The sequence below is a fragment of the Martes martes genome (genome assembly GCF_963455335.1).
Source record: "Martes martes genome assembly, chromosome: 14".
In the NCBI taxonomy this organism is placed as follows: domain Eukaryota; kingdom Metazoa; phylum Chordata; class Mammalia; order Carnivora; family Mustelidae; genus Martes; species Martes martes.
The window spans coordinates 48,355,419-48,427,302 of record NC_137902.1 but is presented as its reverse complement, the minus strand read 5'-3'; positions in this window follow the sequence as shown (position 1 = coordinate 48,427,302).

Here is a 71,884-nt window from a genome sequence, read left to right as displayed (position 1 = left end):
GCCTGGTGCTGGAAAGAAGATGGCCTGGAACGTAGCTGCAGCTGATCTTAAAAGACACATAATGTGAATAAGCAATGAGCCTTTGTGACCGTAGGCCCCTGAGCATGGGGGCTTGTTAGCACTGCACGGCTGAGTCTACACCCGACGTGGCAGGCAGTGGTGTGTCATCAAGACGCATTGGCCCAGAGGCTCCCCCAGATCAAATATCCTATGATACATGGGGTGCGAGAGAAAATACCTACAAATAAACTCAGAGATAAGGGAGATTTATTCCCCCAACTTCCCCCTGCAGCCTTCACTGACTTAAAATGGGGAAGGTAGAGTTAGAACTTGCCTCAATTTACCCACAGTCCTCCTGGTCATAAAAATGTGTCTGGGACCTCTGATGGGGATGCTATGAGGCCCAATTTTACCGCAAGTATTGATTTTTTTCCTCAGGAGAAAATAGTTTGTGTTCTTTAAATAAAGAAAGGGAAACAGCTTTGGAATTGATTCCTGAGTAATGGAATGACCTTCTGTCCAGACACCTCAGTGCTGGCTCACGGAGTAGCTCCATGTTGACTCGAGTCCTGAATTTCCAGTAATATCAAGGATAGAGGGACATAGGGAGCTTCACTGCTCTTCCTTCTCCTCTCCCATCTCTCCTTAGAGATGCATTAGGTGGAGAACTGCTTCTGGACCACAACACCTTCCAAGTCATCCCAGACAACCGAGTGGGAGGGCCACTGATATCAGCCCCGTGCCTATGAATGGACAGTAGTGCCCCCTTATCCATGGGGGACAGGCAGTGAGAGCCCCAGTGGTTGCCCGAGACCACAGATAGGACTGAATCCTGTATACACTAGCTTTTTTCCCTATACACACACACGCATCTAGGATAGTTTAATTTATGAATTAGGCACAGTAAGAAATTAACACTAATGACTAATAATAACAGAACAGTGATAACCGTGACTCTGATGGAAGTTATGTGAATGTGGTCTCTCTCTTTCAAAATATCTTTTCATACAACACTCGCCCTTCTTCTCCCTGCGGTGATAAGAGACGATAAAACGGGTCTGTGATGAGGGGAAGTGAGGGGAATGACATAGGCACTGTGACGTACCGTTAGCTGCTGCTGACCTTCTGATGATATGTCTGAAGGAGGGTCATCTGTTTCCGGGTTGTGGCTGAGAGTGAGCAACAGAAACCACAGACGGCGAAACTGTGGGTAAGGGGACCCTGTAGGAGGAGAATGGATGTTCTGCAAAGACACATAATTAAAATGCCTTGAGGTGTTGAAGGAATTTATGTTTCTAAAGCATGTTGGTATGTCTTATTTTACTTGGTTCCTTCATCTATGTAAGAGGAAATAATGGTCTGACTGGAGATCAGGAGATAGGTCTGGGTTGTAATTCTACTACCAAGTTGCAGGGATGTCTTGGGCAAGTCATGTCATGTTTTGGAGCCCAGTTTCACTTTCAGAGGACTAATTTCTCTCATTTATTCATTTGCCTACTCAATAACTACTTTCCAAACACCTACTTTGTAGGTGTGGACAGGGAATGTAGATAAACAGAACTAGTGAAGGGGAAATAGGGTGTGGTAGATTGGAAAAATGTCCGCAGAGTCTTTCCACCTCTGAATGTGTGTCCTCTTGCTGTGTGACTTTGCATTGAGAAGTGGAGTGTATCCAGGGTCAGTCATGTGACTCCTTTGGCCCATGGGACAATAGTAAATGTGACCTAAACAGAGACCTGTAAAGCACTTGCACATTGGGACTTGCCTTCTCTTTCTGTGCTTGGATCCCTGAAGCCACCATGTGAACAGGCCCAGGCTAGTCTGTTGGAGAATGAGATTCACGCAGCCCAACCACCCCCGACCTGTGCCGAGAGCTTGCAGCCACCAGCATGTGTATGAGGCATCCCTAGACCCTCCAGCCACCAGGCAGTCCACTGACTGACCACAGATACAAGAGAAAGCCCAACAGATATCAGCCACAGCAACCCAGACCAGAAAAAACACACAGAATACCCACATAACAATGAGCGAAATAAAATAATTGGTATTTTAAGCCATTATCTCTGGGGATGTTTTGTTATGCAGCGAAAGCTAACCAATATAGAAGAGAAGGCATTTATTGAGCACCTCTTTATGAAAGGCCTCCTGCAGAGATTTCCTAGTTGCTTCATTGCTGTGACCCCAGAAGGTAGATATTGTGCTCCCCATTTTACTGCTGAGGAAACTGAGTCTCAAGAGAAGTAAATCCGCTGGCCAGATTAGAGAGGTGGTGAAGCCAGGAATGGAGTCTGAGGCTAAGATGGAACTTAACCCGCCAGAAGAAGGGTTTGTTAGTGAGATCTGAGTGGAGTCTGTGGTCTGGCAACCTCAGAATTCTTGGTCTGCAGGATGCACAACCCATCTTGAGGTTTCGCTCTTGGACCCCTGGAGAACTGAGTGCTGCATGGAGGAAAGGAGTGCCCTGGGTCCAGAAAGCCTTAAAGAAGAGGGGGGTCATGATGAAAGGTATGAGAAGAGGGGGTCAAGGCAGTGCTTTATAGCTGAAATGCCTCATAAGACCAGCTTATGGGAGCTCGCTTCTAAATGATCAATTCCAATCTCATTATGACCGCAGCTGCCATTAACTCAGGAGCTAATTGCTATTAGCTTATAGAAACTCAAGAGGGTTTAGCTGCAAAAATTCCACGACACGGAGCCATCTTACTGCTTAAATGGCCACATTCCTATTATTAATTCCATTTGACTATTAGCTTATTACTGTTAAGTTATTATAACTTTGTATAAAGTCCTTGAACCGGATGCGTGTCCTCCATGCACATTTCATTACGGGCAGCGGAATGCACCCAGAGGTTCAATATTTTAATTTTCATTTTTCTTTAAGGTATAGGCTTATTAAGAAGCATGGGGGAAGGTCCTTGATTTGGAAGACAGCTCTGTAAACAAAGGCCCCAACAAAAAGCAGACTTTGCTCAGCGTTTTTAGGCAATTAAGGTCTTGGCAAATGGAGAGCGAGTCTGAACAACAGCAAAGCTGAGCCCTAGACGTGCCCTGGGAGACTCTCGTCCATTCTCGTGGTGCGGCTGGGGAAACTGAGGACTGGAGACGGGGCAGGACGCAGGTGAGACAAAACGTCGTGCCTGTATCAGACAGATGGCATTGCCTGAAACAGCCAGGTCTGTGCTTCAGATAAATTAAAAGTCTGCTGAAGATGCCAAATAGCGAGATTGCCAGTGTTGGATGAACTACAGCAGGTTCCCTGGTATTTCCTGCAAAAAATACCTGTGTGCTAAGAAAGGGACCAGGATGTAATATCATTTACTCCTTGTCAGTGGTGAGCCAGCCGGAGGGACAGCTACACGACAGCGTGTGAAGTCAGGCATATTTAACGGGTGACAAGAAGGTCCTCTAGACAGGAGTCTCCTGTTCAGAAGCCTCCCTTAGTAAGAGCCAGTCGATTTGTTAAGAAAATAGTAGAAGTGTGAGCAATCCCCAAGTTCACAGTTTGTTTTTGACTCTGTAGCTTCTTCCCAAGAGACCTCGGGGCACTTCTGGGGAAAATGTCAGACTTGTTGCTGAGAAGAGGCTGGTCCCGGGAGGGGCTCCTTTCATGGCCTGTGAAGTCCCTCTGTGGCCAGGGCCATTGGGCAGCTAGGCAGAGGTCTTGGGGAACTGGGGCCCCTTTCTGGTCCCTCTCAGAGTCCCCGTGTTCTCATCTATAGGAATGAAGAAGAGGAGGCAAGATATGGCTTCAGCCCTTTGCTCTTCCATATGTCTATTCTTAATCTCTTTTATCGGATTTTTTGTCTTCGAGGCGCAGAGGAGAGAGGGGATGAGACCCAGCAAAGGGAAATGGGCAGCTTGAGTGCAGGGCTTTCTCTGGGGTCAGCGGCTTCTGGAAGAAGCCTAATTACAGCCAAGTGAGCTCTTCTGAGTGGAGATTTCCTCAGAGGTGTCTGTCGACCTTGAGAGCGAGGGACTACTGAATGAAAGAGAAGGGGAAAGAAGAGAACAGAGAGGGAAGAGAAGAAAAAGGAGTCAGAAGAGAGAGAGGAAGGAAAGGAGAAGACGTGGGTCAGGCAGTGGGACAAGGAGATGCGCAGACTCATGACAAGAGGAGGGATTTGCGGCAAAGCAACGAGGTGCTAAGGACCAGAAGGGAGGCAGGCAGAGCAAAGAAGAATAAAAAGGGAGGAGGGACACCGGCGAAGACGGGGAAACAGAAATGCGTACACCGGTTGGTTAACTTTGATAGTGCATAGGATACAAGTGGTGGTCCCTTCCAGACGGGACGGGGAAGTGGGAGGAGGTACCAGAAAGGAGGAAGCATTTTTCTTGATGAAGGCCCCAGGCAAAGTTCGGTTATTGATCGATTGTGTATATGTGTCTGTGTGTGCACATACACACACTTGTGTAGGAACAGGTGATTGTTGTCCTGGCATGGTGACCCAAGAACACCAACTGGCCTACTTGCTTGTGGTCAACACTTCCTTGACATTGCGAGAATTCAGCCACCATGCCTGTTTCCACTTGGAGGCTGTAACTCACACCGGAAGCCAATAGCTTTACGGAATCCCTGAAAATCTGTTCTCTCTTCCTGCCCGTCCCCCCCCGCCCCGCCACACACACACACAGCTGTACCTGGAAACAAAGCAGTTACATCCTGGGGGGTAGACACAGGTGGCGGGCCCCCCAGCTAATCTCTTTGAGCCCACTTTCCTGGTGACACACCTGCGAGGGGTCCCCGGTTTGCAGGGCGGTGACACACCTGCGCGGGGTGCCTTGTTTGCAGGGCGGCGGGAGCTGGGGGAGGCGAGGGAGGCGATCTGGCTCCATGGGGTTTCCCCTCCCCGTTCTCCTGCTTCTGGGTCAGGCTGTTTGGCTGCAAACAGCACATAAAGATGAAACATTTTGTTCCCTCACTGCTCGGTGGCTCGCCCCCAGGTTCCAGAGATCTGTAAGCTGTAAAAACAATACAAAACAAGAGAAAACAGAGCTCAGCTCAGGGCTTGCTGAGGCCCTTCCCCCAGCTCCGTTTGTCCTGATTTTGTCAGTTCCACCCAGAGGACAGGACCCAATGGGGTGGGTTGGGTTGGGAAGACAACACATCATGTGCTTCGGAGAAAAAAGATGGGAGTGGAGATAAAGGTTGATGAAGAGTTGATCAGGTCCTGTGGGCTGAAGTGGGCATCCCAGCGCCCCCCTCGGGTCCTGCTGGTTCCAGTTTTGCTAGGCGTCCACCTTTCCTCATGAGCACTGGGGCTAACCCAGGGCCTGGGGATGAACCGGAATGCCGAGACAGAAAAGCTCTAGTTTGTAGCATGTGCCAGTCCGCATGGCGTGAGTCCGCCCACAATGGCTGTTTCCAAGCTGTCAGTCGTGGCGTCCCTGACGGAGGGGCTGGGACTGGACAGCGTATTCAACTTTGGCAGGTCTGGTAGGAAGCGGCTCCCTTCCCCCATTCTTAACCCTCTTCCGTACAGGGCCCATCCTGCTACCAGAGTATTCCTCTGTCGTGCAGTGATGATTACGGGGCTTCCCTGGTATCAATGGCTCGTCTTTTAAGTTTGGCTTCGCCCAATGTTTTTAGCCAAATGCATGACCCATAAAATATACATCATATATTTTGATGGTCCCGCTCTCCTGTTGTCCCTGGATTGTAAGCTCCTTATGGAGGGAGAGTCTGGGTCACTCTTCCTTACATCCCTAGGTGCATATCTTATGTGCTCCACAAATTTAAAGGATTAAAGAAGAAATTGACTAAGACTGGACCTCTTCCCTTTCCCCAGTTAGGGCCCGATCACCAGCAACTCTGTGACTTTTTGCCTTTGCCATTCCTCTATGCCCAGTATGGCTTTCCTCACACCCTCTTCACACTGGACCCATTTACATCTCTTATGTGGGTGTCTTCCCTTAACCCATTGAACGTGCTTAGGTTTGTTCCATCCTGAGAAGAACAAACCTTCCTTGACCTCATGTCCCTCTTCAGATGGTCCTATCTTTTCTCTATCCCTTCAACAGCAGAAAAGAACTTGCAGAGTGGGTCTCCACTCCCCCGATTCCTGTACCCGCTTTCTCTCTGCTCTGATAGCCACTTCCAATCCCCAGTAAGTCTCAGCCATCATCCTGAGACCCCAAAGTGCCAAGTCTGCTGGACACCTCTCAGCCCTCACCTTGCAGGAACTCTGCCGAGCTTGACCCATTGAGCATGTCTCTTCCTGAAACTCTCCCTCCTCACCTGTCTGGAGGAGTCCAGCCCCCTGCCTGCTTCTCTTTCCATGGCGTCCATTTTAGGAGCCAGCATTCCTCCAGGATCTTTCCCCCAGCTCATCTGGTTGCTCTACAACATTCCCAGGGTGTCAACCTCCATCTACAAGCTGGAGAGCCCTCAGTCCGAACCTACCGCCTCCTTCCTCCTGGGTGGTTGGCCACAGGCCCACCCGCTGGACATCCCCAACCTTGGGTGGCCCTCGGGCCTCCGCTATCAGTAGGTCTGAAACATCATCATCTCATTGCCCAGATCCACAACTCTCCCTGGGTCCCAGCTCATGAATGTTCTGCGGGGACCCCCAGCAAGGAACCTGGACGCGGTCATCAACTAAGCCCCTCCCCATGCGTCCCTCATCGAGTCTAACCTTTCCTGCCGGGTTTACCTCTTGATTCCCAAGTTTGTTCCTCCATTTCTGTCTCTGCTCCCACCTTCCAGCTGATCTCTCTGACCCGGGCCACTCCTGGACCCCCACAAAAATGCCAGAATAAGGCTTTGGAAATGCTAATTGGACCATATGCCTCCCTGCTTAAGACCTTCCTGCGATCCCTTCTTGCCCGTGGCATGTGGGTCCTCCACGGCCTGGGGACCGCCTCTCTGTCCCCACCGCCCTCACCATGCCTGGTCCTCGGTATTCCGGGCACACCGAGCTCCTTGTCGTTCTGTGCACTCAGCAGGCTGTTTAATGGCTCGGCTCCTTTGCTTACTCAGGGTCTTCTGCCTGGAATATCCTGACTTTCTCCCCCGAGCCGGTCGACTGGCTCACCTTCCCCTGATCTGATCTGATTCTTCTCTTTCAGATCAGACAGTACCTGGTGCAGACAGTACCTGGAAACCTCTCACTGCCACTTTGCCCCCCGCATACAGCCCCTCAACAGTGAGATAGCTCTCCCTATCCTGTGCATGCTTCTCTCCCCTCCCCTGCACATGCACACACACACACATACGTGTGTGCATCATGTTGTCATCACCCGTTTGTGCAGACGGTCCCCCAGACCGCAAGGGGAATATGCAGCAGTGTCCTATTCATCTTTGTGTCCTCCGTGCTTGACGCAACCCCGGGCACCTGATAAATGGTTTGCGCTCACCTGGACAGCGCAAGGCCCTTGGTTAAAGGAAAAGAGGGCACAGTAGGCAAGGAGACAGGATGTATTATGGTTCCTGCCTTTCTACTTTAGGGCAAATCTTGAACCTCTCTGTGCCTTGGTGTCACCCCCTGTAAAATGGGAAAGCACCACTGGAGAGTTGCTGGAAGATTGCCCAAGAGAATGCGTGCGGAGCGTTTTGATCAGTCAGCTTCTCTTGCTACCAGGCACACAGTGGGACCCGTGCATTTACATACATTATTCCACTTACTTTTCATAATGCGATTGTGAAGTAGGTACTATTATCCTGTTTTCACTCATTAGGGAAACTGCTGAAAGAAGTTGAGTGGTCTCCCCAGGGGCACGCAGCCAGTCAGAGATAGAATGAGGCTGCTCTGGTCACTCCGTCGCTCCTCTGCTGTACCTTTAGCAAACAGCAAAAAAGAAGCCCTCAGTGGGGAAAGTTTCTAGCAAGCCTGAGAATACCTTGTGCTGGGGGGAGAGGGGGTTGGGGGGCTGGAGCGGGGCAAGGTCTCATTGTCCCACGGGTGACTTTTATAATGACCGCAGAGCAAATGGGAGACCTATTGGACCATAGTGAGTCATGAAGGAAAGCTAGAGTATGTGTCCTTGGGGGACCTCTCTCCTCCCTTTGGGGGTGAGGTCTGAGCTGACAGCCTAGCCAGGTGCCTCTCGAACAGAGCTCTTCTTTCTCATCGGAGGGGCTCCTGGGTAGGGAGAAGGTCATGGACGGGCAGGGTGGGGGACAGGGTGGGGGTTGTCTGAGGGCCCCTTAAATGGTTCCCTTTGGGGTCTAATCTGCCTATGCCTTATCCTTACTTGTATTTCTGTACCCCAGACTCCTCATGGTGAAATGCAGCTATCCTCCCTGCCCTCAGAGTTCATGTGCAGCAATGAACACCGCTCTCTGTGGGGTCTAGATGTGCGTGGTAGAGATTCAACCCCTGGGGGGGGGGCGGTCTCTGGTCCCTCAAGGAGCTATATCCAGTGGATACTTGAGCATCACGCAATGCTGGCCTCCTAGCTTGCTGGACTTGGCGCAGCCTGGACCCTAGAAAATGTTCCCATAGGACTCTGGAGCACTGGGGACCATAAGACCTCTGAGAGATCCACCATTTGGGGAGTCCCTTTCTTTCCCAAATAGCCAACATCAAACAAAGCATGTGTTTCTGACTTGGGAGAAGTGGGCCCAGGGAGTGGGGAGAGGGGAAGGTCAAAGTGGCAGGGAGCTGAGAGGAAGCTTGTCGACAGAACAGGGACATGGAGGTCCTTTTCATATCCTAAGCAATGGGGACGAGAGATTTTCTGGGGGGTGATTCTGGTCCCAGCAGGGGCAGGGCATTTGCTGCCAAGGAGAAGGCCCCAGACCACGGTCCTGGCAGCATAAGGTCTACTGCGATTGGTTCCATGGCCCCAGGCCCTTCTTGTTCGCCTCATGAACCTCTGTTCCTCTCATCGATACAATGGGGAGATAGCACTGACCTCATCTACTTACGCTCCTTATTGATGTGTACCCATGGGCCGGCTTAGCACCAGATGCTGGGGATAGAGACGCGAAAGTCTCTGCCTGGAGGAGAGCACGTATCTACCCAGGAAACTAGGCCATAAACTCTGGTCTGACTGCGGGGAAGGCCCAGAAGGCATCTCACTCGGGTTTGGGAGAATATGGGTGCAAGAGAAGGCGTGGATTGTTGGTGACCACCAGAAACTAGGACAGAGGCCTGGAACGGATTCTCCGTCAGAGCCTCTGGAAGGACCCGACCCTGTGCACACTTGCATTCTGGACTTGTGGCTGTCAGGACTGCGAACGAGTCCATGTCTGTTCCTTTAAGCCACTCCATTGTGATGGTTTGTAACCGGAGCCCTGGGAAACTCCCAGGGCACTTGACTACCTGTGGTCTGGGAAGGCTTTTGAGGCTGAGAGGCACTGTGTCTGGAAGTCTGAGTAGAAGGAAGCTGGGCTGCAGAGCGGAGGCGTTTACAGGACGGCGAAGCACAGCCCACAGGAAGAGGATGGAAGTGGAAAGGCAGAGGGACAGAGAACCATAACGCATCCAGTGGGCCCAGAGCTCAGGAACTGGTGAAAGATGACACCAAAGATGGCCCGACTTATCAGAAATGTGCTCTGATTTACTCAAGGGTTTGGACATTGTCCTGGGATAACAGGGACTCATTTGGGAATTTCAGCAGTGGGGGGTGGCCTCGTCAGTGTGAATTTTGGAAAGACCACCCAGGGACCCGAAGTGGGGACCAAACCAGGAGCTGAGCCCCCGAGGCTGGGAGACTAGTGCCCTGCAGGGTTGGCCGATGGGGTGAAGGGGCACCGTCAACAGAGCTTGGCCGGCCATCATGGAGAGTTTCTGGGAGGACATGTAGTTTGGGGTCTGGGTGTCAGAGTCATTCCACCGAGGGATGGAGAACGAGTGGCCTTGGGAGGCTATGCCAAGTCTGCCCCGGGGACACATTGCCGCCTCATAGAACTGGTAAGAGGGTCACCTGACTCTAATGTCTGCAAAGCACTGGACACAGCGACTGGCCAGGAGCTGCCCCTTTTCTGTGATAAGCCTGGAGAAAGAGGCCCAAGGGAGGGACACAGAGCCTTCCTTTCCTCCCCATTCCTGGTATCATCTGCTGTGCCAGGCACGATAGATTTTCAGTGAAAGCCCATAGAGTCGAAATTTGGGCTGATCCCCAGTTGCCACAGGCAAGGCCATCATAAACCCAGCATGCAACCAGGGATTCATCCCACAGGCCTCCGTCACGGGGAGATCAACTGGTCTGGTTCCAGCTGTTGAAACTAGAAGCCGAGAGGAACCTTGGACAAATAGACCTCAGCTCAGCACTTTCTCTGTCTGGGAAGAAAAGCAGGTGGGGGAGAGTCCCAAGCCATCAGAAGGTTATGGGGCCATAAATAAGAGATTTGTGGTAAATAAGCTGGCGAACATATCCGCTCGCTGCTCTTTTTATCACTCACCTAGAGAGCAAAATTCCTCCGCATCTTTTCTGCAGGCCAATAAATATCCTTCAAGGAGCCTGTATTTACATAGAGAGCAAGGGGGGGATGCCGCTGCTCCCTGGGCCCCGTGTCAGGAGGCACAATGTATGGTCCTAAAGAGAATCGATGCAAATGCAGTTGCTTTTCCCAGGGTGATGTTCCCTGGCAGGATTCAGCCTGAGTTCAAGGATTGTGCTCAGGCAGGTGGTGCAGGCCCTACTCTAAGCCAAGAAGGCAAGTTTCCCCCCTAGCCTGGGCTTCTGGCCACATGGCCCTGCCTGCCTGGGGGCCTGCGCTGAAAGTCTTTCTCCAATATGCAGACCCACAGGGTCTACAAGGGGATCCCCTCAACTGCCAGCAGGTGTCATTCCATGAAAGGATGCACCTGGGACTTACCCCATGCCAGGCACAATGGGTAAATAGAGGCGGGTGAGACAAGTAAGGCCTCTGCCCTTCTGGTACGCAAGCAGCTATGATCCGGCGTTTCCACCCAGGAGAGCAGAAAGCTGGCCTGAGCGGCCAACATAGAAGCTGACACATTTGCTGTGATTTGAGGATGAGCAGGTGACAGATGAGGGAAGTGGTGCTCGGCAGAGGGAATGGCCTGCATAACTAGGAGCCCAGGGTAGAAGTACGAGGAAGCACCGTACGCCGAGGAGGTGGGAGAGCATGGACGATGGTGTGGGGGTGGGGACGGGAAGAGGGAGGAGGGACCGTCCTGGAGTGCAGCCCCTGCCTACTTCTTCAGCCTTCAGGGACATAGCCCTCCCACCCCACCCCCGGCAATGGAGAGCCACTTCAGAGTCGTGGGCAGGGGAAGGATGTCCCAGCAAGTCCTCATTTCTGGAAAAGTGATGGGCAATTTTTCTCATGACTCCATTGTCTTGGGTGCTGTCCCCTTTGTCTTAGAATAATACCTAGCACAAAGAAGGGCTCTGTTGAGCTGCTGAGTCAATGTAGGGATCCCCTGCTGGGTCGACCTTGAAGTCCTCTTTGAACGACCCAGAAAGCCAGTGCCACAGAAAGGACTTGCACGCACCTTGGAGATGAAGGAGCATCTGATTGTGGTCAAGCAACTCACCCAGGGTCACCCAGCTCCTCGATGGCTAAGCTGAGACTAAAACTCAAGTGGTCTGTTTCTTTCATGCGGCTGGGAGAGAGAGCCCCGGAAAGTATATGAGGATCGAAACAGAGAAGGAAAATCAAAGTTTTGGGGGGTGACATTGTCTCATCTTCCGTCCTTTACCCCTTTGGGCTTGATTTGCCGTCCTTAGTGTAATCATATAGGACATAACATCTTTTAAACATGAACGTAACCGACAGCATAAGCTTTTAAACACACACATGTGCACACGCACACACACATTCACATTTGACCATAGTACGTTGTTTTACTTTATAAGGAATGAAGAAAACGGCTTTCTGAACATCTGGCTGCTATTTTTCTGAACCCAGATGTGATAAATAAGAAAGACAAGTCAATGGGCTTTACCTGCCAGGGGCCATTGCCAGCATTGCTTAAACTGTGTGCTTAGCCCCCTTTAGACTCAGCGGAGGAGGCTCACCCCTGACCCGGGACGCCTTCTGTTCTCTAGAAGGCCGGTGTGTGCCATCCATGTTTCGTTGTACCCTTGGGGTCTCAGCTGTGGAGGGGACCTTCTGCACCCACTTTCTCCTAAGAGCTTCTCAAGGGTGCTGGCGGTGAATAGGGAGGGTTGCTTGGACGACGGACTACAGCCCATGACCGTCATTCGCATCCTCTTTCTCTGTTCCCGCTTTTCCACCTGAGATGCAGGGAACTCAGATGGGGTGATGTGCCGTAGGTGTACTCGTCTTGGGCTCAAGGGGACAGAAGCAGTGTGGCTCCTGTTGGCTCTGGCCTAAGGAGCGTATTCCAGCCAGGTTGTTATCTAAGAGAGACAGGAGACAGTGGGGTGGGGGAGGTATGTGTCTGCTGAGAAGAAGGAGGCTTCTCCCCAGCCCTGTGGCTGGCTCTCTGCTGTCTCGCCTGTGCAGAGCCTGTCCAGCCCCCAGGAAGGAGAATTAGTGGGATTATTTGGGAATTAGGCATATATCATATCAGCAAAGTGGAAAACCTCATTACTAGCTTCTGTTTTCTCTCCTGGTGATCAGTGGTGGTTCGTTATGTTCTGCAATAAATGCTTGCTGGATAGAGGGGCAGGCAAGGACACAAGCGGCTGAATCCAAATGGTGACTGGCCAGGGTTGCGGGAGAAGACGTGGCCACTTGAGCCCCAACTAGCTGTGACTGCCTTTGAGATTTCTGCCAGGTCACTCGCCCCAGTGAGGATTAGAACGTCTGCCTTGTTGTCTTCAAAAAGCGATTGTGTGGTTCCAGAAAAAGCAATTGTGTGTTTATTGCACACAACCGTGAAGCACACTGTGTACGTGTGAAAGGTAGTTGGTGCAACATGAGGCCGTTGGGAAACTGTGACCTCTGCAAGAGGTCTGTAAACACATCTCTCCCAATGGGATAGAAGCCAGTCAGTACCCAGTACACACTCTAGGTTGGGTAGGGAGCCCGGGCAAGGAGGGAAGGCACTAACCCCTCGCTGGTGCTAGGAGATTTGGGGGGTGCTCTTCTACATCCAGTCACCCCCTACCATCGCTGCGGGGCATGAGTGCCAGCCTGGGCTGGGCATACTCCCTGCTCAGCCCTCCAGACCTCCCTACCACAGACCTTTTGGTCCTGCTTACTCTGCATGATGTCATTTGTCACCAGGCAGACCTTTGGTGGAAGGACAGTTTGCAAAGAAAGCTTTGGATTTGGAAGTCCCACTAGTTGTCTGGTTACTCGTGATCTTCAGCAAGTCACAGACCTTTTCTGCACCTTTATTTCCTTATCCTTTCAGTGTGTAAAACCCATGCCTTGATCAGCACTCAGGGTTGCCTGAAGAATCAAGGAGAGTATGAATGTGCAAGTGGTTCGTAGGCCTGAAGTCTCCTTACACCTGTGAGGGGCTGTAATGTGATGTTGAGTCCCAGCCCATCACAGTCCTTAAACAGAGGCCTGGACCAAAGAGTTAGGGGTTGTCTAACTCCATTCCTGGATTGAACCCACGCCTCATGAAGCATCGACCATGGCAACATATGGTAGAGAATTTCACCTAGATCCCAGTAGAAGTTGATGGACAAACACCCACCCTCCAACGCATAGCAGAGGTCCCATTCCTCAAAACACTGATGCCAGTATCAAGCTTCTCAGGTCCTAAACTCAGCAGACTCTCAGGGGAGCTAAGACCCACTAGGTGGCCATATGGGTGTGCTCTAGCTGTTGGAGATGAGGCTGGGATTCGTTTATTGCACACGATGGTCCTCATTCATTCTGGAAGGCAGTAGTGGTACGTGAGTCTGTTTTGCTTTCCCTTTGCAGGAGGACATTCTCAGAGTCCTTCAATAAATAGGCTCTACTGTCTTCAGTCCCTCATGTTGGACGGGGATGTCTCCTCTTGGGGTATTAATCTCATAACATGGTTACCGGCTGGTGGGCCCAGTCACAGCTTCGTGGTCGGGCTGATCATTATGTGCTCATTGGAGATTCGCTGCAACAACACTGTTTGTAGTGTATTTGGGGGAGGAAGGGTGTTAAAAAGGTTGTCACAAAATCTCCCTCTGGTAAAACGCAGGCAAACACTCTACTTGGGAACCTGCATCTTCCCATTCAGCCCTTCTTCAGGGTTCCCCACGTCCAGGGGCCGGGATAACAGTGCAAACAGTTGGATTGGGAGCCTTGGGCCTGTGCCCTCTTCTCCCTGTGACCTTGGACAGGTCTGTCCCCTTAGGGCGCCTGGCTTTAGTATCATACAAATGTTCTTCTCAAGGACTGAGATGAGGATTAGCTAAGATAAAGAACATCAAAGGGCTGATGAGGATTTTAATCAACTATGAGGGTAATTAACATCACTGCTGGCATCTGGGGACGACTTACCCCTAAGCACCTAACGTATGGGGACGTATACACTAGGGACCACTCTTGACGGGGCCACCGTTGGTCCCCATGTCATAGATGAGGAACAGTTCTCATGGGGCCCTGTGATCTCTGTGAGCAGGTGCAAGATGGGTTATGAGGCTCTGGACAGGAGCGCCCCCAGCAGGCTTCCCTCCCACCTGAGAGGGGCCGTAAAGGCTGCAAAGGAGAAAGGGGAGGGCATCGTGTCCCAGGCGGAAGGTGAACCATACCCAAAGGTGGGAGGTAGCCGTGTAGAGGGTGTTTGCTGTGGGAACAGAGGGTGTGTGTGTGTGTGTGTGTGTGTGTGTGTGTGTGTACACGCTGGGGAGAAGGCTGATGAGATCAGAAAGGTATCTTGACTCTTTATGCGGGCACATCTTTGCCTGTTGCCAATATCCCCCTGTGTTCTAGAAAGGACCCAAAACAAGATTTTTCTATGATCTCATCTGGGTTAGAAAGAGTGGCAGGAAATTTGTGCCGCATCCAAACCAGTCTGCATTGTCGATAACGGCAGGTCCCACATCCACAGTTCTTTCACCAGGAAAATCTACCCAGGGACCTGGGAGCAGCTCCAACCCCTTCCCAGGCTTGGCTACTGGAAGCTACTGCTGCTGGAAGGGCCCCGGTCACTTCCGGCATAGCTGTCTACGGCCGAGGTCCCCAACGGTGAGGTGGCCCTGCCTCCTGGTGCGGATGGCTCGGAGACACCGCTCCTTCGGGATATTGGTGACATCACGTGGTTACGCCTGTGATCTGACTCCCTGAGAAGACGGCAGAAAGGGGTTGTCTAAATGTCTTCCCTGTTTAGATCTAAACTATGTGGATTGTCCTTCAGTCAACAATAGAAGCTATGACCCTGTGGGCTCCTGCCGAAGAGTTGAGCCTGGAGCCACGCCTGGCACAGAGCCCAGCTGAACAGCGGGGGGGAAATGGCCCACTCTTCCGTGAGGCTGAGTGCCTGAAAGGCTGTTTTCACACATGGTATCTCTAGGGCAGTCTCTCCAATCATCTTCTAAGTGGGTCTTAGTCTACGGTTCGTAGATACCAAAGGGTTAATAGATTAATACCTGAGATTTAGGGGATCCGTGAACGGCCCCATAGCTGTATGCCAAATGTTGGGTATAGATCTATTTTGTGGGTAAGAAGATCTTTAGCTTTTTATTAGCTTCTTTAAAGACCGTAATATGCTTAAGACTCTAAGAATGCTTCGGTTTGGCTCTTATGTTAAGCAGCTGGCCAAAGAAGCCACCTCTCCTGACCTTATTTATTTAGGTCTTGCTCAGACATATACTTCCCTATTACTGTCCAGCTGTCGGACGAAAGGCATTCGACATCCTCTGGTTCACTGTTATTGAACGTATGACCCACTATGAGTGTGCTCGGATTCCTTTAATCCAAGAGCCAAACAATACATTTTTTAAAACACTGGTACTAGGAGTTTGCATCCACTCACAACGACGTGTGTGTCTTTCCTTTCTTCGATAGGTGAGAATTACGTGACTCGAGGTATTTGCCTTCCTGCCCTGGCTGCCGTGAAGTTCTGAGTCACGTTTGATACTCCTTCGTGGAACGGTTTTATTTAGCACCTATGTTCTAACATCGTGCTAAACAGTGGGGATGGAGGCGTGAGCCAGACAGATACGGCCCCTGCTGTCCCAAAATGAATGTTTGACCCCAGGTTTCTGTGTGTGCTTTAAAAAAACAAAATTCCACTGCTGGTTCTAAACGGTGCTGGTGGCAAACCCTTACAGAGCACTCTCTGTCCTCGCTTGATCTAACTGGTGGGCAGATATTAACTCCTTTAATGTCTCTCGTGGCCTTAAGAGGTTACGATGCTATTATGGCCACAGACCTAATATGAGAACACCGAGGAGCTGAAAAGTTAAATGACTGGCCTACAGTCATGATGTAAGCAAGTGGCAGAGTCAGCAACTGAAGCCCAGTCTTCTGACACCCGGGACCCACATGGTGTCCTCTCGGGGCTAGCTGCCTGGTTGGAATAATGCTGTGCGTTTATGGGGCATACTCCACTCTATGGAGTGTTTGACACCCATCGATGATTTTAATCACCGCCATGTCTGTGATTAGTGAACCCTGTTATTCCTCTTGCTGAGATGACCATGTAGTTGCTCTGAAAGGTGGAGAGAATCCATGCCCGAGAGGCTGAGCTAGCACTGAAATCCAGGAACCCAAGTCCTGGAGGGTTTCTCCCCGCTGCACTGACTCCTTCTCTCCCAAGGATGGAGACTGTCCTTGCAAGGACCCCAGGCCTCAATGGGTAGCAGACAGAATCACTAGCTGGTGCATTGCATGTGAATACCGAACGGCACACTGTCTGGTTGGCCTTTGTTGGATGTGTGGCTGGAGACCTTCTAGTGCTGGTTAAAGTGAGATCAGACCTTGTTAAAGCTGAGAGGAACCTTGTAGATCATTGATCCGGGCATTTCTGACATGTGTTTGGGGCTCTGGGCCTCTTTGGAGAATTTGATGCAAATTATGGACACTCTTCCAAACCCAGGTCACCCCAATCCTCAGCCCTGTTCTTACGTGACCACCAAGGCATTTTAATGATGATTTCTCAGTATTTTCAGAATGCACTCTCAAGAACAGTCTCGTTGCTTGTTTGCCGCAGATCTAAGTACCTTTCCTCTTGTTGTTGAATAGAGGAACATTTCTTTCTTTCTTTCTTTCTTTTTTTTTCTTCCCTGCAAAGGGGAAGAAAGGGAAGTGTTATTTTCAACTCTCGGCATAACGTGTCTTTGATTAATGTATATTGTAATCATCACAGAATGCACAGCTGTCTATTAGCGATGAGACCAAATGAGTTGAATAGATTATCAAAGAGCGGCAGCCCCAATTCCACTCTGAGGAACACGCTCATCTTTAGAACATTAATCTCGTTACAGGTTGGAGTCTGATTCCAATTTCCCTGACAGTAGGCAAGAAGGCGAGGGAGACTGATCAAATACGCCAGGGGCGGTGAGTGCTCAGATCTCGATGGGGCTGAGCAAAGAGAGCAGCGTGGTTTTCTTAAAATGATTTTTCCAAAGGGATGAGAAAGGCGGAGAAGGCATGCCAGGCGCTTTGAGAGTGAGAGGCGGGATCCCGGGACAAGCAGGCAGGGGGATTGGAGAGCAGTTTCCAGGACGGAGGAGGGGCTGCCTGGGGACTGAGTCTCCTTGTGGGCAGTGCTAACGAGGAGGGGCCAAGTGGCAGGAAGCAGGCCAGGGGTGAGGGGAAGTGTGGCGAAGTAGCCGGAGCCCCACTAGTTGAGGCTCATTGAGCCCCCAGAGGCACAGGCAGGCAGCGTGGAATGGAGCTCTGGACCTGAATCCCTAGTGGCTCAATCCTACCCCAGAGACAGGACCCCGGCTCTGCCACCAAACCGGCCCCTGGGGACAGGGCCCTGGGGAGAGCCCTCCTCTGATTCCCTTGAGGCTGAGCCTTTGGCCTCACTGGCTCCATTGAGCCAAATTCCGCCCCAGCCCCATAAGGCTGGAGAACCCCAGGCCACCATATACACATCACTGCTCTCTCTCCACTGGGTGCACTGCCTGGTTTTCCACACAGTTAGACTCTGCTGACTGCTTCAACAAACCCCCTAGCCCGTGCTCAGACAGCCACACTTGTACGCACCCACGACCCGTGAGTAAGCTCTAAGAAAGAAATCATGCAATGCTTTCTGTAACGCGTCAGCTGCTCCTTCGTCTGTCTGGACACTCACCTTTCTCCCCTAACCAGCCCACCTTTCAGCTAAACCCATTTTGTCACGGTTCCTCAAGAGTCATTAGGACTTTTCATGCCGCCATTCCATCGCCCGTGTCGGTCCCTCACCTGGGACGCTCTTTTTCTCCTTGTCCATTCAAAAACAGCTCCCTTCAAGTCCGGCGGTGACGCCAGCAGGCGAAGGCCCTTGCTGACGCCCTTCTGCTTTTCCAGCGGGACTGCAGCACCCTCCCTTCTGACTGTGGGCACACATTAAATCTCCCATCGCGTAGGGGCAGTGTTATAGCCTTGACTGTCTTCCTTGCCTCCATGTCTGTGAAGGCCGCTGGGCTGAAGCCTCGGGCTCCCAGGGCTGGTCGCACAGCGTGGCTTGGAGTAGTTATTAGAATGAATCAAGAGTCGGGACACCTGGGTGACTCAGTCGGTTAGGCATCTGCCTTCGGCTCAGGTCATGATCCTGGGATCCTGGGGTCCTGGGATGGAGCCCCTGCATCAGGCTCCTTGCTCAGTGGGGAGTCTGCTCCTCCCTCTCCTGCTCCCCCCCGCTTGTGCTCTCTCTCCCTGACGAATAAATAAAATCTTAAAAAAAAAAAAAAAAAGAATGAATTAAGGATCACATCCAGCTTTAAAACCTTTCCAGGGTCCTACCTCCCCCTGCCAGATCCCATGCCAGGTGTGGTCTTTGATCAACCCTTGCTGGGAAGGGCAGGGTGGGCTCACAGCCCGAGGGAAGACAGACGCGATGTGGGATGACTAACTTTGTGCACAAGTCTTAGAGCTAATAGGCAGAACTTTGAGTGCGGTCTTTCTGACTCCCACGCTACCTCTGCAAGACTCAAAGTTCACCTACCAGAGGGCAAAAGGGCACGTTTTGTTTGAGACAACACTCCAGCTCCCAGGGAAAGAAGTGGGAAATGGAATGAGCCCCCCAGTTCTCAGGAGCTGTCCCGCACTAGCACTGCCCTGAGAACGAGTACCTTCCTCCTTAGACCGTGCGCCCAGGACACCTCGCCGCCCACCCTCGTCCTGGCCTGGCCAGGGGCTGTGTTGGCCGTGTCGAGAGGGAGGGCTTCAGTCTTGTCAACCTTTGGATTTCAGAACTGGCTGTTGATCTGCAGCAGCTGTGTGCCAGGCACTGTGTGCAGCGGGAGAGAGGGCTGAGGTGGAACAGGGGCAGAGCCGTGGCCCTGATAGGAGGGAAGGGGGTGCTCCAGGCACCAGAAGGAGCTGAGTCAGGGCAGCAAGGATACTCTAGGAGCCCCATTTTAGTGAGACGGCCGTGACAATGATCAGGAGGCAGCTTGGCACCTGGAGTGTTGCCCGCCCGAGGCATCGGCATTACATCTGCAAGGTAACAAAGCATCTGGGGAGCCGTGGGGCTGGTTTCCCCGAAGAGGGGCTCTGGCTAAGGACAGACAGTGCGGGGAGGTCATGTCTAAATTAAACACCGTCTTCAAAACTGTCACCCTAACCTCAGCCAGGCCCAGTCCCTCAGAGTCAGATGGAGCCTCCCATGACCTTGTGCTTATCCCACCCCCGACCCTTGCTTTTCTGGACACACTCAGCTCACCCCAGCACCCACCTCAGCAGGACGAGAACTGGCTTGTAAGGCCGTGGCTGGGAAAATCATCATGATGGGGCGGGGGGCAAGATTGGCTGCGATTTCCCCCTTAAAGTTCCTCTGCTCTACTCTCTGCTGTGACCCATAAATCCACCGAGATGAAGTCATTCCCCAGCCGTGGCTGTGAGAAGTCAGCCGCATAGCTAGGGAGTGTGCAGCCGAGTTAGATTATAAAATAAAACCAGGGGCTGGGGGGGGGGGGGCAGCCCGCAGAGCCCTGGGGGAGGGGAGAATGTTGTTCTGTTCTTTTAACAAGGACCAGCAGGTTTTCAACTTGTCAGATTCCTCATCCCGCTCCCTCCTGTGCCCCCAACTTTTTTTTTTTCCTGGTAAGGGGTCATCCCTGCAAACCACCGTGGTGCTTCCTCAGTGTTGAAAAAATGAAAAGAAAGTAAAAAATTTAAAAACCAGCCTGATAGCGCTTTCCTGCCGAGTTTGAAACAGGCTTCATCATCCTGAAATCTTCTGAAATTTGTCTAGAGTCTGAGGGGTAAGAGCAGCCTCGGAGCCAGCAGACTGCCCCTGGGAGATTGGAGCGAGATGTGGTTCTGGGGAGACTGGCTTGGCCTGGAGCTAAACAGACCCATCTCCTGAATGATGGTAAGACTCAGCTTTCTCATCTATAAGATGAGCACACATGAGCTGCTGGGACATCACGTTGCCTGAGATCTCCTCCAGCTCAAACAGTCTTCAATACCTTCGTTCATCCAGAAACTATTTTTGGAGCATCTCCTGCCTTTCAGACATTGGGATACACCCTGGAGATAAAACACTAGGCCCAGAACATGAGGTCTTGCTTTTGTCCTCTTTCCTCGACAAATATTGAGGGTCAGGTGTCCTCCAAACCGAGGCTGCTTGGGGCGCCTGGGTGACTCAGTCAGTTAAGCGTTCACCTTTGGCTCAGGTCATGATCCCGGGGTCCTGGGATCGAGCTCTGCATTGGGCTCCCTGCTCAGCTGGGAGTCTGCTTCTCCCTCTCCCTCTGTGTTCTCTCTGTCTCTCAAACAAATAAATAAATAAACCTTAAAACACAAGAAAACAGAATAAAACAAAAAAAGCCCTGAGGCCGCTCATGTCTTGTCACCCTTGCTGGTGAAAATGCAAGGTGAGGCTGGTTGGTGGTGTGTCACACGTGCCATGACCTCATAGCTCAGCAGATGCTCCTGCGGTCTCATTCATGTGGCCTCCTAACATCAGGGGAGAGGAAACGAGCTGGTTCAGAGAGGACAGGGCAAGAGTGTGGTGGACACAGCCATTGTGCCCTCTTCCCTTGCCACACACCCAAACCTAGCTCTCTCTTGCAGTGGGAGGGGATGGGAACAAGCTCCTCAGTGTGCAGTGGATGCTTACGACATGCCAGGCAGCGTACTAAGAACTTGAACATGCATTTGGTTTGTAACAACACCAGGAGGGCGGTGACGGTCTTGCTTTGCAGGTGAGGAAACCAGCAGAAGCTAAATCACCCGAGAGCGTTCAGTGAGGGAGAGTCAGAGCCAGGATTTGAACCCAGATCTGCGTTGCCCCAAAGACAGCGTTCTTGGGTACGTTCGAGTTCTGAAATGCTTACAGCACTGTGGAATATGGAGCTAGAAGGGACTTTGAGGGCCCGTGTTGCCTGCAGTCCATGTCCCAAGCCTTCTGTCTTCTCCAACCAGGGAAGATGGTTTTACTTTCGAGTTTCCTTGGAATTCTCAGAATAATGACCCCTGAGGGTAATGGCCTCTGAGGGTTACCTTCAGGGATTTACATGTTTAACGCTGCTCCCAACAAACCCCACAGCCTTGACTTGTAGCACTTGCTGATTTCCCTGGTGCTGTACTGTAACCGAAGCCAGTCTCTGCTCCTAATGTGAAGACAGGGTTGCACGGTATTTCCACCATAGAGACACGACAGGTGTTACATGGTCATATGGTATTTCTGCCATTCAGCCACAAGAGTGAAGATGCATCTCTGCCTTCCAGGGCTCTCCCCTGGACAAGCTGGCAGTAATTCCCACGAGGCTGGAGCTCCATAAATGCTTCCTTAGTGATAGATCGCAGGTTTCACTGGGTGTCCCCAGGTGTCTTGGAAAGAGGCTGAGTTTTGGAATTGTCTCAGGTTTGGGAGCTAGAAAAAGCCTGCGCTCGTTACCCATTTCTGTGTAACAGTCACCCCAAACTTGAATGGCTTATACAGTAACCCTGTGTTACATCTCTGAGGGTCAGGAATCCCGGCCTGGCTGGGCTGGGTGCTCTGGCTCAGGGACCCTGTCCTGTCACACAGTGTATGTGAGGTGGAAGTCAAGCCTTCAGCCTTTTCACTTGCCCGGGGAGGCCCCTCTTCCAAGCATACTCAGGTTGGAAAGGTGCGTTTCCTTGGGGGTTGTTGGACTGGAGGGCTTACTCCCTCTCTAGCTGTTGGCTTGAGGCTGCCCTCTGTGTCTTGCTGCATGGCCTCCCCGTGGGGAGGGTCACAACATGGCAGCCGGCTTCCTTCAGAGGGAGCGGGTGAGAAAGATAAGAGAGAGGATAAACAAGATGGAAAGCATAATCTTTTTAGAACCTCATCTTGGATGTAACATCTTTTTGCTTCTACTGTATTCTGTTCATGAAGAGAAATTGCAGGGACCAGCCTATACTCAAGGGGGAAGCGTTTCATGAGGGCATGAATACCGGAAAGGGAGGATCATTGGGAGCCATTTTGGAGGCTGTCTACCACTAGAAGCTAGGTGATAACAGTCCTAACCACGGACGTTTACTGAGCACTTATTATGTTCTGGGAACCATTTTGAGTGCTTTCTACTTGCCTTATAGAGTCCTTATTTAGTTCTCACACAACTCAGGAGGTTGATTCTGTGGGTCCCATTTTACTGATGAGGAAACAGACTTCAAGAGGTGATGCATATGCCCCCAGAGCCCCAGCTAGGAAGCTGGAAGAGCTGTGTCACTGGCCATCTGCCTCCTCCGGAGCCCACACTCTGCAGGCTGGACTGCCTCTCCGGAAGACTTGGCTTCTCATGCCTTTCTAAAAATTTTGAATATTTTAATTTTTTTAGAGAGGGGAGTAGGGAGGGGCAGAGGGAGAGGGAGAGAGAGAATCTTAAGCAGGCTCCATGCCTAGTGCAGAGCCTGATGTGGGGGTCCAATCTCAGGACCCTGAGATCATAACCTGAGGTGAAATCAAGAGCTGGACGCTTACCTGACTGAGCCCCCCAGCCACCCCAGCTTCTCTTCCCTTCTTGCAGATGAGCAGTCTGAGACCCAGAGAGCTTAAGGAACTATCTGAGGTCACACACAAGTCAGGAATAGGGTGAAAACTCAAGTCTGAGTGTCTCGTGGGTGCCGTGGTTTCTGAAGAGACTAAAGAGGTAGGCAACAAATCAATAAAGCAGTACCACACTCTCATCCCCCCCCTTTACGTTTTCTAGATGCTCGACGGTGACTGATGACTGACACTCGGGCCCGTCACGCTGCCATCCACCCCACTGTACCTGTGCTTAACCCATGTCTCTTTCCTAGGATGCTTAAGCCTGCCTTGGTTGGGGGAAAAAGAAAAAACACAACAGACCCAGGCCCAACCCAGACATCAGAGTAATGGACTGGTTTTAAGTTCTCCTAGGGGCTTAATAAAAGGTGATAGTTTGGGTAACGTTTCTGTGATAGGCCCGTCTGTTAATACTTATCTAGCTAATGTATCTTCCAAATGGCCTAAGCACGGCATTCGGGACATTACAGAGATTTTGCGATGTTGTTCTGCATGTGGTATTTCTGGACTGGATTTCCCCCCGACCCTTCCCACTTGCATAAATTGTTTCACGAGGAAGGTGGTGACGCCGAGGGAATGGAGGCGGGAGGAAAGGTTAGGATTTCACAGGACCCAGCTCCAGGCATTTCTGGAGCCCAGAGGGAGCCGGGCCTCACATTCTTGAACACGAGGGGAAACAAGAGGATTGGAAGTTTAGCGAGACGCCGAGGCCTGTGGCTGACATACACCAGCTGTGCTGAGCTCACATCACAGCCTGGCCTGGCAGACGTCTCCTTCAAAATGACACAGGCCATTAGCCAACTCACCCCAAAAGGATGCAGCAGGAGTAGATGCGTGGAATTCCTGCTGATCTACAGGGACCCCAGATTGAAGCTGTCCTCCGTGCCCTTATCAGACTGGCAAGGATAGCTAGAGGGGGGGGCGGCTCTCAAATTCTGCCTTCCAAATACTGGGCGCCGGGGCTGGGCCCTGCATTTTATGAATGTATTCATCCCACGCAGCCAAGAGAGCTTGCTCGGTGCCAGGAAGAGTGCCAGGTGCCCTAGACACAGGATGAATAAAATATAGCCAGTGCTGTAAGGACAGTCTTGTCTGATGGAAGATACAGATGGGCCTAAAGCAAGGGCAGATATATGATGTGATCAGCGTGGAGACAGAAGGCAGCCAAGAATGGGAGAACTGCACGGAGGAAGGACACAGAATCCATCACGAGAGTGGAGAAGACGTCTGGGGACTCCAGCTCGAGTTGCATCCTAGAGGATGAGTGAGGGTAAGCCCAGCAGAGACAGGAGGGCATGAATCACGGAACTTGTTTCTTTGTGGGCGTGCACGAAGATTTTCTCTGAGGTTTATGCTGGGCGGCAGGCTTGTAAGGCTGAAAGGTATAAACATCTCCCTTTCACTAAGTATGTCTGTACGACTCTCTCAAACAACTATGGCATAATTCCTACAGGCATACCTGCAAGAGGGTACCCACCACCCAGACCCCCATATTCCCCGAGAGTAAATGTCTTCCAACTTCCTAATGTTTGCCAGTCGGGTGGGGCATGAAGTGGTACCTCACCCCAATGGGCGTTTCTGTGCTTTCTTGACAGGGTGAGCACCTCTTTAGACATTTATTAGCCATTTGGGTTTCTCCCGTGAATTGCCTATTCATATCATTGCTCATTTTCTATTTATTTTCCTTGCTAATTTATAGGAATTGCTTGAACAATCTCCTTATTAATTATTTGCCGGTTTTAGACTTTGCCAAAGTCTTCCTCTCAAATTGTCATGCATCTGTTAAGGTTTTTAATGCTGCATTTTGATGAATGCAATTCAGATAGAAATCCATTTGTTTTTCCTCTTACAGTCTGTGCTTTTGGGGTCTTATTTCAAAAATAATTCATGGCTCCAAAGTAAACAAAACAAAACATGACACTTTTTTTTTTTTCCTATTAGTTTTTAGTCTTATTTTCCCATCTAGATCTTTAAAGCTCTGGAACTTATTTTTATACAGATAATAGGGTAAGGATTCCACTTTATTTTTCTCCGCACAGGAAGTTGCCATTCCTAACATAGTTTACTAGATAATTCACTTCTTTTCCCCAGGGATTTGTGAGGCTGACCCTACCATATACCTGTTGGGAGACAAATTTTTCCTGTGGCTCTTGCATTTTTGCACATCTTGTGATCCCAGGCTGTGGCAGATTTTGTTTGCAATTACTTCGTTGAGGATGTTTATTTTTTTTTATTTTTATTTTTTAAAATATTTTATTTATTTGACAGACAGAAATCACAAGTAGGCAGAGAGGCAGGCAGAGAGAGAGGGGGAAACAGGCTCCCTGCTGAGCAGATAGCCAGATGCGGGGCTCGATCCCAGGACCCCGAGATCATGACCTGAGCCAGAGGCTTAGGCTTAACCCACTGAGCCACCCAAGTGCCCTATCGTTGAGGATGTTTATATGGCAAACAACCTTAGACATAGAGACAGTGTCTCCAATGCAGAGCAAAGAGTCAATTTGTTTACTGCCCAGTGCAATAAAATAGCATCATCCTCCGGGGCAGAGCACAGTAGGCTTACTGATCAGCATGAAGATTTGGGTTCTTAAGCCAGAAGTTCCTCTCCTGTGGCCTAATCGATGGTGTGTACAGGTGTCACCTAGGTCTCTTCATGTAACCTGTAGAAACTGGGACTTGGAGGGGGGACCCCGCACAAATGCTGAGCTCTGGCTATTGCTATTGGTGTGAGCAACAAAGTAGCCTTTGCCTTTGATCCGGGGATCTCATGTGTTCTGCCAACAACCATGAAATTGTGGCAGGCTAACTTGTTAACTTGTAAGTAGCATAAAATCATGACTTTGTAATAAGTCTAGATGTCTGGTAGGCCAAGCTCCCAACTGTGGTCTCTGTCAATACAGACTTCATTATTTGTTAGGATTCATTCTCTTATATAATCTTTGGAATCAGTTTTTAAGTTGTCCCTAAAATCTTGGTTGGGTTTTGATCAAACTTATTCTGAAGGTACAGATTAGTTTGGGGGAGAATTGACATCTTTATAATGTTGTCACCCCATTCATGAACATGGACTACATTTCATTTCATTTTCTCTGTAAATGTCTTGTACATTCTTTGGTAAGTTAATTGCTACTTTGTGATTCTCATTGCTATTGTAAATGGTATCTTTATATTACAAGTTCTTGCTTCTAATGGAAGAAGAACAATATTATTTTTCATATACTCATCTTGAATGTGGTAAAGTTGTTGATTTTTTTCCCTTTAGTTCTCAGAGTTTGCTCATTGCTTTAGGTTTTGTGTGTAAATTATCATATCATCTATAAATAATAAGGAAAAGATCTCTCCCTTTTCACTCTGATTATCACTATTTTATTTTTATTTCTGTGTAAATAAGAACTTCTAGAATTAGGTGGTACAGTAGTGATAATGGCTCTACTTGTTATATTCCTGAACTGAAAAGAAATTCCCCCTTGAGTGTGATGTTTTCGCTATACATTTAGCATATAGCCGTTGTCCACTTAATGATGTTCTCATCTATTCATTTTTTTCAAATTTTTAAAAAAATTATAAGTTAGTATTGAACTTTATATTTCAGCACTGACTGAAATGATGTCTTTTTTTTTTTTTTTCCTTTTTGTCAACTATATGCTGAATTGCATGAATAAATGTCCCTTGCATTCCTGGTACAAGTCCCCTAATCATAATGTGTTTTTAAAAAATATACCATTATATCCAGTGTCTAATCATACATTTAGGAGGGGGTTTTTTTGTTGAAGATTTTACTTATTTATTCATTTGTCAGAGAGAGAGAGAGAGAGAGAGAGCGAGGACACAAGCAGGCAGAGTGGCAGGCAGAGGTGGAGAAAGAAAGAAGCAGGCTCCCTGCCGAGCAAGTAGCCCAATGTGGGACTCGATCCCAGGACCCTGGGATCATGACCTGAGCCGAAGGCAGCAGCTTAACTGAGTAAGCCACCCAGGCATCCCCTTTTAGGAGTTTTACATGCATGTGGACCATTGTGCAGATTTTGGTGTTTACTCTGAATGTAATAGAGAGCGTCTAAAGGCCTTCCAGTGGAAGGATGACAAGATCTGATTAACGTTTGTAGAAGGATCCTTCTGGTTGTAGTTTTGAAACTAGAGGATAGCATACAAGGATGGAGCAAGGGAGAAAAGTTAATTAGCTGTTATCTTTTCAAATCCAGATATGGAATGGCGTTTGGAGCAGGGTGACAACATTGAAGGGGATGAAGAAGCTGGATGCTGGGTTTATTTTAAAGGTCAGGCCAACAGCATATTTTGCTAGATTGAGTGCTACATCTGAGAGGGAAAAAAGGAGTCAGTCTTCTGACTTGAACAAGTCAAAGAACAGAGTTGCCATCAATTGAGATGAAGAACAACGCAGATACAGCAGATGGTAGGGGAAACAAGTTGGGGGTAGTTTCTGAAATGAGGAGTTTGCTATGGATTTTGGCAAGCATATCAGGAATCCAATGGACTTATTGCAAAGGCTTGGGACCTGTCTTGAGGGTAAGCTTGTGTAAATACAACCTGAAACCTTGCTTTAAAAAGGGTTTGAAGGCGGAGGTGGGGGGTGGGGGGAGATCTTCCATGCCACCAATGCCCCTGTTATCACTGGATATCAGATACAATAGGATTTCCTATTTGCTGCAATCACGATTGCTATCAGCTCCATGCCCCTTCTGTACTCCTGCAACTGCGCAATCACCATTGCTTCTAGAATCTTCTAAGACCTTAGTCTACACTGTCATCAGCAAACACAGATTCTGTGTTCTTTCCTCCAGTTGTGCAGCTCTGAATCTCGCTGTCCCTCAGGTACATCTGAAAGGGGGAGGTGGTTGTCCCATGCTTGTGCTAGCTTCTAAGGGAGGTGGGTAAGTAAATGTTTTGACTTCTCTCATGGGAGGACAAAGCTCATAAAATCATATACTAATGAAGCACAAGGGTGTTCGAAGGTTCTGGGCAGCTAGTAAATGTGATAAATATCTATTAGAATTCTTAGATCACCTTTACTTCCCTAGTTTTGTTGCTTCCATCTCTTACTTTTGGTTTCTTTAGTGCAAATTATTTTGAGGGGTGGGGATTCATCCATATTTTGTACATATCCATGGATTGTCCCTTTTCATTGCTGCGTATTCTTCCATTGTATGGATATACTACAATTATTTGTTTAGACTAATAGACATCTAGGCTTTTCCATTTTGAGGCTATTGTGAATAAAGTTGGTTTGGGCATCCTTGTACAAGAATTCGTGTAGACATATTTTTATTTCTCTTAGGCAAATTCCTAAGAGTAGAAATACTAAGTTTTGGTTAGGTGTATGCTTAGCTTTATGACAAACTGCCAGACATTTTCCCATGCTGGTTGTACCATTTCATATTCCCACCAGGAGTTTATGATCATCCCAGTTGCTCTATATCCCCCCAAACACTTGATATTCCCAAGATTCAAACCGAGGTCTGTATCATTCCAGAACACAGCAGCATGGCACTCTTCCTGCCCATTGGCATCAGGATCTCTGTCCCCTTTGCCTTAAGAGCATCTGCTCATTTCTGAGTGAAAGGATGTTTACTTAATCCTTATTCTCGGGCTAACCTTGGTCAAGTCTCTTCCCTTCCCTGGACCTCAGTTTCCTTTTTGATGACAAGAAGCACTGGAGAAGGCGATCGTTAACTTCCTTCCAGGGTGACATTTCCTGACAACCTTTCCAGTCTATGTTCTGTCTTGGTTTCCTTTTCTCTCTGTCATTAGACACCATGTGACTGATTACATTTCTTTAACTGCCTTGGAAAACAGCTTGTATTTTTTTTTTAAAGGCTTGAAATAAAGTAAAGCTTCATTTTGCTAACAAATCTGAGAAGAGAAGTGGAAGGGAAGGGGACAGTGATTGCCCACCTGCTTTGAGTCCCGCCCTTACAGACCCTCCCCTCATCCTTGTGAGCACCCAATGGTATGGTTCTTCCAAGTGATGCTTGCACCCAGGTGCCACCTTCCCCTCCACCTCAAATGCTCTTCCCCTGCCAGCCCTGGGGCTTGCTCCCTTGCCTTACTCATGTCTTGCTCGTGTGTCACCTCCCCAGGGTGTCCCAGGCTGGCCCGTTTTAAATGAGAGCTCCTTCTCCTCTCCCCACCCCCCACCAGCGGTTCTCTTTGGTTTCCTCTCCTGTTTCACCTTTATTCCATAGGATCACCAGCTAAGTAGCATTTATTGTTCATATTTTTTTCCCTTCCCTCTTCTACCCTCAAGGAGAACTTGAGCTCCATGAGGTCGGAAAGGTTTGCTCCTCTCGTTCACTACTGTATGTTACATCCTAGATATGTGGTAAGCAATCGATCGATAGTGAATGCACCAATGCATGCATGTGTGAATAAATGAATGAGTGAGAAGAAGAAACAGAAGTCGTGAGAGAGTGATTGTTTTGTTCAAGGTGAGCCTGGGAGTGAGCCACAGGCCTGGGGGACACGAGGTAGAGGAAGGCTGGTCACTAGTGTCCCTCTAGGCTGATAGAAGGGTGTGGCGAGCAAGGCACACGGGGAATGCATATTTGTGATGCCATCTGAAGACCCTGACCCCAGGCTTCCTGTGTCTCAGAGCCAACCCACACAGTTCTCTGGACAGTTTCAGTAGCCACAGGAATTCATGACCACAGAATTACCATTTAAAATATGAGTCGCAGCATGCCACCCCTGCTTAAAATGTTCACCAGCACACAGGGCTCATCATACATCCCTCCAGATACTCTGTACTTCCTACAGTGTCCTGCCTCCGTGGATTGGCTCTAGCCTTGCCATGGACTCTCTCTCCCCCGATCTGTGCTCCAGCAGGAGGCCAGTCAAGCCAAGGGAAGCCCCTTGACCATTGCCTCTGAAAGAAGACTTTGGCTACTTCCATTTTGACCTCAAACTTTTTGGTTGGGTTCTCTCCAGCTTGTTTCTGGGCTCAGGCCAAAGACTCAGAGGGCAGGCATCTCTTGATGGGAACAAAAACTAACCCCTCAAGCAATAAGGACTGCCCTGAACCCAGCAGACCCTGCCCATGACTGATTCCAAGACAACGATGGTTTTGACCTTCATGGTCCAGCTGCCCGTCCCCACCTCCCTTTGTCCCCCATTTTCCTTATAAACCTGAAAGCATTTTCGGCACTTTAGAGACAGTCTTTACAAGGCTAGTCCACTGTCTTCCCGGTGTTGGCCTCACTGAGATAAATTCCTTTCTTGTTTCACCACCCCTCATGTCTCTGCCTTTGGACTTTGTCAACAGTGACGTGGTTGACTTGGGCCCCCCTGGGGCCAGGTTCTCTGCAGCCCTGAGCACCAGCTACACCTCGGCCCTGCACACCTTCCCTGCTTTCTCAGTCTGCTGATTCCTGTGCATCCTCCAGATCTTAGCTTAAGTCTCTCCACCCAGGGAAGCTGTGCCTCGGGCAGGTGTCCTCCTGGAGATGCCTCTTTTTACCCCATCCAAAGAAGCGCTCCCTTCATCATCTGTCCCTGCATCCTGCCTTGTGTTAACTACCAAACACCATGTGTGATTTGTTTCTCTGCTTTCTCCCCCCCAGAAGGCAGGGACTTGTTTCTGGTCTGCATTCTTAGGGCCAGAACATGACTTGTACATCATTGGCTCTCAATAAACACACAGTGAAGAAAAAAACAAACAAACAAACAAAAAAACGAGAGAATTCCTTTGGCCAGGTTAGGTCCCTATTATATATTCTTACAGTACAAGGAGGATCTCTTTTGGATGCACTTTTTATCTTTAATGCTTGCTTATAATTACCTGTTTAAACTGTCTTTCCTGCAGGATTTCTAGTGTCACAAGGGGCTGGAACTATCACCCATATTCCCAGGGGCTACCTAGCACTGTCTGGTGTGTGGGCTCTGGGGGAAGGAGGGAAAGGTAAATGATGAGCCCATCATTGTCGGCTGACCAAGCGTGTCAGGTGCCCATCGAGGCAGTTCCCCGGGCTCTGGTGGTGCTCACACTGGAATGTAGCTGCCATCAGGCTGCAGTGTCCACTTCTCAACTGGTCAAAATTGGGAGGAAAGGCATTTATGATGAATAAGCATCCTCAATCCCCAGTAGTGCTATAAACCGGGATATACCACTCAATAGAGTGATCCCCAGGTAACAGGGATATCACCCAAGTGATATCCTAAGGTAGAGAGTGGGGGATGGCCAAAGAAATCCACAGAGAAAAGAGGACACCTCAGGGGGTTTGGAGGGAGGAGGAGGAGAACGCTTAGGGGAGAAGTCAGAGCAGGACTTTCCAACCAGAGGGACTCCTATGTGGCCCTATAGCCCCTTGTGGAGGACCACACAGCTAGTTATAGGTGATGCTAGGATGCATGCCCAGGTCTTCTGCTCTGGCATCAAGTCCTAGTCTCATTCGTCTCCCTTTCGTTCACTTAGCTCCTCTGGGTATGGGTTATTTAGGAAGGCTTTAGGCTTCAAGAAATGAAAAATCTAACTTGTAGTCACTTCAAAAAAAGGATTTCTCTTTTCTCATATGACAAGACACCACCAGTTGTCTTGGAGAAAAGTCAGCACCAGTGTTTTGGTGTTTGAACAACACCAGGGCTGACTTCTCTGTGGGTCTCTCTCAGTCAATCCCTAAAACTCATTGCCTCTTGATCACAGCGTGGCTGCTGCAGCTCCAGGCGTCTTGCCTGTAGTCCAGATCGGAAAAAGAGAGTGCGTGTGACCTTCCCCTTTAACCATTTTTGTCATGAAACCAAAAGGCTTTCCAGAGACTTCCAGCTCATTAGACAGCAGTTAGTCATATGGCTACCCACTCCCACCTGACACAAAAGATGGGGAGTGGATATTTAGGTGGACACATCACTGCCCCTGAACAAAATCAAGGTCCTACTAGCACAGAGGAGGGGAAAATATCCACCGTAGGGTCTTAAGTCCCAGTCATGAAACAAAAGGTGAACCTGAAGATATTAAGGGCGGCCCCTTCCAAGGACCATCTCCCTGGGAGCCACCTCTTTCCTCACATCCAACCTCTGCTTTCCCTGGCACTCACAAGAGCAGACTTACAGCAGGTGGTCTCAGGGCCTTGAGAATTCCCCCATCTGGGGCCCAGATTAATTCTCCTTAAGGCCGCTCTGGGCTCCGGCCAGGAGCCTCTGTGCCATTGGAGGTCTCTTGGCAGAAGCCTCCTTGCATGACACAGGCTACAACACGGCTCCTGCCAGGGCTGGACTTGGAGGCCGCAGGTGACCAGCCCTTCTTGCATGACGTCATCTCCCCGGCCCTCATGGTGTGGCCCCCACTGGGGAGATGAGCACGAACACGCCACACCTGAGACTTGGGTGAGCAGGGCAGGAAGGCCCACCTGACGCTGACGTACGAAGTCCTCAGCTTCGCCTACTGCTCCGTTTGCCTCTGGTCAGCCCAGGACACATGACGGACAGGAATGTGCGATGTGGCCCCCAAACCCCTTTGCTCTGACCTCACTCTGGTGCTCATAGTCTCAGACCGTTCTCTCCCCATCGCAAGGACTCAGCGTCCCCGTCTCAGAAATCAGGGATGGCACCCTTCCCTTGATTCCCTGAAAGGATTCATGCTGGGGCAGAGACTCCTGAAGGTAGAGTCCCGTGTCTGTCACCGTTTCTGTGTCCTCACTCTTCTCTCTCTGGCCACATGATCCACATGAGCGCAGTCATTTCTGTCTTCTCGGGGTTTCACATTGTCGGCTTGTAAAATCGGAGGGTGACTACCCAGAAGTCCTGCTCCTACCCCGGGGTGGGCTGCCCTGGGAGCATGAGGAGAGGTGTCTGAAGAACACAGTGAGGAGAGAAAGGTGCAGCCCTAGGTCTCCGTCTGGGCCGAGGCTGACTTCCCAGGAACTCTGTCTGCCCCAGGGCAGAGGCCCGGAGTGCAGCCTGCTGGCGTCTGACTGGGACGCATGCTGGGCCTTCCGTGCACACGGCACATCTGCTCCTGCTGGGTTGTAGGTCTGGGGAAGGTCCCTGTGCACGGGCCTCCCCTGCGCGCAATCACAGCTGCTCAGCCGGGCCTCTCTCCGGCCCGCAGGATCCACCCTTGGGGTTCTGCAGGCCCAGCAGCGGATGGCATCGCCAAGAGGGCAGAAGGATGGAGAGGAGATCCCCGGGGCCCTGAGCTCACTGCGGTCAATTAAGCCATCTCCCTGCCATGGGGACATCGGCCCCACAGGGACTCACACTGTGTTCCTGGCGTTCAGGAAGTGAGCCGCCTGGGGCCATCTGGGATGTGTTTTCAAGGAAATCTTGAAAACTGCAGCTCCAGCCAGAGGTAAACAGGATTTCATTAAGTCATGCCTGGCCCAAGGGACAGAGAGAGGGTCTGATTTCACAAAAGCAGCCATGTTCCCTGTGTAATGCTCCTGGCAGCCATTTTGGTAAAAGACACACCTCCTGAGAGAAGAGAAACCCAGTTGCTTCTGGACTCCTTGTTACGCCCTCTCCCAGCTGCCCTCGGGCCTGCCTCCTGACATCCACCCATTTTCTAGCACCTCTGACTGGCCACAGAGGGAAGCCCTCACCTGTGAGGCTGGATTTACTCCCCCTCTGTTGGGTGGATAGGAGCAGCCCCCTTTCACCCTTTCCCTCTCTGGAAAACATAGAAACCGAAGTGTCAGGAGATTCTGTGTGTTGTCAGCTGTTGTGCAGCTGGGCGTGAGGGGGACAGCCCTGGGACTCAAATCCAGGCCAGCCCCTCAGGACCTGCGTTGTTCCCCCAGTTATCCTACCTGCCGGAGACGAGCATTCACGGCCCGACTCCACCAGCCTCTCCTGATGGCCCTGGAAGGTCACCAGGACCAGGGTTATGTCCACTCAGCAGATGTAGAAACGGGGGTCAGCGAAGCTGGTCAGGAGCCCAGGGTCACTCCGTCAATTTGGGACCCATCTGACTGCAAACCTTGGAACTCTTCCTTCTCCTTGCCTGTGTCAGGTGAAGACAGCCACACACTTGCCAGGGAGAAGCTCCAGCTAATTTTCGAGACATCAATTCCTGGGTCAAGCTTTCATTTCCAGGCTTGTTGACGAGCGCTTGGAGTGTGTTCCAGGAGCCCTTCCCTCTGTAGATAGGCCTGTATGCCCTTTAGGTGAGGTTCAAAAAAGGTTTCATACTTCAGGGTGTGTGGTCCCTCTGGGTCTGTGGAGCTGTGGACACTGAGTCAGGGCGCCTGAATTTGAAGGCTGTGTGGTCCTCACTAGCAGCCTGGCCCTACGTGAGTCTCCCTCCCTGCTGTGGGCAGCCTCTGTACCCAGTATTTCTTCCCTAGGGTTCTATGTGCTATCTGGATGAAATGGAAGGCGGCCCCCAGGGCGGCCGCAAACCCCGCAGGAGCAGGAAGTCTGTGGCACGGACAAGCCTTCCCACCTAGAAAGGGAGCAGCCTCGGCACCCCCACTCTGGGTCTGCTGAGTGATGGAACACGCACGACCTCGCAGACCTTCCAATAACGGGACGATGAAGATGCCATTCTCCCCATTCCAGAACAGAAGCTGTGGTAGACAGCAGTTCAGCTATGTGCTCACAGTCACGCACCTTGGACGGAGCACTTGAGACTCGGGTCCTAACAGCAGTGTCCCCGAGTGTCCCTCTGCTCTAGTGACCACTGCTGAGAAAGATCTGACTTTCTGTCCTGCACACAACGAAGCAAGGGCGGGATTCCCAGAGCCATGTCTTGGCTCCCGCAAATTCAGTTCTGCATTATGCGCCATGGCTGAGTCCTACCCTCTTCTCTTGGGGATGCGGGCCCTGAGGCCCAGGGACGCAGAAGGATTGGTCAGTGTCACAGCCAAGGTGGCTCTGCCGAAAAGGTTTTCTCAGAGCCCACTGAAGGTTGAGGCCTCTTGCAGGCACGACTGGGGGAGACCGCAGACAGCAAGAAGCCTGTGCCCTGCCCCACAGGCTTCTAGAGGAAGCGTATTTAAGAGTGAAGGTGAGTTCTGTGCCTAGGCATTCTGTCTCTCCCATTCAGCCCTCCTCGTGTCTCTGCCTCCACTTGCCCAGGAGTGCTCTACTGAAACCAGCTGCATTTGGAAGTTCCCTGAGCCTTTCCTCCCTGTCCTTCTAGGGATGCATGGTTTAGTCCTCATTCCCTGTTCTGACTACGCGCCATAAGGAGAGAAGCGGTTTACGAAGTCCCGGGGGAGGTGTGTTAGCCGATTATTGAAAGAGGCATCTGACTTTAAACACAGAGAGCTTGGCCCCAGCTCTGCCACTTCTTGATGTTGTGCCTTTCCCAGCTAACCTGTCCCCAGGCCGAGCCCATCCTTGGCCATACCAGGCGTGCAGGGACTCAGCTGGAAGAGGAGCATTGAACTGCGGGAATAAAGTTGATATGTGAGTGTGAGCATCTTGGGAGAATTCATATCATATTATTTTGCTAAATATCACCTAAGACCCCTTAAGCTCTAGAATAAGGCTATTACAGTCTCGTGCAAATTTCTATCTTCCTTTTCTGTGGGTTCCTTCTCCCTACACTGGGCAGCTGGATGGGCTGTTCTTGCTCTACTGTATGAGTCTCTGATAAGAAGTGAGAAAGGTCAGTCAAAAGCACTGTGAGACAGGGAGGCCCCTAAGGAATGTGAATAAGTATGAGTGTGTGTGCACGTCTTGAAAGTGGCTGGAGGTGACTAGAGGTAGCTGGTAGATACACAGGGGCACAGGGAGAACACGGGTAAAGCCACCCTCTCTGTGGTGTCATGAATTCATTCAATAGAATCTTCATGAGCTTGCATGTTCCAGACAGTGCCAAGGCCTGGGTTAAATGGTGAGCAAGGAAGACGCATTCCTGCTTTATCAGCCCGTATAGCCTAATAGGGAAGCAGACAGCAACGGCACAAGTGAACATATAATTATAAGCTGAGAAAATGCTGGCAAGAAGATGCTGACTAATGGGAGACAGATATGAAGGGGAAGGTGAACTGGCTAATCCATAGAAGAGAATTCTGTAACAAAGTGACCTAAAATCTGAAGGATGAGTAGAAGGTAAATAAGGGTAAGAGAATAAGGAACATTAAGAACTTTCTTGACAGAGGACACAGGTTGTGCAAAGGCCCTGTGGCAGGGAGGGTCAGGGCACAATGGATGGACTGAAGGCAGGCTGAAGCCACCAGGGCTCCATGAGCAGAGCAGAGTGAAGCAAACCGACCATGGGAAGGCAGGTGCAGCAGACTGTGGCCACTCTAGGTCAGGTTAGGGACTTGTCTTTCCTCATGAGAGCAATGGAAGCCATCAGATAGTGTGAAGCAGGGAATGACATATTCATATTTGTGTCTTAGGAAGGCCACTTTGATGACTCTGGTAGATGAGGGGTGGGAACCATGGACAGGGAGACAGGAGGAACCCATATCCAGGCAGAGGAGAGACGGTGGTGACTTGATCATTGGTAATGAGAAAATTGGAGAGGAACAGATGTATTCAGGAGATGCTTACGAGGTCGAATCAACAGGACCTGGTGATAGATTTTATTTTTTTAAAGATTTTATTTATTTATTTACTTGAAAGAGAGAGAGAGAGAGAAAGTAAGCAGAGAGGCAGGTGGGGGGCGGGAAGCAGGCTCCCCGCTGAGCAGAGAGCCCGATGTGGGGCTCGATCCTGTGACCCTGAGATCATGACCTGAGCTGAAGATAGAAGCTTAACCCACTGAGCCACCCAGGCGCCCCTGGTGATAGATTTTATTGGGAGAGGGTGGGGCATTCGGAAATATCCAGGCTGAATAGATGAGGTGCCATTTAGGGATATGGGAAACAGTGGTCCTGGTCACCCTTGGCCTGTTCTCCTAAATGCAGATGATACTGTAAAGGCAGATTACTCCTGTAATCTCCCAGGAGGAGAAGAGTGCAAGTCTGGCCCAGAGAGAGATGAGACCAGAGGAACGTTCAAGTATGAGCCAAGTGGATGGAAAGCCAAAGCCATCCAAGTCCACATCCCTTCTTCCTTCCAGGCCCTGGTGGTGCTGTGCACAGGGAGGGGAAGGGGCTGATTTCACACTCTCTGGCCTTAGGCTGGGCATTGTCCCCCCTTCCCCCCCATCAGTCCCTTTCTGCTACTCCCTATGGGCCATGCTATGGGGGCCCCTCCCCCCATCCCACACGCTCGGCCTCGGTAGCCACCTCTTTACATTGCACATCCCGTCATCCTCCTGGCAGCTCTTTGAGGAAAGTACTAGATGTAAGCATATCCATTTTGCAGATGAGGGAAACTGAACCTCAGCGAAGTGACTTCAGGTGCCCAAGGTCATGCCCCTGGCAAGCGGAAGACAGGAATGGGTATTTGGCTCTGTCTGAGTCCAAAGGCTGGGTGTAATTGCTAATCCCTACCTGCTTCTCCCGGCTGGCTCCTCAGCCCAACAGCCAGGGCAGGCCTCAGCTGGGAGGAGGGGGAGGTGTGAAGCTGAACCCCACATCTCCACCTTCCCCAAGCTCCTTCCCTGTGATGGACAGTCCTTGGCACCTTCGCGGCTCATGGTAGGACAGTGGTGTCCAGCTTGAGAGATGCCTGGTACATGCCAGGACCCGACTTCAGCTCGTTCATTCCGACCTGCTCGTAGGAACCTGACCAAAGTGTCACCCTAACTTATTCCCTTTCTGCCCCATGTCCTTGCCACACTCCCAAATGGTGAGATGCCTGGGATGGAGTGGTGGGTGCTGTGCACCACACGAAAGACTCCTCGTTGTCTCAGCAAGCCCGCCAAGTCATAGTGCCATTGGAGACCCCAAAGTTGAGTCCCAGAAAATCCCACTCCCAGAGCCCACTAACCATGAGCCATGTGGACCCCATCCCATAGCCCAATATCCAACCCCACTGGAGGCCTGGGCACATGCCGTGTGGACTCGAGGGCTTGCTTTAGACCACACACTTCTTCCCTCTAAATTCAAGTTCCTGTGCTGGAGAAATCGTGAATTTGGCCTAGAGAAATTCTCAGGTCCCTTCCAGCTCTAAAACTTATGATTCAATCTGGAAAATGACCCCCCCCAAAAAAAAACAGCATATATCATTCCAAATAGATAAAGATGGCTATGGACACTATTTACATTCCTAATCATACCTTTCTGAATTCCTTGTTCCCTCAGAACAATAATCCAGTGAACGCTTCACAGTGGCACAAACCTCTGTCTGTTTGGGCTACTACTGTACCCCTCGAGCCTAGGCCTGTGCCTGGCACATAGAAGGTGTTCAAGAAATATTCGTGGACTAACTAGATGTATTAGTTTTCTAGGGCCATTGTAACAAAGTATCACAGACGGGGTGGCTTAAAACACAAAAATTCCTTCTCTTACAGTTCTGGAGGCTGAGCATCCAAAATCAAGGTGTCTGCAGGGCCGTACACCCCCTGAAACCTGCAGGAGAGAATCCTTCCTGGTTTCCTCCAGCTGCTGGCAGATGTGACTGCTGGTCCTTGGTGTTCTTTGGCTTACAGTTGTATCACTCCTATCTCGGCCGCTGCCATCACAGGCTAGGCTTCTCCTCTCTTCTAAGGATATGTGTCATGCTGGATTTGGGACCACTCTCATTTCCTTATCTTAGATGATCACATTTGCAGAGCCCTGCTTCCAAATAAGGTCACATTCACTGATGACTGAGGGTTAGGACTCTAACATATCTTTTGAGGGGACATGATCCTATCTATAACACTGAATAAATACCAAAGATGTCCCGGGATATTTCATTTCTGGCTTCTGTTCTAGAAGGGTCCCTGCTGAACTGGGCTGACTGCCACTTCCCGGCGGAGCCACGGTTTGCTTTCAGGAGCCAACGCAGCCTGGTGGCGGTGATGGTGGGGGTGGGGACATCTTCTATTTCTAGGTCCCTAGGCTGGAAGGAACTTGGGGCCCATCTGGCCCACCCCCTCATGTCCCGGCAGAGGACACTGAAGCAGGGAAGGAAAGGGGCTGGCTCCTGGTCCCAGAGGAAGTGGGTTAGGTCTGCCCCATTTCTCCTTGGCCACCATTTATATTCCGCCTGCATTCCAGAAAGGTCTTAAAGAAGACTGACAAGGAGCCGCATCTCTGCCTAAATTTAAGCTGTGAATCATGCTGTGTCTGCGGGGGCTTGTGAAGGAGGAGCTAGGATGTATCTGTTCATACTAAATACTTTTTGGGCTCTGGGAGGATCCGTTTGTGGTGGCTTCCGTGAGGCACCTGTCAGCCAGCCCTTGTGCGTTGGAGACAGGGGCTGCGGGAGAAGACAGAGCACAACCAAAGAGACAGGAGACATCTCAGAGGCTCAGGCTGACCCAGGGAACCTAGGCTCAGGTGTGTCTGGGGGTGCTGGCTGGGCCTGCCATGACTTTATCGGCTTGATGACCACATCAGTTCCCTACTGCTGGCCTAAAAAGTATCATGGGTTTAGGGGCTCAGTACACAAGCTGATTGGGTCATAGTTCTATAGGTCACAAGTCCAGGTAGGCTGGGCCCCTTTCTCTGCTCCACATCTCACCAGGCCGGTGCTCTTCTCTAAGGGAGAAAAGGAGAAGCCTGCTTCCAGGTTCATTTAGGTGGTTGGCAGAACGCAGGGCCAAGTTTCCATTTCCTTCCTGATGGTTGTGGGAGCCTTGCTCGGCCCATTACGACCACCTGCATTCCTTGTCACCTCAACCCTCCATCTTCAAAACTGACGATGGGACAGCATGACCTTCACACACTTGAATCTCTTTGACTTCTTCTTCTGCTTCAATTCGGGCTGCACTTGTGGAAGTTCTTGGCTTTTAAGGGCTCGTGTGATTAGATTAGGCTCACCAAATAACTTACGTCTTCTCCCTATTTCAAGCTCCATCTTTACATCTGCAAAACCCTTTTTGCCATGCAACATAATATATTCATGGGATGCATTGTGCATGCCTTTGAGGGGCCCTGTGTCTCCTGGGAGCCCCCTCACCCTAAGGGAAGAGGGGGCCTCAGTGATTGGAGGGAGGGCTGAGTCTGATTACAGCGTGGAGTCTCCCCTTCAAGTTTGTTTTCCAGCTCAGCCCTGTGTCCTGGGGCAGAGGCAAGGGAGATGGGGGCAGGGCTTCAGCTGTGGGTGGAAATAAAACCACATGAACAGTTTGTACAAAAATTTCTAGAAGTCGGGCGTACGTTGCAACATCTTTATGAAAGTACGATGCGGAGAAGGGGACAGACACATCTTCCCCTTGAGCACAAAATATCTCCCCTTGCACGGAAGCTTGGCAGAGGCACAGCCCAGCCTGACACCTTCCTACTGGTGGACTTGCCTGGGGCTGGGTACTTGGCAGTGACGGTGGCCGTGGTAGGAGGCAGTACTCGATTCTGGGGGAGCCGGACAACACTTTGGTGGGTGGGCACTGGAAACAACGATTGTGCTAGAAGGTCTTCATGGAGCTACTGGGTAAGGAGTCTCTTGGAAGCAGACCTTGCTGGCAGGGCTGGTCGAAGATGGAATTAATGCAGCTATCATGTACTGGTGGAGGAGACTGTGTGTGTGTGTGTGTGCGCACGTGTGTGTACAGTTCTATGAGTATGGATTTAGGTAACCACCACAATCAAGACACAGAAGAGTTCCACACTCCCCCCTCCCCCCATCCCTCATGTTGCTCCTTTTTGTCAAACCCTCCTCCTACCCGGACCGCTTGCAACCGCAGATCCAATCTCCATCCCTACAGTTTGCCTTTCCAGAATGTCACGGAAGTGAAACCGGACAGTATGTAACTGTCCAAGGTGGCTTTTTTTTGCTCAACACAGCGTCTTTGAGATGCACGCATGTTGTGATGTTTGGCAATTGCTCCCTTTTAATTGCTCAGTAGTACTCCGGGCCTTGCGTGGACCACAGTTTGTTTACCCGTTCACCCACTGAAGGACATTTAGTTTTGTTCCCAGTTCTGGCGATTATAAATAGAGCACTGTTTGCATGAACACAAGTTTTTATTTCTCTTGGGTAAATGCCCAGGAGTGGGACTGCTGGGATGTGTGGTAGGTGTATGTTTAGCCTCGTAAGAAATGACCAAACTGTTTCCAGAGGGGCTGGCTATTCCTTTTTGCCTTTTCCGAGCAATGTGGAAGGGTCCCACTCGTCCCACACACTCACCAGCATTTGTGGGGGTTTTCCTGTGCCTGTCTGTTTTTTGTTTTGGCCATTCTAATAGATGCTCGTGGTGTCTTGTGTTGTGTTTTATGTCGAATTTCTTGAATTTACTGGCCATCTGTGTCTCTTTGAGGAAGTGGTTGTCTAAATTGCTTGCCCGATTTTTTTTACGGGGTTGCTTGTTACTTCAGTTGAGTTTTGAAAGTTGTTTGTGTTTTCTGAATACAAGTCCTTTGGTGGATATGTGATTTACACTAATTTTCTCCCGAGCTGTAGCTCGTCTTTTCATTCTCTTTCACAAGGACTTTGTTTTTAATTTTGATGAAGGCCAATGTATCCATTTGTTTCTTTTATGAATCAGGCTTCTGGTGTCATATCTAAAAACTCTTTGCCTCTAAAAGAAAAATTTATTTATTTATATATATATTTATTCATTTAATTTGATTCATTTAATTTATTGCTTTAAAAATTGGTGCATTTTATTTAAGCTGTTGAAAGTTTTATCACTTTACATTTAGATCTCGGATCCATTTTATGTAAGGAATGCATGAGGTTTTTGTTTTTGTTTGTTTGTTTGTTTTTGTAATGGATGTCCAGTTGTTCCAATGCCATTTGTCGAAAAGGTGATTGTATCGCCATTGGATTTGTCAAAAATCCATTGGTCGTATTTTGTATATTTCTGGGCGTTTTATCTGTTCTATTGATCTGTGTGTCTGTCCTTTCACCAATGCCCTGCAGTCTTGATTGCTGGAGCTTTGGAGTAAGTCTTAAAATTCGGTAATGTCGGTCCTCTAAAAGTATTCTTTATTTTTTTTTTTTTTCAAAATTGTTATGGCTGTTCTAGTTCTGTTTCCTTTTCTTATAAATTTTGGAATCAGCTTGTCTATATGTACAAAAAATTCTGCAGAGATTTTGATCGGAAGTGCACTAAGTCTATAGAACAATTTGAGAGGAATTGGCATGTAACCTATATTAAGTCTTCTAATCCTGGAACACAGTATGTCTCTCCATTTATTTAGGACTTAATGCTTTCATCAGTGTTTTGTAGTTTTTATCATGCAGGTCATACACATGTTTTCTTAGATTTATAGCCAGGTATTTGATTTGGGGAGCTTTTTGTAAATGGTATTGGCTTTGAAATTCTAGTTTCCAGCTATTTATTGCTAACATATAAATGCATGATTGATTTTTTCATGTTCGTCTTGTATCCCACAACCTTGCCATCTCAATAATAAGGAGGTTTTGGTGTAGATTCTTTGGGATTTTCAATATTCATGTTCTCTGTGAATAGGGATAGTTGTATGTCTTCCTTTACGATCTGTATACCTTTGATATCTTTTTCTTGTCTTATTGCATGAGGACTTCCAGTATGATGTTGAATAGCAGTGAGAGTAGACACTTGGCCCTATTCTCGTTCTTAGGAGGAAAGCATTCAGTCCTTCATTGTGAAGTTTGATGTTAACTTGAATTATTTGTAGATGTCCTTAATCAAACTAAAGAAGTTCTGCTCTAATCATAGCTTGCTGTGAGTTTTTATAACAAAGGTATGTTGAATTTTGTTATGTTTTTAATCACTTGATATGTTTGCATGACTTCATTCTTTAATCTATTAATATGATGACTCATGTTGGTTAATTTTCAGATACTGAAAATCTTGCATTTCTGAAATAAATCCCATTTGGTTGTGACATAGGCTTCTTCTTATAAATTGCTGGATTTGATTTGTAATATTTTGTTGAGTGTATTTGTATTTTCATGAGGGATATTGATCTACATAGTTTTCTCTTCTTGTACTGTTTTTGTATAGTTTTATGTATAGTTTTAGATATCAGGATAATGGTGGCTTCATAAAATGAACTGTGAAGTGTTTCCTTTATATTTTCTGGAAATGATTATATAGAATTCATGTTATTTCTTCTTTAAATATTTGATAGAATATGGCAGTGAAACCCTCTTGGCCTGGAGTTTTCTTTTATGCCAGATTTTTAAACTGCAGATCTATTTCTTTAATAAATATAGGACTATTCTGGTTATCTATTTCTTCCTAGGTGAGTTTTTTTTTTTTCAATTTATTGCTTTAAAAATTGGTCCATTTTATTTAAGTTGTTAAATTTATGTGCATAAGGTCATTTGTAATATCTCCTTTTTACCTTTTTAATGCCTAGGGGGCCTGTGTCTTTTGGGTTTTGAGGGAGCTTAAAAATAACACCCTTTCTTATTTCTGCCTGCCCAGGAGGGCCTCAGACAGTAGTCTTGGATCCTGATAAAGCCATCCTGAAGGACATTACTTAGATATAGAGAGGAGGCTTGCTAACACACCTGGAACTGTACTCATTTGTCTTATCATAGTAATCCTGAGAAACACAGCCTTCCTGACACAAGCCAGCCTTTGCAAACATGTGGCTTGTAGGAGAAGATGTGCTTTCTGCAGGTGGTAGACCTCAAAGCAGCAAGAAGAAAAGGGATGTATGAGGTACGATCTGGGCTACAGAATGAATATTTGTGACCTTTTACCCCATTCATATATTGAAATCTAATCTCTAGTGTGATGATATTTGGAGGAGGGGGTTTTAAGAGGTGATTATGAGGGCAGATCTCCAGATGAATGGGATTCAAGCCCATGTAAAAGAGACTCCAGAGAACTCCCTTGCCCCTTCTACCATGCAAAGACACAGGGAGAAGAGGGTGATCTATGAACCAGGAAGCAGGCCCTCACCAGATGCCTAATCTGCCAGTGCCTCAATCTTGAACCTTCTAGACTCCAAAAGTGTGAGAAACAAATGCTTGCTGTGTAAGCCACCCAGTCCCCAGTGTTTCTGTTATAGCAGCCCGAATGGATATGACCCCCTGCATGCCTGTTTCCTTCTCACACACTCACCAGATGAGCCAAGTGGAGAGAAGACACGAGGTCCCTTGGCATGGAGGCCGGAAGCTGGAAGCCAAGGGAAGGGAGACAACCCCCCAACAAGGCTTTTGGTGAGCATACAAGAGCTGCACTCTAAGGACTACAGAAATCATTGCAGGAATAGGATGGGGGCAGTGAGAGACTAGGGGTCCTATGGTGCAAGCAGGAATAAGCACCAAGTCAGGCCCACGTATTAGATCAATGTCATATACAGGTAAATGTGTCCGCAGGTTAGAAAGATCCCATTGGGGTACCTTAAAATGCTAGACCAGATATTTGTAACCCTGTTGTGATAATATGGCATGAACGGGCATGTTTGTCCATGGGATGGGAGACCAAGGTGGCTGGAACTCAGGGAGATGGGGGATGGGGAGGAATGGAGGGAGACAAGGTGGGAGACCCAGGGTGGAATGAGATGGAGAAGGACGCTAAAGGCCACATTGAGATTGGGAGGTACCATTCTAGGAAGGGGGAGCTAGGGAGGTGTTCATCAGAACAGCACAGAGTGGGGCATACCAGTTTTGAGAATACTGATATATTTCTATACCATTAGCAAAAAGCCACCCTGTTCAAGGACCCCTGAGTTATATTGCCCTTGTCGCTCCCCCCTCCCAACTCTGCCACTCTGCTGCCTTCTCCTGGGGCCCCTGCCCCCCTCCATGATCCAGCAGGAAAGGTGAGAGCTGGCCTAGCAGGCCCCAGGTTTGGCATGTTGCTGGTGCCCGTTCTGGTGTTCTGGGTGGTTGGTTCCTGTGCCTCTGCTTCTTAGATATTTTGTCTCTCCCCCTTCAGCAGCCATGAGGAGGATATTGCGGGATAGCAAGAACTCGGGCTGACAGGACAGGGTTTTCGGTGGCTGGGGCAAGCTCCCTACCTGAAGACGGCAGGCACATGACTTGAGACCTTGGGGAGCTCTCCGCGTTGGGGTTTGGAGACAAAGCCACAGACTTTCTAGTTTATCTGGTTTCCCCTCAATCCAATACAAGTTCCAGAAGGGAGAAATAGTTCCCTTGGACCTTGCTCTCCCTGCCCCCTCCCAAAGTCAAATAAACATCCATCCAGGAGGAACAAGACAGAACTCCTTGTGATCAGACGTTCCTGGTTCTATAGCCATTTATCAAAGCCTCTCTCATCAATTAGAGAAATATTTGAAAAATCATCACAGCCCCCTGCATGCGCCTCATGTATAATTCAAAGCAATGGCTCCGGATGCAGAGAAGGAGCTGCAGAAACCAGGGCTGGCTTTTGAAGGTAAACCTGTCTATTGTCCCTTTCATCCCAAACTCACGAACACACTCCGCGCCCCTTGAAAATTGCATTTAGCCTTGGATGTAGAAGTGTAGAAATCTTGCACCTGAAGTGTGGGAGCTTCCTCTGCCCCCCACCGGAACCTCCCCCCAGGGGAGGCCATCCCTCAGCTCTTGGAAATTGGGTATCCCTGTGAGATTAAGGCAGTAAGAAGTGATACCCCATATATGTGCAGCATTTGCTTTTAATCTCAGTTTCCAAAACCGAGTGGTTCAAAGAGGGCTACAAATAAAGTAAAACAAACAAATAAACCAACAAAAAACCCAAGCAAGTAACTACATAAAAACCACCCTTACTTATTTCATTTTTCCATTCCTCACAGTGCAGGGAATACCCTATTTTATAGGTGAACAGATTAAAACAGAGAGGTGGAGCGACTTGCCCAGGGTCACATAGCAAATCCACAGTGACAAGCACTTGTACCTCCACCACCGGACATTGCCTCGAGGGACATAAAACTTGTTTTCTTTTTGATTGTGTTATTCCATTTGAACAGCTTGGAAATTGATACGTGGGAAATTGGTCATTTACCTTTTTTTTCCCATGGAAATTTGGTTTGGAATAATTAAGTCTTAAGAAAATATCAAACACCTATCACAAAGGGCAGTGGCCATCTTGCTTATATTATTCAAGGCAGTCCATGCCCAAATTGTATTTAATTAACAGGTTCAACAGATTTCACTTCTGGATCACATGAATGGCAAGTAGAGCCGACATGATTTAAGACCCCAACACCACCAACTCGGGGCACTGTAATGATGGGGTGATATAGGAGGGGTGCAAGAGACACTCCTCTGGATAGTGGAGGAAATATTTCTTTTGGATTCAACCCAGAAGTTATTCTTCCTGCTCAATGTCTGTCCTCATCTGCCCTTGCATTATGGTAGGACACCGAAATGGCTCTGAAAGGGACAGAGTGGACCCCTGTAGGATTCCCTGTGCATTGGGTCACTGGGGACAGGCCCCCTGCAGGACATGCACAGAGACATGTAGATGGTTCTCCCTGGCTTTGTGTTCTAGGAGGTAGCAGAACGCCAGAAATGTGACTGGCATGTGGAGTGATTCTAAGCAGAAAATGAGCATTTACCCCATGAAGGGGGTGAAACAGCCCAGGTCTGCCCAGGAGAGCAAGAGATGTAAAGGGTGCAGAGAGGAGGGTCCAGGGCCCACCTGATGCAAATGGAAATATCCAAATGGAACCAGGCAATCAAGGCGAGCCCTGATGGAGAGGTGCATGGCAACCCACGCCCACCCAGCCCCCAGTGCCATGTCTAGAACTCAGCAGGTGCTCAGCAAGGTGAAAGAAGGAGCTGCAGCACCACGTCCCTGCAGAAGCTCACCAGGATGTTCTAGTGTGAGTCCCATTAGGCCCTGGGCTTGCTCATCACCAAAGCACTGTCACATTGCATTATAATGATCTGATTTCCAGTCTGCTTCCTTCCTAGAAACTCCTTTTGCATTCCCAGCATCTTCTCCAGCATATGGTGCATATTAAGCACTAAAGGAAAGAGGGAAGGAAGAGCAGGAGGGAGGGAGGGCAGCTATATTGGGCTGAGGGTTTCCCCAATAAGTGAGTAAAGAGAAGAAACTAGAAATTAATAGCAGGTCCCACTGCACATCATCTCTGGGTTGCTGAGCGGAATGATGCTGCTGTAAGCTCTCTAAGGAGCCATACCTAGTTCTTCTGCGTTGGAAGCTCACTCCGCTGTTACTCTACGAGAGTACAAGCCTCAGGACTCCAGGGTTTCCCTTGGTCACCACTGTTTCACTAGCCTCTGGGGTATAACTTCTGGTAACTCTAGATACTGGTTGAATGAATGAATCAGCAAGTGAATTGGACCCTTTTGTGTTCTTTATAAAGCCCTGGTTTCCCAAGGCCATCTGTGAGTGGTTCGCGTGGCTCTCTGCATAGGTCATGCCCATGACAGTGGGTGTCCATGCCTGCAGCCCACAGGAGCAGCTCAGGCCAGCAGCCCCCTACAACAACCGCCTTCCCCCGCTCAAAGTGCTCAGCCTCACAGTTGAATGGCATGGGGCCTCCAGGTGGAGGAAGACTTCAGCTGAATCCAGCAGCCTGCCTTCTAATAACCCTAGAGAATGGTCCTTCCCTTTTGTGGGGGGGGGGGGACTCATCTTCCCTTCTATGGAATGTGAAGGCTACCCCAGATGATCCCAAAACTTTCCTAGCATTCCACGAAAAACAAGGAAGGAGGCGGATGTGGGGTTGGCGTTCTGGCGGCTTCCTCTAGCAGCTCTGCTGCGGGTTCCCAAGGCTCGGAGGGAGCGGGGCCCTTGTGTGGGATGAACTCGAGGAGGAGATGTGAGCAAGCATGAGTTAGCACCTCTGCTTAGGGCCCGGGAAAACGTGTCAGAGACACGGAGGGGAACCTGCTGTCACTGTGAAGACAGCAGACTTCCAGACTGAAAATAGGACCTGCCTCTCGACTGTGAGGGAGGGCTGCAGGCTCCCTGCCTCTAGGCTTGGGGGTGCAGGATGGCGGGACACAGCGAGGCATGCCTGCTGGGACTTGTTTTTCTTAAGACATTTCGGGAGGTGAGGATACAAACCGTCAAGAAACCTAATGAGAGCTGTGGGTCCTCTCTCTGGAAAAAGGCAGAACCCTGACATTTGACATCAGAGGTAAGGGAGGGGGAGGGGTTCCTTGAAGTCTATTTCTGAGCTCTGGAACCCGAATAACACACCCATGGAGAGTGGAGCGCTCTAGGAGGAGGCCCCGTGGATCTTAGCTGTAATTGGGCTCTGCCCCATCTGGCTGTGCCCGTGCCACTGCTGGGTGGCCTCAGTCTCATCATCTGTAAAATGGGTGGCCTGGGAGAGATTATAGCCAATTTCCTTCCCGGCTTCCATGCTAGGATTTGGATCCACACGCACACTTGCTGAGAGCTCCCGCGGCGCTGGGGCCACTCTCCTCACTGCTCGGCTGAGAAGCCACGATGCTGGGGAAGAGGAAAACGTGCTTTTCTTGGGGAACGGTGGGCTCAAGGCATTCAGAATTGACTCTCTAGCGTTAAACTCAGCGTCGTTTTGTTGGAGTAACCTGAGTTAGACCTAGACTAAAATGGCTCTCCCCGCTGAAGGCGCGAGGAATTCTTGCCCCAGCTCTGTCTAAATGGCCAGATCATGGGAGTTGGGGTCTCCGACTGGCTTCCTTTCCTGCCTTCCCAGTGTGGGGCTGACAGAGAGCCAGGAGTGAGGTCACAGACAAATTTCTACGAGAAAGAACCAAGGCCTGGACCACTGTGACTTGTCTCTAGCTCACCTGGCCAGGCCTGGGGCCAGACTTGTGCACGAGGTCCAGAGCTGCACCCACTGAGCAAGAACCAAGTGTTTTTTCCTCCCACCCCAAGCCTCCTGGGGTTCTTCCTCCCTCACGCCCCACACCCTTGCTTTCTTAGTAAATGGAAGACCAGGGGGAGGGGGCCCAGTAGCCCAGACTACGCAGGAACCACACTCCCCCGCCCACGTGCTCCGCCTGGAAAGGACGATGAGCTAGTCTACCTCCTGCCCTGCGGCGAGCCTGCCCGGGGGCCTCCCTTTCCCACCCTGCACCCTGGGCACTCCAACGCCCCCACCCTGCTTAGAGCTCCTTCCTCCGTTCTTCACGGGCGGGATCCACATGGTAGCTTCTGTTGGGGTTTGTGTCCTGACTCAGATCGTATGACATTCTTGAGCAGGAAACCATTATCCCACTTGAAATTATGATGCATTTGTAAGAACAATCGGTGAGAAGCCCTAGAGCACAGGCTCTCCTGCCCACTTCTTCAAGATCCCACTCACTTGTTAAGAGACCTGTGTCCTTCCCTGCGACTTGCAGTTTCTTTCTGGGGCCGATGTACCCCTCCTCCCACCTCTGTGCCTTTCCATGGGCTGTTCTGTTGGCCGCCTCCACCCCTCCAGGCCCCTCCTATCCTTCAAGACAGCTCCACACCACCTTCCCTCGAAAGCCTTTCCCGATACCCAAACCCACGTGAGGTTTCCTTCTCCCATAACCCTTGGTCAACTGGGCATTGAGAAGAGAGTAATGATGTCAAATCTGGTGCCAGGACCTCAGCTGGTCCCCATAGCAAACTTTGCGGGTAAATACTGACATCCCCATTCACAGGGGAGGGTGGGATGGCAGGTCGGTTAGCTGACTTGCCCAAGATCCCATAGCCAGAGAGTGGAAAAAGCGCCTGAGCACAGAGCCTGGATTTTGTTCCACTGTTACGGGCAGCCTCCTGGTCCCGCACCAAGCATGCTTTTCTTCCTGACTTATTTACCGTGGCTTGTTTGTGTGGCTTCTCCCCTGATCTGGGGTCTCCTGAGAACAGAGGCTGCTCTGCTCTCCTCTGCCTTCCGCACAGTGCTGTGCGGAGGGGCTGCTCCGCCAGTGTTTGAAGGACTGACTTAAATCTCTCCACACAGTCGTTGGCATTTTCCTGCACCTTGAGCGGCGGTAATGAAATGTCCGCCTTGCGCCATAAAGGATTGAAATGTCGAAAATGTCACAACCCAGAGGAAGCCAGAGCTCTTGAAATTTACAAATAAAACAATGGCCTCTGTTTATGGAGCATCTGCCATAGGGCCCATGGCAAGCGTTTCCCTCTGACTCTTGACAATCCATTCAGTTGCCTCCAGGAGAGCCGCACTGGTGTTTGTGGCTGGTGTCGGTTCTGGTCGGTCACTGCCCTCCCTGGGTGTTCTTTGTTAGACTTTCTGATATCGCACCTGCCTGTAAGTCATATGCTGTTACACTTGTCCCATTTTCTGGATGAAGAAACGGAGGCTCACAGGAGAGAAGGAGATCACAGGGTTAGGTCTTGCTAGAGTCGGGCTCGGAAGCCTGGAATGTCTGTGGCACATGTAGCTTAACCAGCACACCATTCAGCCTCAAAGCCTGGCTCTCATCCCTCCCTTTCCTCCCACCCTCAATAGGCCTGGGGTCAGTCTTCACACAGGGGTGGGTGGGGGGCTGGTTCCCCTGCACACTGGCCCTCCGGGTGGTACAGCCCAGCTGTTTACAAGAAAAGTGCTCTGCCTGGGCTCAGTCCCACCACTGGAGGGCAAACACCGGCTTCCCTGCTGGCATTCAAGAGGGCCCGGGGCCCTCCGTAATGCTGGAGCTGACCAGGGGTCCGTGGTCCTTCTGGTCACATGGAAGAGGAGTGAAGGCCAGACCCACCACTCAGAGATGTGGATCGCAAATGCTGGTCTTCAGTTGGTGGTATTTTGGTAACTTCTCAAGAAACAAACCATGGATTTGGGGGCTGAAGTCCTGGCTCCCGCTTACTGTGTGATCCTGGTTGGGTGCTTACTCTGTTTGGACTCACAAGTTCGCCCGTAGAGTCACCTGGGCTGGATATCTCCAAGACCCCCTCCAGCTCCATCTCTGTGAGGATTTGGGGGTAGGTTCTGGGGCCCGATGGCCTGGGTTCAAATGTCAGCGATGGGGTAGGGGGAAATGTCCCGCCTGTTATATGGGATAATAGCAGTAGCTGCCTCCACTGGATATTGGACAGAAAGTGCCTAGAATAATAGTCCCAGCCACATAGGTGTACTCAGTAACTCTGTATTATCGTCACATTAAGGTTGAAGTGGTCATTTTGACTCTGAGCAAGACAATACAAACAAGAAAGGAGGCCCAGAGAATTTAAGTAACTTCCACAAGGTCACACAGCTAAAACAGGGCTGGTCCAGTCCTCAGGCTCCCCGTCACCAAGCTTCACGTCCTTCCTGCTGTACCCCCACTGCCCTGGTAAGGAGACCCACAGTTTGGACAGCAGGGGAGAGAGGGATCTTCTCCAGGTTGGGAGAAGGACTGGCCTGTCTCCATCACTCTACCAAACCGTTGACCGTTGCCAGCTGTGAAGAGGTGGGAAGAATGTGGAGCCTGGGTTCAGGGGCCTTGGGTTTCAGTCCCGTCTCCTTTTCTTACTAGCTGTGTGACTTTGGGAAGGGCAGGCAACCTCTCTGGGCCGTGGCATCTTCATCAGTAAATGGAGGGAAAGCAGCCCTGCCCTCTCCACTTACAGGTTGTTAGGCGCATTAACCAGAGTGCCACCTGCCGGATCCAAGGTACCTCCTCAGTGACGAAGCCTACGGAGCACTTTGTGTTCTCTCAGGGTCCCCACAGAAGACAGCTGGCTCACTCCGGCGGGGTCGTTGAGGAGGGGTTAGTAAGACATTGTTTACAAAAGTGGGGCCAGAGTGCAGAACACCCCAGACACAGCGCAGCACACAGAGGCTGGTCTGGGCCAGGAGGCCTTATGTAACAGGTCTGTAGGTGCAGGAGGAGGGGTGGCTAGAACGGAGAGGGACAGCCAAGGCTGGGGGTGGGAGGTGGCTGCTGGCCAGACAGAACCCCCCAGGCCCCAGTGGGAGGAAGCCAGAGGCTGGGCACTGCAGCTGCTCTCTCGTCCCTTGCTGAGGTCTCTTGCTTGAGCGGCCCACTGGCCGAGCTCAGTGTGGGACCCAAGCACATGTGCCCTACCCAGGCAGGGCCCCTGGGGGAAGGCAGAGAGCAGACCTGAGGGACAGACAGGCGCCCTCCAGGGCCACATGCTACAGGGGGCCTGTCAGAACCGCCCCGCTCCCTCCTGGTTCTGCCTCTGCGCCCTGAGAGCTGACTAGGCGATAATGGGACCCGCGCCGGAGAGAGCGCCATATTCAACCTGTCAGGGGGTTATTGTAAAAGGAGATTTAGTTTCTTTTTTGTGAGTAAAACAATGAAACCTCCATAATTGTTCCAGGAGAAATAAACATGCCAAAATATTTAAGTACTAATAAAACTTAAGAATTATCCCAGCATATTTAAATATAGATGTATTTTTATGGCTGGCAATGAAGGCAATTGCCAGCAGAACGCATTTCATCCAGGCCATTTGCTACTCGAGGCCCACCTCCTCCTTCGAGGGGTGGGTGGGGGGGGGGCGCAGACGTGGAGCTTTCCCAGGGGTGGGAAGAGGTTCCCCTCCCTCACGAGCAGGCCACAGTCGTTCCTGAGCCGCGCCCCGGACGCCAGGCACTGGGCTTCACACCGTGCATAGCTGACTTCTCCCGAGAGCCCCGCCGCTGCCCGAGGGGCCATCGATCTGACGGATAGCCGAGGAAGCAAGGTGCAGGAGGGGGCAGGAAGTTTAAGGCTGCAGGCCTACAGCAGGCAGAGTTAGGGCCCTGGCCAAATCTTCAATAGCTTCTGACAAGGGTCTCAGACTTGATGCCCACATGGTTGCCCCCCACTGGCCTCACCCAATCTCGCTGCTGCAGCTGAAGGCTTCTGTGTGTCCATCTGTGTGTGCGTGTGTGTGTGTGTGTGTGCGTAAACCTGACCCTGGTTTCCTGCCTTTTAGCCTTTGCATGACTCGCTGTTGCCCACAGAGTACACGCTAAGCCCTCGGGGCTGCCTCCGAAGCCCTGCCCATTTCCTCAGCTCTGTCCTCCCTGCCACCCGGAGCCATACCCTGGCAGGACTAGAGGATTCTGGTCCGTGCCTCTGTGTGGTGGCTCATGGAGGTCCCCCTGCCTGGAACGCCTCTGTCCCCTTCCCCGTCGGGCCACTCCTGTGCTTCTTTCACAGACCAGCTCGTACACAAGCTTTCCAGAAATCCCTCCCTGGGCCTCTGAACTTGGGCGCACGCTCCTTGCTTTGCGCCCCTGCCGTGTTCCTCAGCTCACCACTGAACCACGATGTGCTGGAATGAGCTCCTGATGGGACTCATGCGGGGACTCCGTCTTCTCCATCTTTGCGTGCTGCACCCGGCATCTGTCACTGGCCCGAACCACGGTCTCACGGGAAGAAGCACGAATCAGCCGCCCTGAGGGAGGCACACCTGCGTGACCCCAGACACATTTCTCAGCCCCTCCAAGGCTCCCCTGGAGAGCAGGGATAACAACGCCCAGCTCACAGAGCTGTGTGAGAAGCAGAACGCCATTTGTAAACACGTGAGGCAGGAAGCCCAGGCCCGTGTTCCCTAAATGCCGGGTAAGCGTGGGTCTGTGACTGTGCTTTTGAAACTGCTCTGGTCTATGGGCTCTTCCTGGGCTGAGTGGGCCCCCACCCCTCACACAGACCTCACAGACCTTTCCATCCACTCCCAGTCTTTGGGACCAATCTCTTGAGAAGCATAAGATGCCCAGAGAAGCCAAAGGCCCAGAGAGGTTAAGTGCTTTACCCCAGGACACACAGGAAGTAAAGGATGGAGCTGAGAATGGTGCCTGGGTCAGGGAATGTCCAGGTTGCTACTTCTCGGCATCCCCAGCTCAGTCGGAGACGAGCTTTGGTTAGGAAGTAGTGACTCACTTGGGGGAGCCCACCCTCTCCAAACTCCGCTGCGACCTGTGTCCAGTGGCCAACAGGCCTGGCAGAGGTCAGTTGCTTCCAGTTAGACCTCCTCCACCCGACTGGGGGTTGTCTGAGCTTCAAGCCTCAGTTGGAGAGGTTTATGGGGGTCAAGACACCCCTCCTGTGTTCTGTCCAAATGCACAGTGGCTTTCCTTCCCACCTCCAGCTGCACTTACAGTCCTGCTTCTGTCACGTGAGCAGCTGAGTGGCCTCACAGCCCTGGCCTAGGAGCAAATCCTTTCTTTGCCTCAGTCTCCCCTTCTGTAAAAAAACAAGGTGTTTCCTCTGATGATTAAAAAAACTAAAATTGTTACGATCACGATTATCACCACTCATCACCATCATCATCGTAACAAATACATTCAGGGAATGTTGTAGTCTATTTGGATATCCAGACCCCGAGGAATTTGATTTCTCTGCTCAAAACAACATCACCCATGTCCTGTTTTGTTTTTTTTTCTAAATGTTTTATTGTGACAAAATATGTATAACCTAAAATTCACCATTTTAACCGTTTTTAGGTGTATAGTTCAGCGGCATCATCCACACGGTTTTGCAAAATATCACAACCACCCATCTCCAGAACTTTCTCATCTTCCCAAACTGAAATGTGTCCCCATTTAACACAGACTCTCCATTCCTTCCTCCCCCGGCCTCTGGGAACCACCGTTCTGCATCTGTCTCAATGAGTCTGACTACTGGAGGAATCCTTCCATAAGTGGAGTCAAATGGTATTTGTTCTTTCGTCACTACTTGGCTTCACTTGGTATCATGTCTTTGAGGTTCATCTACACTGTCACACGTGTCAGAATTCCCTCGCTCTTTAAGACTAAATAACCTCCCAGCTCATGTATGTCCCACATTTTGCAGACCTGTCTACCTTTTAGCTATTTTTAAAACATTGTCTCTATGAGCATGGGCGTGCAAATAGCTGCTTGAGTCCCTGCCTCCACTTACCTGCGGTAATGTCCTCAGAAGCCAACTTGCGGGATGGGGTGGAAATCTGATGAGGTTGATTGGAGGAGCCTCCACACCGTTCTTCACCGTGGCTGTGCTATTCCACATCCCCAAGAGCTGTCCACAAGGGTTCTGATGTCTCCACCGCCTCTCCAGCACTGGCATTGTCTGTTTTTGGTCCTTAAGTTATTGTTGCTGCTCTAGCCATCCTGAACCTCCTAGCGGGTGGTTAGTGATGATGACGAGTGATGTCGAGCATCTTTGTGTGAGCGTGCTGTTCCTTTGTCGATCTTCTTTGGAGAAACATCTTGTCAAGTGCTTGGGACGTTTTTTAATGGGTTTGGTTTTGTTGTTGTTATTAGATTGTAACTCATGCTATATTTTATTTTATTTTATTTTAATTTTTTAAAGGATTTATCTATCTATTTATTTATTTGAGAGAGAACAGTAGCAGGGAGGAGGGGCAAAGAGGTGCGGGGCTGGATCCCACAACCCTGAGATCATGACCTGAGCTGAAGGCAGACCCTTAACCATCTTGAGTCACCCGGGTACCCCTCTCATGCTCTATTTTAACATGAAGTGAACTGCTCAACCATCTTTCCACTGATAGAAGGAATTACATGAGTATATGTATCGGGGATAGAAGGCACGCATTTAGGAAGCATTTCTTTTGTTTAATCTTTGCCAACAGTGTGTGAAGTAAGTGGTATGACCCTTCTGTAGAAGGACACTGAGGTTCAGAGACCTTAGGCAACTTGCCCAAGATCACTCAGCTGGTATAGGGATACACAGAGCAGGGTTTGGGACTTACTCTGTGCCCCCCATAGTCTGTCTCCAAGGCCACATTTAGCTGTGTACCCCACGCAGCCTCCCCACAGAAGCCAAGACCCCTAAAACAGAGCACAGCCGCAGAGAAGTCCCATCCTTTACTGTTATCTGTACCGAAGAGACACCCCCAGGTGAATGATGTAACCAGAAGGGTCAGAGCAAGGTCCACCATTAATCTCACGGTTACAAACAATATAGGAAGGTTATGCTGGCCTCCAGCCCAGTTAAGTGGACATTTGGATTTTTTCCAAAACAAATGTGGATACTGTAAATACAGGTCAGCTGGTTTGCAGGAAATCAGCATCCAGATGAAGCAGCCTCTAGGAAGATTCTTCCAAAAGTCCTACTGCAAAGAGCCTGGGGCTGGGGGTGGATCATTTGGAGCATGTCTCCTTCTTGTAAAACGTTTTGCATTCACTCAAAACTTCCTTGCTTGGGGCTCCTGGGGAGCTCAGTGGGTTAAAGCCTCTGCCTTTGGCTCAGGTCATGATCCCAGGGTCCTGGGATTGAGCTCCGCATCGGGCTCTCTGCTCAGCAGGGAGCCTGCTTCCTCCTCTCTCTCTGCCTGCCTCTCTGCCTACTTGTGATCTCTGTCTGTCAAATAAATAAATAAAATCCTTCAAAACAAACAAACAAACAAACAAACCTCCTTGCTGAGGGGCTTCTGGGCACTCAGCTGTACGCTGGGCATGGGCTCCTGTGGGCAACGCTAGAGGTAGAGAGAGGTCGTGAATTATGATTCCGGCAACCATCATCTGTTCCCCAGAACAGTCTGCCTTCCAGCAGGGAACAGATGCCCAGAGAGGTTGGGATGCTTGCCTGTGGTCACACAGTAAGTATACAAGCGGTAAAGCTGGGAAGATACCCCGAGTCTCTTTTGAGTCGCTCTACTTTCCTAAATACCAATATTTTTGCTGTTTATGCTATTCTGTTTTCTAGATCACTTACTAGCCTCAGAATGGGTATGACAATCCTCTGGCAGAAGTTATGTCCTGATTTTGGTTTCAAAACACTAAAGTAAATGTAGATAAGTTTCTATTTCTTTCCTTTGGGAATCTGAAGTAGAGGTTAAGACCTACTCCCAGGAAAAGTTGGAGACCACAAGACAGAAGAAAAAAGAGTGTTCATGGCACTCTTTGATTAAGTGCCTCTTGAGTAGGACAGACAGTGAGTTCTTTTAATCTACTCCTACCCGGGACGCATGAGCAGAGATTGTCCTCCTTTATTAGCACAAACCCCTGATGGGCTGAGACTTTGCTCTGGGTACTTTCCAGGGGCCCGATGAAGCAGTTCCACTGCAGTTCCCCTGGTGGGTTGGGTGGGAAGGGTTTTGCCATTCCAGGCTGGCCCTAAGGATGGTTTCTCCTAACAAAGCTCTGGCCAGGGATGGACTACACATCTCCTTATTGGTTTCCCTTGGGAGAGTTGAGTTGGGATCCATTCCCCTGACCATCAAGGGAGGACAACAGGGCAATGAGCACAGAAGGCACAAGAAGGAATAGCCCCACCCAGGGGCTCTCCCGCCATTGCTGGCTCACCCTCAAGACTGTCAAAATCTCATGTTAAAGAGAGGTGACTACTGGCAGCCCCAGGGCTCCCTGACTGAGGTTGGAGCCTCCTCTTTGTGGGGGCGCCATTTTGTCACTCTGTGCAGATGGTAAGTTTCTTGTTCCTTTAGCAAAGAACCCAATCTTAATCAAGTCTATCTCAAGTATGAGATAGTATGCTTAAGAAATTTTTGTAGAAGGACACAAGAAGAAAGGAGAGGAGGAAAGAAGGAAGGAGTGAAGGATAAATCGAGAAATTTCCTTTGAAAAAAATCCAATCTGAGATGCATCTGTTCTAACTGCATTTGTTGGGAGTGGCAGATGTTTTCGTCAGTGGAGCCTGACAGAGTGAGAGCGAGAGCGAGAGCAAGAGAGAGAGAGAGAGAAATCAGTGGTCACTTCATGTTTGCCAAGTGAATGAATGAATGAATTAATGGATGAATGAATGAATAGCATGGGGATTTGAGATTTGCTTGCTGAAAGGGAGATTTCCTTATGGAACCATGTTGGCCACTATTGGGAAGATCAAGAGGGGCTAGGCAGACTAAGGTTTTGGTTTTAGGTCACAAGGAAACGGATGAGCCCACGATGAAATGTTCACATTAGGAGGCCAGTTTGAACTAAATGTGGCAAAGTTATTCTCAGTGCCAAATCTGTTCATTGTGACTTCTGGGTCCCAGCCTGCCCAGGATCCTCTCCTCCCAGTCATGCTCTTAAATTGCCAGGGAAAGGACTCTTGTCTGAACACAGCCCATGATTCCCCTGTTCCCTTTCAAACCAGGAGCAGGAAGGGTCTCCAAGGAGCTAGCAGCAGAGATGCAGGGTAATCAAAGAGGGGGGAGAAGGAGTGTTTATTGAGGTGCTGATGGAAACAGACAGATTAATAGGAAAGAATTTTTTTAAAAAAACTTTCTGAATTCAAAATTATTCTTTCAATTAAAATACAGTGATGTCCTCTGTCCTGTAGGTGCGTGATCTGCTGCCTCCTGCATTTTCCCTTGCAGGAAATTGAGACCTTCCTCTGGCTTCCTTCCATTCCCCAGGTCCAGATTCAGAAAACAGAGGCTGGGGAAACGGCCTGAAACCAGCGGAGGAGGTCAGGAACTCTGCAGGGTGAGCCCCGACATCTCGCCACATTAACCCTGCGAACTCAGGCCAGGCAGTGAGTCTGGAGCCATTAATACCTAATGATGTCGCATTGTCTTCCAATAACAAACCATCTCACCAGTTGGTTTTATAGGGTACCAGCTGTTGTTAATTGGGGGAGATGAGCATGAAATGGCTGCTTTCACACCTGACCAAGAGAGAGCGGCAGCATGGAGGGGCCCAGGGAAACTGCCTGCTGCAGGCAGGGGGCTCCTCAGCACTGCCTTGGCAGGGGACAGGCACAGGGACAGCATGGGGCAGCAGCCCTCTCCAAGCTCGGCAGGCACAGCACTGACAATGAGAGGTCATTTAGCACCCTGCCTCTCCCCCCGCACGCCGGCAGCTGGCGCTTGCCAGGCAGTGCCACCTCCTCTTGCTTTTGTGGCTGGCCGGGGGACGGCAACCCAAAACCAGGGTCCCATGTCGCACAGCTGGAACCTCGCCCAGCCTCTGACACGTTCCAGCTCTGCCGAGGAGGCACGGCCAGGTTCTCCAGCACTGACGCTGGCCTATGCTCCCTGGCCACAGGTGATGGCACTGGATGTCAGGCTGCCAGCAAGCAAGGACTGCAGGGCCTCGCTGTCCCACGGGGGGCTGGCCCCATTACATTTTCTCCTTTGGCGTTCCATCCAAGAGACGAAGAGACCCAGACAGAGGTCATCACTTAGCAAGAGGAATGAAGCAAAAAGTACAGGGGCCATGCTGTGATGGAGGGGGGCTGGGGCACCCCCTGGGTCCAGGAGCAGGCAGGCGAGAGAAGGAAACTGCGCACAGGGCGGGACCTGGTGCAGAAGGAGCACGGAATCCCTTCCACGTGCACTCTCAACTCCCCGTCCCTGCGGGCTTCCCGAGACACCCACTCGGAAGAGCGCTCCATCATCCCCATTTCTCAGACGGTTCTGAACCTCCATGAGGAGGCTGCCTCGACTTCTTCAGGCTGAGAAAAGCACAGGTCCCTCTCTCTGCCTACATTTGCCTTTATTTTCAGCGTTGTTGCAAAAGATGGGAAAGCAGAGCATTAAAACATGTACTGTAAATAAACCAAATTAAAGTAAAATTGACTCATTTAGCAACCAGCCTCCGATCTTGCATTAGAGGCAATTGAAGAGATTTCACAGATTTTAGTAACCAGATAAGATTATTATATAAACAGACTTCTGCATTGAATGATGAGCCATATCTTGAGGAGAATATTTGAAATCAATAGTAATACAGACTGAGAATTAAGTAATGTGGTTAAGCACCTTTGAATGATGCCATTTTTAAGAGCTGATTAGAAATAAATATGTCAATTGCAGCAGAGCTGATCGCTGGAATAAAGGGAAGATTAATCAATTTGGGCCTGAGACCCTCGGAGGCCATCTTGGTGTGGCCAGCTCGGCGCTCCGGTTCGCTGGACGGAGGCTGGAAAGCTCCGGGGCCTGATGGCGACCCAGAGAAGGGACAAGAGATGCTATCAGAGTCCTTAGGCAGAACCACAGCCCTGCCCACCAAGGGGCTGGCGGTGGCAGAGAGGGGAGGATTAGCGTAAGCTGCTTAAACTGCTCACGCAGGGTGAGCCGGAGCGCAGGGAGGAAATTACAGCTGGGGACACTGACAACCCTGGGATTGCGTTTGGAATGCCCAATTACCATTCAACTGGGAAATGACTGGTCTTTTGGCCGCCCTGTAATCATCGCTCACCTGGACAATTGCACCGGCTTCCCGACCGGTCCCCACGTGAGCCGGCGGATGCATTCCATACACGGTCACCATAGCGATCTTTACTAAGCACCACTCAGATCCTGTCACTCACCTTGAAGAAACCGTGGCTGCTTTCCTTCTGACTTAGGCCCAGGGCCAGGTACCTTTGCTTAGAGTTCAAGGCCCTCCATGGCCCTGCTGCCCCTACTCGTCTCATTTCTTACTGCTCCCAGTTCCTGCCTTATGATGGCTCCAAAGGGAAGCCTTTCGGGATGCCTGCTGTAGTTTTGCGGTGCTGTCTCTGCCTCTGTTGGGCCCTTCCTGCCTCCTGAAACCCACCTTTCTCCCACCTTATTCAAAGTCCATCTTGACTGTTCCTTCCTCCAACTCAAGCAGAGCTAGCCGCTGTTTCTCTGTTAGCACCCTACCTGAACAAACCTTTCCTGTTTTACATCAACTTCATTCACGATTTCTTTTGTATCCAGGGACACTCATGAGTACCTTTGCAGGGCTACGTGTTGTGGTCGTCCCTGAAGGTATAGTGATGGAACAGAGAAGTGGTCTCTGGCCTCCTGGAGCTCAGTTTCACACTAAGTATTTAATACTCTACACAGCTTTCCCTGATCCCGTAGGCAAGCCACACATCTTTCATTCAACTGGCAGAAGGCAGGTGTTCAAGAGTGGTTGAATGAATGAATGAGAGATCAAACAAAGGAATGAGTAACAAAGACAGATCAGGGAGAGGTGGTTGCAGTGAAGCAAATTTTTGCTTGGCAGAAGGAACAGGATTCTGATAGCTGCCCAGCCCGGCCTAAGCTGTCTTCTGCAGGGCTGAGCTCCCAGGAGCTAGAGGCATCCATGCAGAGGGAAACCATCTGTCAAGGAGGTTCCAGAAAAGACTCAGAATTGGCAGTGAGATAGAAGTTGCAGTGCTGTGGGCTCTAGGCCCAGCCCCACCACTGACTCACTATGTGACCTCTGGTAGAGCACAACCTCTCTTTGAGCCTCAGTTTCTCCATCTGTAAAATGGAGACTTTGGACAACTGGCCAGTCGTGAGCCCTTTGCTAACATGAAGCAAGCAGAGGATACTTTGTGAATGTTGAAATCCAGACAACATCTTCTGTAGTGGACTCTGACTAGCGTTAGGGTGAAGCTCTATCCTATGGTTAGGGACAGAGAAATATATAACAGTTGTAGGACTATGGGAGAAGCAGTAGGTGCAAGATTTTGTAAGGAGAATATGGTAAGTGTGAGAGACACTCTCATGAGCTAGTGTAGGCTGGGAAGGCTTCCTGGAGGAAAGGAGGGAGTTCAGATCTATGTGAGAGGAGATCTGAATCATCAAGGCCATGTCCCAAGGGCCCCTGTAGATGCATTCCCATGCCATGCCTTCATCCCTAACCGGGAACATGGCAGGGTAGGGGGCCCTATTCAGAAGGGCTTCTTGCTCAGAGGGGACAGGATGGGGATTTTTCTTTTTGTGTTTTATCCTTGTTTTCTGCATTAAGCAGATCTGCATCCTCTGGCCGCATGAGGGCCTGGGCTATATGACTCTGACATGGGCAGGCTGAACGTGGGGGTGTACCTTGGCCCTGGTCCTCGTGGTTCTGCAGGCTGCTCAAGCTACAGGTGCCTTGAACTAGGGAAGCTCGCTAGAAGCGGACTGCCATACCTGGGTTAGCCAAGAACAGGCAGAGAACCCCATTCTCCAGGTCATCAGCTGGGATCTGGGCTTTTCAGGGGGGAGCTCAGGGCCAGGGGCTGAGAGAGGCTGGGTTCTTTGTTTGAGCATTTCATCTGTATGAGGCCATCTGTGTGCCAGCCTTCTTCTTAACTCTTCTGCCTGACCATCCATCTCAAGCATTCACGGCTCTGTGAGCTTGGGGTTCTGTTGGGGCTCTGGGCGATGGGCCCCATGCAGGAGGTCTCCTGGCCAGCTGTTGAGCTCTTGCTGTGGTCAGAGGAGGAGGTGAGGTATGGTGGTATATAAAGTTCTCTGCTTCTCCCCATAGCTCACCTACCCCCTCTCACTTCCTTTATAAGACAACACCTGAGGCCACCAGAAGGACTCCTACAGATCACTACAAGCACATACTTGATGGGGATCCTGAGGCTGAGAGAAGGCAGGAGACTTGTCCAAGATCCCAGGATGAATTAGCCAAAGAGAAGAGTCTAGAATGTGTAGATGCCCATCTGGTTTGCTATCCACCACGGCATGGGGTTCTAGCCTCAGGGTTCATCTGTGGGACTTTGCTCCTCACTACACGGGGAAGGACCCCGGGGACAGGGTTTGCATGCCTCACTGTGCCCATGGAGTCCCACAGAAGCCAGGACTTTCTTCCCACTTCCTCTTTCTCTGCCTCTGCCCGCCTGCTCCCTGTGTCCTGGGCCCTCTGAGGTTCTGCTCTCTGGCCCGGCCTCGTTCTCCCTGCTGTTCACATTCGGCATTATCATCCTTGCTTCTCTTGGCTGTTGGTTAAGTGTTGTGCTGTCACCAACTCATAAACATGGTTACATGCTTCTTTCTGGTTCTCTTTGGGTCAAGCCAAACAAGAAACATAGCCACACCCAAGCTTTCCAGTTAAACACACACGCTTACTTCTCTGCTTCCTGCCACCACCCCTTGGCACAGAGGGTACAGAAGAGGACCAGGGGACGCCCCCAGTCTCACCCACCTTGCTGCAGTCTGCAGAGTCAGCAGAGGGGAAAGCCCACCCCTCCGCTAAAATGGCAGGGTAGCTGCTTCTGGTGCAGGGAGAGCCACCTGCTCCATCAGGGACCCAGCGGCAGGAGAGCCAACAGACCTCCCGTGTGCCCAGGATAGGAGTCTTGCAGTGCCTCTTTTTACTAGCTAACCAGACTGGAGGTAGCTACAGCTTCCATTGGTCACCATCAAATACACCTGTTACTTCTCTCTTCTTCTTGGGGAATCTTACTTACTCAAGCTTAAGTCAAGTGGTCTGTTATCCTAACAATTTTTGAAGCAATAGGACTAGAAAGCTTTGCTAATGATACTGGGCTCGGGTGCCCATCTGATGGGATCCCTGTGGCATGACATCTTGAGCTTGGAGTCTCTGGGCCAATAAGGGGAGCCCCGGGCTCTTCCCCCACCGACCACGTTCCAAAGTTCAACGTGGACAACATGGCTTGGCTCTACCCTAACTAAGAGTGAAGAGTGTGATTGAAACTCTCCTGTGGAACAGTTGGGTCTGGGAAAGTTTCTCGGTGTCTCCTTTTAGTTGGTGCTGGTTACAGACCAGCCTGGGAGGGTGGAGCGTCTCTTCTATCGTCTCAGTGCTCACCTGGGAGAAGCCAGCACAGTGTGTCTCAACGCTTGGGAAACGTTGTCTCCAGGGGATTCTTTTTTTTTTTTTTTTTTTAGTTTTTATGTTTCAGAGCATGATGGTGGAATTTTCCAGCTCTGAACTTTAGAGTTTGAAGGGAGAGGGCTATGAGGAGATTTCACCAGGGGATCTGAGGGAGGAGGGGTATGGATCCTGGGAAGCTGAAGAGTGGAGAAGCAGGTTCCTTGGGCTTGGAGGAGCCTAGATCAGGAAGGGCAGCCAGGACTGTGTCTCCCCAGTGGCAGCTGTGTCCAGGGTCATCAGCACATGCCTCGCCCCCTGATGCTGGGCCATGCACACAGGCTTTTTGAGGTCAAGGAAGGGTCGGTGTTTCATATCTGAATGGACACAGAAGGGACAGGGATGGTGGCTGTGGGAGGGGGCTAAAGGTTGGGGGGGACTGAATGACCCCAGAAGAAGCCCAAAACCAAGCGGGGGGTGGGGGGCCCTGAGAGCCTTGTTCTGGCCTCTGGGGCCCACCGACGCTACACAAGCACACAAAGCTGGGAAGGCTGCCTGGGAGGGAGACATTCCCCTCAAGGCTTTCAGTTAGGGCTCCTTTCTTTCAATTATTATTATTATTTTTTAATTCAACAAACTATTACCAACAGCTGACTTTGCTTTAGGTCATGTGCTTGGCACCCAGAGGAGGGAGATGAATCAGACCCAGGCCCTGAAAGAGCTGTGGTCTTCATGAGGAACAGTCCAGAAACAAGAGTGCAATGCGGTGAGGCAGACGCGTCAGCAGGACACTCTGGGAGCCCAAACAGGGGCCGCTGTGGGGTGGCAGAGTCAGGAACAGGAAGGGGTTTCAGGTGCCCCCCCAGGATCATGGTGTCTCTCAGCAGACCAGGAAAGTCAGGAGCTTACCACACCCCTTGTTCCCGGCACTCGGTTCCATCAGAGGACCTTCCCGCCTGCTTCCCAACAGGAGTCTCACCATAGCTGTGGTTTCTGACCTTACTCCCAACACCCCCATCTGCCCCAGCTGTATAAACATTCGGGCAAAGCGACTGGGCATAAGTGATTCTTCTGGGAACTTCCCCGTGGCCGCACGGGGGCACGTGTGTGCATTTGAGTGACGTGTCCCCTCCTGCGAGAGCAGGGCCCAGCCCGGGCTCCGGGAAGCACCCCACCACCACCACCCACAGTGGGCCCATTGCTGCATCCTGACAGGGGCCGCACAGACAGACAAAACCACCCCACGTGATCCCTCTGGGCACCGCAACGCAGTCCTGCTGTGAATAACAGTGTCCTCGCCCTGAGAGGGTAGGGACAGGTGAGCAGGCTGCTCAGAAGAGAGGGGTTTCTTCCTTTCCTGCTTGCTGCCCCAAAGCACGCCTCCAGTCTGGGGTAGCAGACTGCAAGGAAGGAGGGCAGACCAGGCCTGACACAGCAGTAGGGGGGCTCCTGAGGTTGGTTCAAAGCTCCTCCAGCCTGCATCCCCATTCAAGACCCCAGGGACGGGGCTGCTGGGAAGTGGGAGTAAGGACTTCAGTGAAGGGACACCAGCGTCCTTCAAGCACAAATGTGAGGCCCTTTTGCCTGTTACTCACCGAGTGTGAGATGTGTATTATTGCCATTTACAGAAGAGGAAACAGGCTCACAGGATTGAGGAAGAGGTGCCCCCCAGCCAGGAGGGATCAGAGTGGGGAATTGAACTTGGGCCTTCCCTCTGCTGGTCCACACTTCCTGACCGCCATTAGTGAGCATGGTCAGAGGGATGAGGTGGAGGCGGGGAGGCCAGCAGGTGCCCCTCCAAGGAGGTGCCCGCTCTTGAGGTCGTGTGCGTGGAGGGGGCAGCATCCCGGAGTGGGGGCCTCCTTAAATGTTTAAATGTGGTGCCCATCATGGGTTCCACATGGTGGTGAAGCTTCACGAGCTCTCCAGATTCTTTCCCAGGGACGTGAAGAGGGATGGGGAATATGACCATGGCGTGAGACTACAAGACAATGTGTCCACACATTTTCTCCCCTGGGTGAATCCAGCTGGAGTCCCTAGAGGTCCGGAGAAGTCCAGGGTCTGTCCCTTCAGAGCCCCTTTGTCAGTCTCTGATTCGGACCCTCGTGCTCATGGAAGCAAAGATCAAGCGGATGGGGCTTCACCTCCTCGTCTTCATTAGCTTACTCTTGTCTCTGCTGTGGACTTGCTGACGCCCGCACTGCCTCTCAGGAAGTCCACACCTGCTGGCAGTCCCTCCCCTCCCCCACCATCGCCTCACTTCCGGGGTGAAGCAAGGCCTTCCCCTCCAGCTGCTCTCTACATTTCTAGGCCAGATCCTTGAAACTGGCCCCAGTCGGTGAGGAGAATTAAGGGCCTCTCCCTGTGCTATTTCTGCAGGTGGCCTGACTCCCTTCTTGAGTCCCAACAGTGATGGTGGCCGGTGATGATGACCATCTGCGGGCCTTTGGTGGACACTGTTCCACCCCCCACCCCCAACGGCAGTGACACACTCAAGCTTGGCGAGGGAGTCTGTGGTGAAAGGCCTCTTCCTTCTGAGGAACGAGCCGCAGGCATGAGTCGAATGCCATTTTTGGTTCTTCATCATTCCAGAGGACAGCTGTGGCATCCTGGTGAATGAAAAAAGCAAGTCACAGAATAGCACACAGACCAGAACGTACTAGTGTGAAATACATATGCAATGACACCATTTTCTTTTTCTGGGTACACATTCACATGAGTAAATACAGAGGGAAAGTTCTAGAAGAACAACTACACTCCGTGACCTCTCATGGGGCTGGGGGGAGGACATTACGTGGGAGGGGTGGAGACCAAATGGAATTTGAGTCTTATCTATAATATTTTAATTTTCTCGAAGGCACGAACATCCTTATATCCTTTATGTAATTAAAATGAATTCATAAGTGAGAGGGAATGGGCACGGTGACATACAGGGGACTCCAAATCTGAGGATGAACCTTCTCTCCTCTGGTCTGTGAGCAGGTTTTGTTGCCCTTGAAATGCTGGGAAATTTGATGTAGTTACGGTAGTAGTTTCTCTAAAGGGCTTAGGTCCCCCAGCATGAGGACTAGAGGCTTTTTTCTAAGCATGTATTTGTTTCCTCCTGACAAAGTAACATATATCCACTGCAGACAATTTGCAAACTATAGAAAAGTCTAGAAAGGAAAAGGAAAATCCCCTGTAATCCTCCCACAGAGTTATAATCATGGTTAACATTTCAACACAGGGGCGAAGGTGGATTTAGACACGCCTGGTGTCACACCCTGCCACTTGGTTCTCGAGCTGTGGAAAGGGAGACTAGTACCCACGTCACAGGGTGAGGACCAGCTAACTGAGAAGGCTCTGCGGCACGTTCCGGGGAGCACTCAGTAAATACAAGGGCTCATGACATTATAGTTGGTGGCATATGCCTAGTATTTATTTCCACCCACTTTGGATCATACAATATATACAGTGTTGTACTTTCCCTTTTTATTTGACAGTTTAACCTGTGTGATTTTTTTTAAAAGATTTTATTTATTTATTTGACAGAGAGAGACCACAAGTAGGCAGAGAGGCAGGCAGAGAGAGTGAGAGGGAAGCAGGCTCCCTGCTGAGCAGAGAGCCCGATGCGGGACTCCATCCCAGGACCCTGGGATCATGACCTGAGCCGAAGGCAGCGGCTTAAACCACTGAGCCACCCAGGCGCCCCTAACCTGTGTGATTTTAACATGGGCATTCCGGAGTCCTGGGAGATGGGACTGGTGCTGTGCCAAGCAGATGTGTGAGGTTGGCAGTAAGAGTAAGCTAAGTGTTCAGCACTACCCTTGCTCCCTGGTGCCCCTGGTATAAATCTAATCCCTCCCGTGGTGTCTGGTACCTTCAGAGTCTGGCTTTGCTTTCTTCTGTCTGTTTAGCCAGCTCTACTCTGCATGCGTAGAGCCCCTGGGTCATCCTGACCCCTCCAGCATCCATTCCATACCTAGAGCGTATCCCACTTACTCCTGGCGCTCATTCAAACACAGTGTCTTACTATCTTAGGGTTCTGATCACCGTGATCCCTGCACGCTCATGCTTCCCAGAGCACTGTCGTGAATCAGGCACTTCAGACCTTAGTCTGTCTACCCTCTTCACTGTTCTGTGCTTATCTTTCCCCAGCTACCTTGCTTGCCCCTCATGACTGGGGTCTCATACTATGCTACTTTTTTAAATTCCAAAAGTTACTAGCATGGTGCTGAGCATGTGGGCAATACCCCCATACATGCTGGCAGGTGTTTTTGCACCCACTAATGAGCGAGCAGGTGTTTTTTTGTTTGTTGGTTTTCCTAGCCCCGGGAATGTCTCCTGGCTGGGTCAGCTGTCAGCTAATGAACACAGAGACCTTGTTCCACGGTGTGCCTATCTGTTGTTTTTGCTTTTTCTGTATCCATCTCCCCTTCTTTTTGAAACGCTTTCCTTTTCTCTGTCTGTGTAATTATTTGTTTATTTATTTATTTATTTTTAATTTTTAAATTTTTTAAATTAACATATAATGTATTATTTGCCCCAGGGGTATAGGTCTGTGAATCATCAGGCTTACACATTTCACAACACTTCCTATAGCACATACCCTCCCCAATGTCCATAATCCAGCCACTCTATTCCTACCTCCCACCCCCAAGCAAACCTCAGTTTGTTTAGTGAGATTAAGAGTTTCTTACGGTTTGTCTCCCTCCTGATCCCATCTTGTTTCATTTTTTCCCTCCTTACCCCCCACGGTCCCCCATCTCTGACCATGTATTTAAAAAGAAAGGTCAACCCTGGCTTAGAGCTGGGCCCCCACCCCGATCCCAGGGGTGGATTCCGAATGGACACAGTACCTAAGCCATCCAGTGAGATACAATCCTGAAAATTTTGCTGGGAAAAAAGGGGAGAAATGAAGCCCTTCTGCTGGTCCTTTGTTTTTAGGATGTGGGGGATTCTGGAGAAGCCAAGAGCCACCATACAGAGGAATCTTGCCCAAGAGCAGAGCCATTACTGAGGAAAACAGTCAAGGCACAGAGGGAGTGTTGAATGTCCTAGTATTAGATGGTGGGCCCAGCCATACCCGCCATCAAACCTTATCCCTGAGCTTTTTGGTTATAGGAGTCAAAATGCTGGCTTAGATTTTCTGTCATTTATGACTCAAAGATTCTGAGCTCAAACCCTCAGTCTCTAGTTCTAAAAGTCTCCTCTCTGAGCTCCTTTTTAATAGAAATGGAGCACGTAGAAGCTGTAAGGGACCCAGGAGCCCAAGTCCACTCTCCTGGGTCTTACCTGTGTTGCACAATCACCATTTAGAGATGATGACCCTGAGACTTGGAGAAGCCCAGCAATCCCTACAAGACTGCCCAGAGAGCTGGGCCCCGTGCATCCCAGGACAGAGCTGTGCTCCTTTCTCGACCCTCTTGAGAGACTGCCGTGTGCACACCCTTGTTCCGTTGGGGCTGAAGAGTTCAGGAGAGCGTGGTGGTTACTGGTGTCACGAGGGCTTCGGGCAGCCACGGGGAACCTGAACTTAGCAGTGCACTCAGCCTGCTTCCTACGTGCCTTCCAAGAAACTTAGGGAGCAATGATTTTATTGCTTGTTCAACTGCTTCAAAATGTCAGGAGGTCTACTCCTGGGTACCAGGCATACTGAGCCTGAGCAGAAGGTTCTCAGTGCAGGGCGTCCCCGGCAGCACCGGCTTCAGCTCCACAGGCCTACCTGTTCAACAGGTAGCCCAAAAGCATCACGGTCACCTACCGCTGTGGACAGCTTTCCCAGTGGGGAGTGGCTATTTCAGGAGCACAAATAATCCCCCCACCATTTCCTCACTTTCAAGGGGGCCGCCCGTGAAACTAGTTCTTACTGAGCCTGGATGTAGCCTCAGTCCCTTTCTCAAGGTGGCTCTAGCCAGCCGTTACCATTTTTTTTTTTTAAGATTTATTAATTCATTTGAGAGAGAGAGAGAACATGTGCCCACCTGCCAGAGAGAAAGTGGGGGAGGGGCAGAGGGAGAGGGAGAGAACCCCAAGCAGACTCCTCGCTGAGCACAGAGCCCAACCAGGGCTTAATCCTATGACCCTGAGATCATGCCCTGAGCTGAAACCAAGAGTCAGACGTTCAGTTGACTGAGCCACCCCGGGAGCCCGCAGCCATGACCTATGTTTTAAGAGTTTGAAGCAAGGCCAGACATTTGTGACCCGCTATTGGGCTATTGGAGAGGAATTCTTGTCGAGACCCCTGTGCTACCTAGCACAGTCACTTAAGCCCATAGAGATCCTGGTACTGGAACTCAGCTGAGGTAAACCAGCAGGCACTGAGTGTGCTTTGGTGCTTCATAGACTAGAAATGATCAGCCAAGGTCACTCAGAGAATTCATGGCAGATATGGGTCTAGAACTTGGGTCTCCTAACTCCTAGTACAATGTATGCTCCACTTTCCCTAGAGGGTCTCAGGCTTGACCTCTGGCTCTGGCCCAGAGCTGAACAGATTTTACCTCTGGAGCCAGTACATGTTCAGCTACTGAAATCATCAGAGCTACAGGAGAAAGCACCGTGTTGGTGAAAGCAGCCGCATTCTCTTAATACAAAGGCTAACAATTGCTGGAACGATGCTACGACACCAAACACCCCCGGAGCTCAAGGGCTGACAGTAGTAAGGATTTGTTCCTGTGTTCATGGGTCTGTAGATGAACTGAGAATCAGCTGGTCCAGGCTAAACCTGGCTTCAGAGGATGAGGCTGATGGCTGGGCTCTGAATGGCCCCATACATATGCAAACTGGGGCTTGGGCTGAGGGAGTGACACTGACCTTCTTTGGAAAGCTCTTCTCATAGGGAATCACAGAAGCACAAGAGAGTGGAAATGTGAGCCTTCTGATGCTTTGGTTTAGGACTAGTGTATTATAACTTCCACATATGCTCCACTGGCCAAATAAAGAAAGTCACCCAAACGTCAGTGGGTCAGGGAAAGGTACCCCATCTCTAGGAGGAAGAACTGCTAAAACATTGCTTGGCAAGTCTAATGCAGGGAGTCTCTAAAGACTTGAGAAAATGATCCAATGTTCCTTGTGAGGTTCCCATTTCCCCCAACTCTCCCTGCCCCTCAGTCTTATGCTGCCGTCGTTCTGACATCTTTTCTCTACCCTGAACCCCTTCATCAGAAACGCGGAAAATGGCTTCCTGGTTAATACATGGTTCTCAGTGAAACTCCTCCATAGCGCACTTACACTCTCCTTCAAGAACAGAACCAGCCAAAGGGCACCTCCCTGATTTCAGTTTCTCCTAGCTCCAGCCCATTCTGGTAAGAGATTCAGATGGATCCTTTAGAGGCTGAGATTTTTATCAGTCTGTATCCAACATGGAATCCTTTGAGGGCTTCCATCATTGACAGCATTGAGCTCTAACTCCTTAGGCTGACATTTCAGCCACAAAACATTGTACTGCTTAATCCTGCTATTACTTCCTGTCCTGGCCTAACTGGACCACGTGTCTGTTATTCCCTGCATTGATCAGTCCCTGTGACCCACCCCCTTATGTGCCATGCCCTTCTCCCTAGCCCCTTCCACTGGGTTGACCTGCATGTATCTTGCATCAATCAGAGTTCAACAAGATGGGGGACTTATGGAATTATGGGGATTAGGAGGGTTGGCTAGACCAGTCAAAAATCTGTAGGGAAGGCTGTCAGGAAGAACAGGCTACAATCTGCAGGCCTAGACTGAAGCTGCAGTCCACTGGTGGAATTTCTTACCCTAGGAAGCCTCCTCTTTGTTCTTAAGGACTTTCAACTGATTGGATCAGGCCCACCCAGACTATCTAGGAAAGCCTCCTTCAGTTAAAGTCAACTGACTATGGCGTTTCATCACACCTATAAAATACCTTCATGAGAACACCTACATTAATATTTGATTGGATAATTAGGAACTATAATCTAGCCAACTTGACATAAAACTGACCATCACAGTCTACCTCTTGTCAACTTGGTACCATATGCATTTCCTGAAACCATACATAATTGCCAAGTAAAGAGAATAACAGAGCTGTACTTCCACACACAATGAAGCAACTGTCTTGCACACACCAGAAACACGTTAACCCTTTCCTCACAAGAGAATGCAATGCATTTTGGTAATATTCACTTTTCTCTTTTGATACCTGGTAACTTAAATACTGTGATATATACTTAACTATTATAAATACCTCTTATACTAGATGAGGGGGTAGGAGATAAGTGAAAACAAAATATTTTGCATATATATGTGTGTATATATACACACATACACATATGCATTCATAACAAAAGAAGGAAGAAACCCAACACTTAACCATCTTCATTCTTGCAACTGGTCAAGTGGTCATGGCTGGTATTTATACCTAACTTTTCCCACTACCTACCACTCCACCTTTCCTTTTCCCTAGCAAGTGTCTCAGCTGCTGCTCATGATTCTTGCCTGGTGGAATGACTCAAATCTTCATTCCTCAAGGATCTAGGCCATTAGCAGTTCTGCTTGAATTGAATGCATGGTTTTCCACAAGTGCGGAAAATGTGGTATGGATGTGTTGTGGAGTATGATATCGACCACAGAGCACGCTAATACTAAGGGATGCCCTGTATTCACCAGACCTGCTTCTCTTTTACTTCTGTTGTGTTGTGGCAACTCAGTCTCTCCTTGGTAGTCAGGATACGCCAGCCCCCAGCCTACTAACTCTTTTGCCTGTTGATTCAGAGGCATGAGAAGCCCCAGATGGTTGGGATGTCAATTTCATATCTAGTTCAATGGGATCATTAATGTGGCCCTGGTAGAAGCATTCTTCCCTTTGGAACTAAGACTTCTAGTCCAACAGAACATAAGATCACAAGACAGAGAGGCAAAAATTTTGCTAGAAAATCACCAGGG